General features: G+C 34.8%; 2 protein-coding genes across 2 annotated transcripts; both read left to right on the top strand.

Annotated features, from left to right (window-relative positions):
- Nucleotides 1-1,950: 1,950 nt before the first annotated feature.
- VN2R594 (vomeronasal 2 receptor 594) lies at nucleotides 1,951-26,913 on the top strand. Its single transcript, XM_056796937.1, has 5 exons — nucleotides 1,951-2,205; nucleotides 3,353-4,144; nucleotides 11,684-11,911; nucleotides 12,666-12,789; nucleotides 23,295-26,913. The coding sequence occupies exons 1-5, from the start codon at nucleotides 1,951-1,953 to the stop codon at nucleotides 24,236-24,238; spliced, it is 2,343 nt and encodes a 780-aa protein (XP_056652915.1). The 3' UTR covers nucleotides 24,239-26,913.
- Nucleotides 26,914-39,015: 12,102 nt separating this feature from the next.
- Nucleotides 39,016-55,886, top strand: VN2R593 (vomeronasal 2 receptor 593). The gene is given in 5 exon segments (NM_001099535.1): nucleotides 39,016-39,297; nucleotides 40,358-41,149; nucleotides 44,763-44,990; nucleotides 46,915-47,038; nucleotides 54,943-55,886. Coding segments are annotated over 5 exon segments (2,343 nt in total). The 5' UTR covers nucleotides 39,016-39,042.
- Nucleotides 55,887-62,184: the final 6,298 nt, after the last annotated feature.

Raw genomic sequence — 62,184 nt, 5'->3', positions numbered from 1 at the left:
CCTCAGTTATGAAATCAAAGCTCTCTTCCTTGCCCATCCACCCATTCCTAACAGCTGAGATTTTGGGACAAATTAAGTGCTTGTCAGAGACTCTGAATTTATATCATATATTTTCATTTCAAACCCATAGTGGCCCTGTGAGGAAGGAAATACAAATATGCTTTTCAGTATTTTAAAGATAAAAAATCAGGCATCCTGAAACATGAAATCAATTACCCATAGTCATTAAATCAGGAATATTAAGATACTCCATTTGACTCAAAGAAATTCTGACCATGATTTCATTAAATCATTAAATCACCTATTGTAGAGGCTTCATAGACCATAAGGTCTATAATATAAATATAAAGAAACACAGGCGTGTTTGTGTGTGCATGTGTGTATCAGCTCATAGGACTGTAGCACTGAGTTATGTAGAAATAGACGGTAGTCATGTTACCTTACTTTATATGTTTATGAATATGTAGCTATTAATGTATATAATAATGTAGGTCATAATGAAATGAAACTATTTACATGGATATGATGTTTCTTGGTAACTTAATAGGAAGGTATTCTCTTAAAGTGCTATTTAGTTTACTTTGAGCTTAAATGAATTACTAATGATTAAACCATTTGCATTTTTCAAAGGAACCTTTTAGCTCAGCTTTTCCTGATTCTCAGTGGAGCCTTCTATCTCTTTCTGTCTTTGTCTATGTTTATCTCTCTTTCATCTCTGTATTCTTTATATGGAGGAGCATATTTGATAAATATAACTTGTCATTATTTTACATTTTTAAGAATATCTGGAAGAATTCTCTCATAATCTAATAGGACCAGTTTTTCTAATTAATTCACATAACTTCCCCTTCAAAAGCTACTATCAACACTCTCATTACCCAGGTGAATTAACTGAGTCAGAAAGTAGTTTATTAACATGCCTAATTTCTCAAAGTTTGTTTCTGAGCCTTTATTCCAATCCTCTTGAGTAAAAGTTGAGTGCTTTAAGCTCTATGCCATTTAGCTTCTCTGAATACTCAGTTCCAATCATCCTTTTTATAATTCACTCCAATTTTGTTACAATTCTATTTTGTTCTTTTCTGGGTTTATTAGATCTATATCTCTCTTCTCTTTAATTCAGTTACATATAAATTTATCAGTGTGATTGGTGGCATTTTATAATTTTTTTTAAATATTAAGTGAGGATTTTGCCCATATTGGAATCATTAGTGAAATGTTATCTTCATAACATTAGCAGAAGATCCATCAATCCTTGGCATGATATCATGACATGAACTCACAGTGTATTTCTCAGGCATAGGAAGCAGCACTTCCTATCAGTCTTCAAAGACTAACCCAGTACCTCTACTTCAGCTTTTACTTTGTCATCCTCTACTTCAGTGGTATGGACTTAATTGTCAGAAGTGTTTCTTCTTCCTGGTGAGGAAAAAGCATTCTGAAATTCCCCTTTAAGAAATGTGACCCTGGGCAAGTCACTTGACCCCCATTGCCTAGCCCTTACCACTCTTCTGCCTTGGAGCCAATACACAGTATTGAGAGAGAGAGAGGGGGAGACAGACGTAGGGGGAGGGAGAGACAGACAGACAGACAGACAGACAGACAGACAGACAGACAGAGACACAGAGAGAGCCAGAGCCAGAAAGACATACAGAGAGACAGAAACAGAGACACAGAGACACAGAGACATACGGAGAGAGTCTGATAGAGACAGATGCTATGCATTACTAGAAGAGGGCGTAATGGTGTTTAAAGAAGGACTTGAGAGTTTGCTTGGAATTTCATGCTGAGAAAGCGATATGAACTATATAGTTCAAAATTAGTATATAACCCTTAGGAATCCTCTTTGTAAAAGAAGTAACAGTTTTGGGGCCAGGTGTATATCCTAATTACTGATGCTTTTGCTATCAATTGAGGTTGCAAGAAAAACACTTCAGCCAGGTCCTGGCCTTAATGTTTGCTATAGAGGAAATCAACAAGGACCCCAAGATGTTACCCAATGTTACCCTAGGATTCCACATCTATAACACCTACCCAAGTGATGTCAGCACCTTGGAGAGCTCCTTAATGTGGCTGTCAGGACAGGGACTGCCTGTTCCAAATTATCACTGTCAGAAGCAGGGCAAGTCTGTGGCTGTCATTGGAGGAGCCACTTCTGAATTGTCAGTCCAAATGGCTACCCTTCTTGAGCTCTACAAATATCCACAGGTAAGAGCCATGATTCAAACTATCCAAATTGTTAGGAGAATGGAAACAGATGAAGGGATAGCACCACAGATATCAAGCTAGGTATATGATACTGCAAACAATGGCGAATTCTGCCTCATGAATTTATTCTTAGAGCTCAAGATGAGTACAAGGAAGATATAGGGGTAAAAGTGAAATACATGATCAAAATTGCCCTTTCAACAAGAATTATTCCTGCCAGAATATTTTGATCTTTCTATCTATCTATTGATCAATCAATCTATCTATCTATCTACCTACCTACCTAATTATCAATTTGCAAATCACTACATTATATGTAATAATTACATTACCTGAAAATGATTTATATATACACTGGAGTGTATATTTGTATAGTTTTATCCATTATCGATCACTATGAATTCAGTATGAAAGTAATTACATAAAATCTTATTGATTTTTACTTAATTAGATCAAGCTATTGTTTTTACATTATGTTATATTATAATGCATTACATTTGTTTATATTTATATATTTATATAAATTATGTATGATAGAATTATTTATCAATAGAGATATAAACCTATATAATTCACTGTAATGTAACATAACTCTAATATACACACAAACACATGCACACACACACACCAATGCATTCTTCCAAAACCAACTGTAAAGTTCTTTTCACATTGAATATATTGTCATTTATAATAGAGCATGCACATGTGATGCTGGAGAAAACAAGTTAAAAAAAAACAATCTCCAATTCTAACTATCTTACATCATCTGAGAAACTTAAAAAAATTAGAGAATATTAGATGAAACTGAGGTAAATGTGAGATGTTAAAAAATGTTTTCTTGAAAAAGCTTATGGATTAAGGAAAGAAAACAATCCAGTGGTTGGGTGCATGAAGGTAGGTTTCCTGGAGAAAGTGGCACCTGGTTATAGATGTCAATTCCTTCCTTAGAGATAGACTAACCCTTTAAAAATGGAGAGGGAGACAATGACAGGAAAAAAAAGGGGAGAGTCAAATTCTAGGAATTCTGCTTGGCTTATGCAAAAAGAAAAAGTAAAAACATGTAAAAATGGAAAGACTTGTTCTGTCTTATGGCTTCCTCTGATCCAAACTTCCGTCTCAATAGGGATCATTTTTCTTTCCTTTTCAGATCAGCTATGGGCCATATGATCCCATACTGAGTGACAAGGCCCATTTTCCAGATATTTATCAACTGGCACCCAAGGAATCCACTCTTACCCTGGGAATGGTACAATTAATGGTACATTTCAACTGGACATGGGTGGGACTGGTTATCTCCGATGATACAAGGGGAGAAACATTCCTCTGGAATATAAGAGAAGAGATGACCAGGAAGGGTGTCTGTGTGACCTTTACAGAGAAGATTCCTACCTCTGAGAAATACACTATTAATTCCCATACTGATATCATGTTAAGAATTGACAGTTACTCTGCCAATGTTATTGTTATTTATGGAGATGCCAATTCACTAAGGACTCTGCAATATGCATCAGTGCCTTACTTCATATTATCAAAAGTGTGGATTACCACCTGCCACTGGGATTTTACCATAAGACCCCATGACAGTCCACCCAATAGTTTCAATAGAGTTCTGACATTTTCAGGTCAGACAAAAGAGATTCCAAATTTCAAAGCTTTTCAAAGAACAGTTAAACCTAGCAAATACCCAGAAAATATTTTTCTTCAAAGATTTTGGGACTCAGTTTTTAGATGTCCACATGAACACAACAAACCAAAGCAAGATTGTTCACAAAATGCTTCCTTAGAGATTCTGCCTTTACGATTTTTTGACATGTCGATGTCTAGTCAGAGTTACAACATCTACAATGCTGTGCATGCGGTGGCCTGGGCTCTACATCAATTACTCTTAACTAAGTCAGAACTTAGAGATGAAGACAGTCTTGTTATGTATCCCTGGAAGGTAAGTTTCCATTTATGAAGACAGAGTCCACATTGCCAAACTTATATCTGATTCATTAGCTATTAAAAAGAGTTGCTTTCTCTTGGAATCAGGGGGTTAATGAGTCACTCAAGTAAGAAACTTTTCAACTATTTTCCCCTAGAGATCATCTATATTCTTCAACTTTGATGATGTCACTTGTGACTCTCTCAGAAGATTTTTGCCATACAGAAACAGGAGTTTAAGGGGAACCTGACCATAATTCACATATTTAAAGGACTTTATTCTGTTCCTCCTCAGACTCAGCTGTTTACCCAAAATTTGATAATTTTCAATATGTGAAGACACAAGACATAGTAATTCCTCATCCACAATATGTACAATGAGAAGGGATTCATAGGTTTGACCCGACTTTCAAAGAGATTCTAGGCACAAAAAGATCCCTGACAAAGAATTTTCTAACACTACTTATACAACTTTTAGCTGATGGGATTAGGATATGTAACAGACCTGGGAAGATACAGGTTACAGAGAGGGTAGCATCCACCCAAGGGGCTAATCTTGTCCTCTATCTACTTCTGTGTTGTCAGTAGGCTAAGACTAATGTATTATGTTTGGTTTTGGGAACCATAAGGAAAGATAGATATATAGGTATCCAGAGTATAACCTGAGAAATGAATACTCTTGATTTCATGACTCATGAGGTTCAGATGAATGGACTGAGCAATTTTAGCTTGGAGTTGGGGGAAAAGTTACACAGGTAGATGCCTGGTGACTTTCTTCAAGTATTTGAACAATTATAACATTATGTAGGGTTTGAAATTGTTCTATTTGACCCAGGATGGAAATGTGAAGGTCCATGGTTTAAAGTTGAAAGGCTAAAATGAGTTTGATATTGAGCATCAAACAATAAATTAAAAAAGAATGAATGCATAACATTAGCAGGAAGAACTTTCAAAAAATTAGATATGGACAGAAATTTAGTGAGATTCCTCATAAGATGATGAGATTTCTTTCATCATAAGTCTTCAAGTAGAAATTGGGCAATTATTTATTTTAAAATTTTATAGTGAGGATTACTTTGATTTGTGGTTGTTCTTGATCTTCCATGAATCCCCTTCTTTCCCTCAAATTCTATAATTCTATTGGGAAAATTAGATTTGCTATTATTGAGATTAACCAGTTATTGTTATCATCAAAATCATCAACATTATTGTTATTTACTGGATAATTTTCTGCACCAGCTATCACAACTGCAAAACATGGAGAGCTCCTCTTTGTTACATACTTCACAAGGTGGGTATGAGGACAATTCACTAAGAAAGTTAAGCTGAAAAAGATCATGGATAGCTGAGCTGCTGTCTGTGAGATATGGAATATTAAAGAGAATAAAAGATGAATCAGCATGGGGGAAGGGCAAATACTATTCCTTTTTGACATAGAAGAACAGTTTTGAAAATTACAGACCATTCTCTTTGGGTTATTATCTAGGTGGAGATTTAAAGTGTATTTTTCAAGTGAATATTAAGGTCCATGTCTAAACTGAAAAGGGCTTCCATCTTAGGAGTAAGAAGCAAATCATACCACTCCCATAAATCTACTTCACCCACATTCTGAGGCTCAAATTAGAGTAAAGAAATGTCATAGTTATCATTTAGTCAAATCTGAACTTTTGTGAAACCGTTTGGAATTTTTATGATGAATATACTCTAGTTGATCGGCATTGCCTTCTGCAGCTCATTTGACAGTTGAAGAAACTGAGGAAAACAAATTTAAGTGACATTCCCAGGCTAACACAGCTAGGAAGTATGTAAATCCAGATTTGAACCCTGTTCTTCCTCACCTGGCACTTTATGCACTATGCCATGTAGTTGCCTCAAAGTAAGATCAAAGAAATCCAATTAAAATCGAAAGTGACTTCTACAATAGGACTATTGTTGAGCAATCAGACATAATTGTGTTTATAGAACACACAAATAAACATATGTATTTATATATGTATGTGTGTATTTGAATATATGTTTACCGATCCCCAGACATATATTACATATCAATAGACATATATATGTATATCTTGGACACCAAACTTAAATCAGAAATAGAAATTGCCCATATCTATCAGAGAAAAAGTATAAATAATGAACTCTAAAAATCACTTCCTAAAAAATGGCAGATATCAAGTGACTAACATGAAGTACCAAGGAACCATTCAGGATTAATCGATGTCTGAAAATTATTTTTTTCTTTTTTTTCTTTTATAATATTTTATTTGATCATTTCCAAACATTATTCATTAAAGACAATGATCATATTCTTTTCCTCCCCCCCCCCATAGCCGACGCGTGATTCCACTGGGTATCATCACATGTGTTCTTGATTCGAACCCATTGCCATGTTGTTAGTATTTGCATTAGAGTGTTCGTTTAGAGTCTCTCCTCTGTCATGTCCCCTCAACCGCTGTAGTCAGGCAGTTGCTTTTCATCAGTGTTTTTACTCCCACAGTTTGTCCTCTGCTTATGAATAGTGTTTTTTCTCCTAGATCCCTGCAAATTGTTCAGGGTCATTACACTGCCACTAATGGAGAAGTCCATTATGTTCGATTATACCACAGTGTATCTGTCTCTGTGTACAATGTTCTCCTGGTTCTGCTCCTCTCACTCTGCATCACTTCCTGGAGGTCGTTCCAGTTTCCATGGAATTCCTCCACTTTATTATTCCTTTTAGCACAATAGTATTCCATCACCAACATATACCACAATTTGTTCAGCCATTCCCCAATTGAAGGGCATCCCCTCGTTTTCCAATTTTTGGCTACCACAAAGAGCACAGCTATGAATATTCTTGTACAAGTTTTTCTCCATTATCTCTTTGGGGTACAGACCCAGCAGTGCTATGGCTGGGTCAAAGGGTAGATATTCTTTTATCGCCCTTTGGGCATAGTTCCAAATTGCCCTCCAGAATGGTTGGATCAGTTCACAACTCCACCAGCAATGAATTCATGTCCCTACTTTGCCACATCCCCTCCAGCATTCATTACTTTCCTTTGCTGTTATGTTAGCCAATCTGCTAGGTGTGAGGTGATACCTCAGAGTTGTTTTTATTTGCATCTCTCTGATTATAAGAGATTTAGAACACTTCTTCATGTGCTTATTAATAGTTTTGATTTCTTTATCTGAAAACTGCCTATCCATGTCCCTTGCCCATTTATCAATTGGAGAATGTCTTGGTTTTTTGTACAATTGATTTAGCTATTTATAAATTTGAGTAATTAAACCTTTGTCAGAGGTTTCTATGAAGGTTTTTTCCCAATTTGTTGTTTCCCTTCTGATTTTTGTTACATTGGTTTTGTTTGTACAAAAGCTTTTTAATTTGATGTAGTCAAAATTATTTATTTTACATTTTGTGATTCTTTCTATGTCTTGCTTGGTTTTAAGGTCTTTCCCCTCCCAAAGGTCTGACATGTATACTATTCTGTGTTTACCCAATTTACTTATGGTTTTCTTCTTTATGTTTAAGTCATTCACCCATTTTGAATTTATCTTGGTGTAGGGTGTGAGGTGTTGATCAATTCCTAATCTCTCCCACACTGTCTTCCAATTTTCCCAACAGTTTTTATCGAATAGTGGATTTTTGTCCCAAAAGCTGGGATCTTTGGGTTTATCGTATACTGTCTTGCTGAGGTCACTTTCCCCCAGTCTATTCCACTGATCTTCCTTTCTGTTTCTTAGCTAGTACCAAATTGTTTTGATGACTGCTGCTTTGTAATATAGTTTAATGTCTGGGACTGCAAGGCCCCCATTATTTGTGTTTTTTTCCCATTATTTCCCTGGATATCCTTGATCTTTTGTTCTTCCAAATGAACTTTGTTATGTTTTTTTCTAAATCAGTAAAGAAATTTTTTTGGGAGTTCAATGGGTATGGCACTAAATAGATAAATAAGTTTGGGTAGGATGGTCATTTTTATTATATTGGCTCGTCCTATCCATGAGCAGTTAATGTTTTTCCAATTGCTCAAGTCTAGTTTTAGTTGTGTGGAGAGTGTTTTGTAGTTGTGTTCATATAGTTCCTGTTTTGATGTCTGAAAATTATTATGGTAATAAGGAGGCAATCTAAGAATGATTAAAATATTCCAAGAATAAATTTATCCAGAAAATTGAAAATAATACAGACACACATATCCATTTTTCAAATATATGTGACTATGGGTATTTTTATTATCAAAACAGACAAAATCACAAACACACAGAGGTGAAGGCAAAAAGTGAAGGAAAATTAAGAAAGTATGGGAAAGGGAGAGAGGGTCTAAGGCATGGGTTCCCAAACTATGACCCACTGGTCACATGTGGCCCCCTGAGGCCATTTTTCCAGCCCCCACTACACTTCCAGAAGGGGCATCTCTTTCCCTGGTGGTCCATGAGAGACACACTGTATGTGGCACCACTTCAAAGTGCTGTGTCGCTCACATACAGTACTACTTCCAGTGACATAATCCTTTGAATGGCACCTTGTTCTGAGCTGTGCAAAGAATTATGTGTTTGCACAATGGAAGATGTCAGCATGGTATAAAATATAGACTCGAACTCTGGACTTCAATCCCCAGAAGTTCTTGCTCCACTTCCCCAGGATGCTTTGAATTCTCACATGGGCCCAGATCGAGAAGGTATTTAACCTGATTGCAAAGGTTTTTGAGCTCTTTTGGACTTCCGTTTTGGGGCAGACGTGGCTCTTTCCATAATGTAAGTGAGGTCTTGTCTAGGCCTCTCTGGCCTAGGCACGTTTTCCTTATCATGTATTTTCTTTAATCCTTAATCTTCAGTAAACCTCTAAAAATATAATACTCCTTGCAGAGAGAAACTAATTTCTACCTGCCTCAGTCTCCTCAGCCTCCCCTAAATTTTAATCTTTACAATGGTGAGCAGCTATCTGGGGAAGGGAATTCTGCACTGTGTATAGTGCTGCCTGGTATAGTGGTGGCAGTGATGATCCTGTGAAAAGTGTGACAGGCCCATCCCAGCCAGTGCTGCAGCCTGTGCTATCTAAGACTGCAGTATACAGATGTGTTCATAGTTTTCTTATTTTTCATAGTCTGGCCCTCCAATGGTCTGAGGGACAGTGAACTGGCCCCCTGTGTAAAAAGTTTGGGGACTCTGAGAAGGTCACATTTCTAATAAATAAATGATATAGGATGTTCAAGGCAGTCAGGGATTCCTGATTTCCTGACACACAAGTCATGGACAAATCATTTGATGTCTCATCCTCAGTTTCCACATCTGTGAAATAAAATCATAGTACCTCCCTTATTAGGCACAAAGAAAACAGATAACAAAAATACAATGCTTTAAATTGTTCATCCTCAGTTTCCACATCTGTGAAATAAAATCATAGTACCTCCCTTATTAGGCACAAAGAAAACAGATAACAAAAATACAATGCTTTAAATTTTTTAGAGAACTATATAAATTCTAGCTGATATGTGCTTGAGAAATGTAAAGTACTACAAAGAAAAACAAAGCAGTAAAACACACAGAATTTGGGACAGAGTTCACTAGCAGCTCAGAGTATTCAGAAAAAAAGACTTTGTGGAGAAATAGAGTTGAAGTTATATCTTGAAATAGGAGAGGGATTTTTTGGCTCAGAGGAGAGAAGAGACATACATTCATGGTGTTATGGACTGGCCAGGGCAAAGACAAAGAGGTGAGTGGTAGAATATATTAGGGAAGGAAGAGAAAGAAAAGTTAGTTAGAATTGCAAAAAGTGAGAGTAGGAGTAAAGCACAATGAGATGGGAAATTTGAGGCTGGTTTATGAAATGTAAACATAATAGATGCTACTTAACCTAGAGGCAATAGGGATCAGCTGGAGTTCTTTTCTGAAAAGTCTGATAAAGTCAAATGTGTGTTTCAGGAAAATAAATTTGGTAGGAATGTGTAAGAAAGGCTGGAGGTATAAGAAATTGAAAGAGGGAAATCAAAAAAGAGTCTGGATAGATACTTACTTGTGTCATCATCACACAAATGATAATGATGCTCTGAGACTTATTCAAATTACCAAGAGGCAGAATATACAGAGAAAACAAGACATCTTAGATCTGAGCCATATAGTAAGCCCATGATTAGTGAATGTCATACAGTTAAAGAATCACCTAAGGAAATGGAGCAGTCAGAAGAATCCTAGTACAAAGAGAGGTTAAAGTCCCAAACATCTATTGGGGAAATAATATCCAATTGGAGACAGATGGTGACAGTTTGAAATATATCAGAGAGATAAGAAGGATGAATACTAAGATTATTTAGCACATATGATCATTATAAGAACACTGACACTGCTAACTGCAGAGACAGCATTTACTGTGTTGCGATGATATTTCAATTCACTTAAAAAGTGTTCAATTGTAGGAGCAGAATTTGTGGTGATGAGTGGAGACACTTTAATTCTGTTTGCTAATGGTATTATTCCATAGAAATTTGAATGATAAAGGAAAGAAGGACATAGTACAATAGCTTGAGATGGAGTACTGGTAGTGTTTAGCATGAGACATTGAAATGACTGGAGTGGATGAGGTGTTTTTGAAGGAAATAGGAAAAGAACAATACGAAAATGAAAAGTAGTTTATTCAATTTTCTGTCATGTGGAACTATTGTGACTCCAAAGGGCATAGAATTCCAGAGCCTTCCATATTCTATTGTATCACAAAGTTTGTCCATGCATGTTGGTTCCTTCCATGATATTGTCTATTCATCTTGTCCTTTGCAATATCCTTTTTGCCTTCAATCTTTCCAAACCTACTGGTCTTTTACAATGAGTCTAGACATCTAATTTTGTTGTCAAAATACTTAAGCTTCACCTTCAGTATTGGTTCTTTCAATGAAGAGTGAATTAATTTCTTCATGTATTGACTGAGTTGATCAATTTGCTATCCCAGGGATTCTCAGAATTCTTGTTTAGCACCACAATATTAAGGCAAATTTATTACAGATCAATTACTGGATTTCATTACTGCTTTGATTATCCAGATTCAGTTTGTCAATATATATTTATAAACTATTGGTATAACAGTTTGTGGGACTTCCTCTAGCTGTCCCCAGAAGAAGGTGAGTTGGACTAAAGGAGATTAATTGGGTGAATATGGTAGTGCTGAGGTTGGGTAATAAATTAGTGTCCATCAGCCAAGTGGCCAAATGAATTTAGAGCATAGAATGCTAAAGAGCTGAAAACATCAATACGAGAGGAAAAATTGGGAATGGAATAAAGTCAAATAACCAAAACTTTTCTACTACCCTAAAAAGATGATGACGAATAAAGTAATTAGAAGCCTTACAAGAGGGGATGATTAGTGATACTGGGTGAGGCATCATTCAAAATGGACCAATAGAATGTATTGATAGAATAAATGAATTCAACTGATTTGTGGTAGTCTATTAAGAGAATCATAATTTCTATATGGTTGGTAAGATTGAGATTCATATTATGATCATCACATATAGCAGAATGGGAGGAAAAGATAGTCTTAACAGTTCAAAGTAATTTGAGTGGGTCACTTACAAGTTCTCTTCCCCTTTAGCTGAATTCTCTCCTTAGAGACGTCCATTTTAACAACAGTGCTGGTGAACAGATATTCATGAATGGCAAAAAGTTGTCTGAGGCAAACTATGATATTAAGTATTTTGTGAACTTCCTTAATGGTACAGAACACATGATGAAAGTGGGAGAGTTTATTCCTCAAGCTCCTCATGGTGAAGATTTTTCCATCAATGAAAATGTCATAATGTGGAATGAATATTACAAAAAGGTTAGTAGTAATTCACATTCATAATGGATAGGCAGAAAAAGTCTATTAATGGGAGTTTGATTTCCTTCTAGGGGCTTATTAAAGAGCACTAAATTTTTTACCACCAAATATTATCTTTCCACAAGAAATGTGAGGTAACACAAGGGGAAAAATCAATAAATTGTTTGTGTGGAGGCAAGAGATATCTAGCATCATAGTAATACCCACACTTATATGCTACTATGGAAATAGATACTTAGAGATTCATTATTTCTTCTTGGCATAGAGAATGCTTGCCATGTACATTTTATTTGAATGATTGTATAACCCACAATAGGTACTTTCAAAAAATCCCTAGTTCTGATGTACCTAGCCGGAACCATTCCAAGATAAGTTTTTAGCCAGAAAAAAATATTGGATTTCCATACTTAGATTACATGTATATGTATATGTACATACATATGTGTGTATACATGTATGGAATTTAAATGTAAAATCATTGCTTTTCTATTGACTTTTTGAGTATTTTTTAAAGATAGAATACCATTTCATTCATCTGTTTTCCAAAACTTAAGGAAGGTTTTATTACACATTCAGTAATTAATAAATGATTATTGATTGTCCAATTGAATCCATAGAAACCTGGAATATGGTTTACTGCTCTTGAAATTCTTCAAAATTCAAAAGCTTTAGAACATCTCCATTTCCCAAACTGCTTGTCACCTCATAGACTATTTGAATTTCAAGTCCCCTAACAGAATTTCCTTCTTTTCAGATTCCCCTTTCAGTGTGCAGTGAGAGTTGTGGCCCTAGTTATCAGAAATCTGCCCGTGAGGGAGAACCCATCTGCTGCTTTGACTGTATCCTCTGTCCAGAGGGGCAGATTTCCAATCAAACTGGTAAGTATGTACAGAGAGACAAACTCCCTTTCCCTGTCTTAAATAAAGAAACTTGGAGAGTAGGAGGGAACACAAATGGGGTAGATTTTTAAGGACATATTCATTGTTTAGTGGGATAATACTAGAGATGAGAAAAATGGGCTGGGAGGACCATATACCCAGTGTCAACTACCTGATGGGACCTGAGAGTTGGAAAAAGATGGATGCCTCATTCTCAGAGAGCCATACCATAAAACAAGATCAAATTTTAAAGAAATTAAATGAGAAAATAAAGAAAAGAGGGAAAAATCTTCAAAATCTATCAATATATCAAAAAATGCTGAAAATGTATAATGTATTACAGTAATGTAAATCTTTGGTCCTTCCACATCTGTCAAAAATTAGGTGGTGGATGGCTTTTCATATTTTATATTTTCAGTTAGCTATGGCCCTAATACATGGTCACTCTACTTTTGAAGTTCCATGTGTTTCTGGAAAATGTGCATATTTTTGTCTAAAGGTTTTATAAAGATCTTATCCATTTCTTCAAGTTTTTGCAATGAGTTTTTTCAATCCATTATTTATTTTGTTCTTTTTCTGTGAGATTCATTCCAAAATTGAAAGAATATTGAAGTTTCCATCTATAATTATGTTATCATTTATTTCTTATTTAAATGCAGTATCTCTTCTTTAATGAATTTAGAATTAAAAGCATTTTGTCCTTAGACAATTACTCATATTGTTATCTTAACCATGGTTTTTTAAGGATAATGTAGCTTCTTTGCTCAACGTCTTTTATGATGATATTTTCCTATCATCTGATAGCAACTGCTTTTAAAATTTGCCTGATGCATAGTGATTTCATCCAGGTCTTCATTTTTAATATGTGTATGCAATTGCATTTTAGATGTGCTTATTGTAAGAAACAGTTTGAAAGTTTGTTCTTTCCCCACTCCAAACATGCCACTTTTTCTTTAAAATAAAAGATCAAAATAATAGAGATGACTTAATGATTACTTAGTGTAATAAGATATAATATCTGCCCTTTGGTGTGATATAATATGTTATAATGTGAAATGATATGAAAGTGCAATTGTATAAAATATATCAGGTGACTTTATATGATATGATCATATGTAATATATTAAAATATGATATAATATATGATAAAATTGATATAGTATAATGCAACATAATATAAATAAATTATATTCTTTAATATATCTTATTTTAAATATGTAATAATTATTTTTAATTCATTTTTATTTGTCATCTTAAAAGTTTGAGTTATCTCCCTTACTCTTCTTCATCCAATACCAAAGTCATCATTTGTCAAAAAGATGTATGTATTATAAATCTATGGCTCATTTATTTATATTTACATATTTTTTTTCTGCATGCATATAAAAATCACTTTTCAGACAAAAATTCAATTGCTATATATAATTTTTCCTTGGTTTTGCTTCTTTCATTCATCTTAATTTCATGTAGGTCTTTCTGGAATTTTCAACAATTAAGCTATTTGTAATTCTTTACAAATTCCCCAATAGATGAGTGTCCCTTCCATTTCCAGTTCTTTTCCACCACAAAGAGAGGTGCTGTAAATATTTTAGGACACTTGGTGTCTTTTCCACCTATTTCCCTGATCACCTTAGGAAGTAAAGCTAATAGTAGGACTGTTGAGTCAAAAGGTATGCACAGATTTTTAACTCAGCATAATTCCAGATGGCTCTCCAAAATGGTTGCATAAATTCACAGTTCTACCAATAACACATTAGGGTTCTCATTTTTACATCCTGTACAATACTTGTAATTTTGCCCTTTTATCATTTTAGCTAATAGTTTTGAGATGTTGTTTTAATTTACATTCATCTAATTAATAATGAGGTGAGCACTTTGGGTATACTTACAAAAAACTTGTTTTTTTTTCATCTAAAAAGAATTTCCCATTTGTTAATTGGGAAAAGACATATTCTTATACATTTGACAAAGTTCTCCATATATTTTAGAAATGAGACTTATTTTCAAGAAACTGTCTATATGTTTGTCAAATTTATTGCTTTCTTTTTATTCAATTTCATTTATTTTATTAATACAAAAAACCTTTTAAATTTTAATTTATTTAAATTTATCTGTTTACATCTCAAAATGCTTTCTCTCCTTTGCTTATTCTTGAATTTCTTCTCATGCATAAATCTTATAGGTTATATATTTCTTGTTCTTCTAATTTACTACTAATATCTCCCTTTATGCTACTTCACACATCCATTTGATTTCATCTTGTCACATGGTTTAATATATTGACACGTACCTTGTTTTAGTCAAAATGTTTTCTAGTTTCCTCAACCATTTTTTACTAAATAATGAATCTTTATATCAAAGTTTGGATCTTGATTTTAATCAAAGGATTATTTTAATCATTTAAAACTGTTTGTTCAGTGTCTCTTCTTTTTCACTGATCTCATTTTAAATTTCTAAGCCTGTACCAGATAGTTTTGATAATTACTGTTTCATAATAAAGTTCAAAATCTGATATTGCTTGATAAACTTCCTTTGTTTTTCATTATTCCTGTAATATTATTGACTTTTAACAAATAATTTTGATACATTTTCTACTTCAATATAATAATTTTTTATTTAATTAATTGGGATAGAATTGAATAAGTTTATGTAGGATTGCTATTTTTATTATATTGGTTCTGCAAACCCATGAGCATTTAATATTTCTCAAATAATTTTTATCTGACTTTACTTGTATAAAAACATAATTTTTAATTATATTCATAGTGTTTTGATTTCCTGAGTATTTTATTCAGTGGTTATTTAAAATAAGTTATTTTCTATTATGTCTTCTTGTAGGACATTGTTGGTCATATATAAAAATGATATACATAAAATTCATATTCATGTTTGGATCCTTTTTTTCTAGTATATTTTCTAGTTTAAATCTATCGCTCTATAGTATTTTGAAATTTAATTTATTTTCACTTAAATGAAGTAAGGAAACCTCATTCTCATTCCTGCTCAAGAATCCTCAAATATTTTCTCAACATTTCCACTATTTTTTATTTTCACATTTATCCAGATGTTTAAATATTTCCCTTTTATAGTTCTCATTCAATTTTTTATTTAAGTAAATTTCCCTTATTTTTTCCCCTTCAAACATATTATTTTTTATATTTTCTGTTCTTTTCCCCCAATGAATCATTTCTTTCCTTTACTTCTACCATGAATTCAGTTCTCTTTCTATCTAAATTTTAATTTACCAATTCATGGAATTTTTCTTTATTCTTTTTTCATCTTTGTTTTTTTAAGGAATTAAATTCACTAATGCCCCTATTGTTAGTTTCTTCTTTAAAAACATTGCTATGTTATTCCCTTGCAGATCTTGTCTCCCTACTCTTTTGTTCTTTTGTGAATCAATTAAACACAAGACATCTTTCAGAAGATATATGAATAGAAGAATTATTATCTATAAGAAATCTTCCTGAATCATTTATCATAGGTTGTGTCTCAACTACCTGGTATTATCATGATCATTTTCTTTCCTATTAGCTATTTTTATTTTAAATTTCAACAACTATTTCTCTTCAAGTTCTTAGTTTATGATGTGTTTTTGTTTGGTGTAATTTTCCTTCAATGTGATCTGTGGATTATGTTGATTTTAAAATTTAATTTCTGTGTTCTGATATAGGGAATCGTATTTTGAACTATTAATTCACGTTTTCATTTCTTATGCTATTCTATAAGTTATAATAAGTACAATTTTGTTGTATAGAGGGCTTGTTTACTGATAAAATTATTGTTTTTGTTTCATAAAACTCCTTACTTTTCTGAATTGATATATCTGATCAGTTTTTCCATATATATTTGTGGTAAAATTAGTCATTTTTAATTCATATATTTATGCAATTATTTCTGTTATGAATATAAATTCTGATTTCATGTTTCTTTTTTTCACTCTTGAATTAGAAACTTCTTTTCTATTGGTACTCATATGATCTCTTAGGAATTTTTAGTGTCTTATCTCTTGTGAGACATCAATTAAATTCACTTTTCTAACATGTTTTTGGAAAAGTGGGATTCATTTAAATATTATTGAGGTGATCTTCCTTCTTGTTTTCCTGTTTGACTGCTTATGCTCTAGTAGTTGGCATAAGGTTTTTATTCCTGATGTCTTTGCTTGGTTTAAGTTTTTCTCCTTATCTTCCCCAATCACTCACTTTCTGATTCCTTCCAATTTCTTTGTGTACACCTTAAGGACTGGAGATCAAACATGACTCTGTCTTCTCTCATATTTTGGGAACTTATTTCTCAACAGCCTTAATGTCTACCTTAATTGACTTTATGGGGAATTGTGAGAGAACAGCAGAGGACCAAACTATAATTTTTTTTTCCTTTTCCTTCCAACCTATGAATCTAGTCACCATCTGTCCAACCTCCACATATGCTAACAAACATGTAGATTTCCTATCAAAAGTTCCTTTCTCTTATTTGTTTTGATGAACATTGCTACACCAAAGTTAGGATGCTGCCACCCGAAGTAGAGAAAATTTTGTTTCCATATAGTTCAACATCTTCTGCAAGGGATTCCTGTGGGAGTGATGATGGGAATTAGGAAACAGAGTTCAGTTCCATGGCCTGTCAACTCAAAAATAATAGAGTGATGAATTTAAGGGATAAGCCAAGATGGGGGATTAGAAGCAGCAACCCTCTAGAAATGTCTCAGCATTTTCCTCCAGACAAATTTAAAATAATATATGAATGTAGTTTTGGAGAAGATCAAAGGAAAGGTCCAGGAGAGATATTTTCACACCTAAGAAGTTTTTAAGAAGTTGGCAGTATAATTCAATGATGTGAGTTGGAATCCCTCATGACATGAATTTAGGCAGAGAGAGCAGTAGCAATAGTAGCAGATTCAGAAGCTCAACTCAGAGATGATAAAATAATCAGACAACTTGTCAGAGAGAAATTATAGGGGAAACTTTTCTGTTGTTGGGCACAACTAATACAACCTGCAATCTCTATTACTAACATGTAGCTCTTGGTCCCAGTTCCAGAGTAAAGAAGAACACTTTGTTATGATAGGATTTTGGTGAGGAATAAACAAGAGGGAAACAAATAAGAACTCAGATTTATTGGTTACAAAGTGAGAAAGGGATAGGGGTTAGGAGAATTATTACAAATTATCTTACACTCCAATTTTTATAAATCTATCTAAATCTATCTTATTCTAAGGTAAACAATAAGTTTCCCCAATAACCAAATCTCACAAGTGGAGTCCAATCAAATGGGTCAGGATCTACAGGTGATAACAGCCCAAATATGTCCAGCAGAGAAGTGTGTCCTCAATCTTCTGTTCAAGCTACCAGCAGCCAGTTTAAAAGATTCCTCTCTTCAGTTGGTATCAGGAAAAGCCAGAAATCTGTTTTTCAACATCCAACCAAGGACCTTCAGGAGAGAAGTGCCCAAACAGTTGGGACTTTAGAACCTTTTCCCAGATCTCCAGCCTTAGGCTCCCATGTGACTTTCAGTTGCATGCTCCTGTCAATCACTCTGACATATACAATACACAGTTTCTTGCAAAACATCCTTTACCTATCACAAAATGAATAAAGAACAGAGTCCCTAGGCACAGTTCAAAGGTAGAAATATGCACTATCTGCTTCAGCAGAGTGGTAGACATGGTCAGTCTTCCATGGTGCAGAGGAGTGCTTATGGCTGCTAGGGACCAAGGGTTATTTCTTATTAAAATCCTGAGCAGAGAACACACCTTTTCCTGGATCACACCAACATAGAAGCACCACAAACTTACAAATCCATAGCTCTTAAAACAGTGGCAAAAATGTCTAAAATTGGGACAGTGCCTACTTAAAACAAGATGGGCAGAACCCAACTTAAACATATATTCAAAGGCAAGAAATAGGCTTTGAAGTCACGAACAACATGAACAAAGAACTTGATCATAAACATCAACTATGATGGCAGTGAAGAACAGAACACAATGTATGAAGAAGAAAATAAGATAACTGCTACATGCAATGACTCAAAGAAAGATGCTAATTGGAACAAGACCAAGAATTGCTATAAGAGTTAAAGAGATAAGAATGGTAAAGGAAAATTTAGGGAAAAGGAATGAAAGTGATGCAAGAAACTAATGAATAGAGATTTAACAGGAGGCTTTAAAATCATAAAAAAAATAATAAAGTGAAGATTACCTTTAAAAACAAAATTGGTTTAGTGGTAATCAAAGCTCAAATAGTCTCTGATTGAAAAGAATTCTTTAAAAAGTAAAAATGAAAATGTGATGCAAATGGTCATGGAAGAATATAATTTCCTAAAAATTAAATTTGGACAAGTGGAAGCTCTCACTTGGGGACTTATAAAAATAACAAAATACAGTCAAAAGAAGTAATATTTTGAAATAATATGAAAAAAATCTCATCAGGGAAATAACTGGCCTAAGAAATAGATTGAGGAGAAATAATTTGTGAATTATCACTCACCTGATATCCTTAATTTTAAAAAGAAATAACCAAATATCATATTTCAAAAAAAATTATTGGAGGTTGCTGGGTGGCTCATTGGATTGAGATCCACACCTAGAGGTGGGAGATTCTAGGTTCAAATATGGCCTCAGACACTTCCTAGCTGTGTGACCCTGGGAAAGACTCTCAACCACCCTTGCCTACTCTTTCCCACTCTTCTGTCTTAGAACCATTACACAGTAGTGATTCTAAGAAGGAAGGTTCGGGTTTAAAAATTATCCTAAAAACTTTCCCTCCACTTGAGATCCTGAAGTCAAAAGAGAATTTGAATGAATTCTTGAAAGAACTCTTGAATACAATGCCAAAATGAGAATTCCCAAGTAATATTATACTAAATTTTTTGAGCTCCCATATCAAGAAGAAAATGCTGCATGAGTTCAAAAGGGCAAATCAGGTGCAGAAAGATAGCTCTGTGGATAGAGAGAGATGCCTAGTGATGGGAAATCCTGGTTTCAATTCTGGCCCAAGCCACTGCCTTGCTGTATGACCATGGGAAAGTTTTTTAACCCCAATTAACAAGATCTTTCAGACTTCTGACTAGGAACTGATAGGTAGTGCCAATTCTAAGTCAGAAAGTAAGGGTTTCAAAATAAAAAAGAAACAATTCAAATTTTTATGGAGCTACATTCAGGATCACACAAGACATAACAGCTTCCAATTTAAAGGAGTGGAGATCTCAGAAGGAGATTTTTAAAGAAAGTAAAGAAGCTAAGATTACAACCACAAAAACAACACTGAGTAATTCTCAATATAACCCTTGAAAAGAAAAATGGATGTATTAGAAAATAGTGGACTCTAAGTGTTCTTAAGAAAAGACTAAACCTTAATAGAAAATTTAACATTCAAACTCAATATTCAAGAGATGAAAAGAAAGGGAAACATGAAAGGTTAATTATAAGGACATAAGGTTCAAAAGTCTATATTCCTAAATGTGAAGATATTCCAGATTATCTCCTAAGATCTTGATCATAATTAGGAAGTTAAGAGGAGTCTACATAGAAAGATGGCATGGGTGTGAATGGATTATGTTGGAAGGATTTTATAAAAAATAAAGAGATGAGAAATAGAGTTGTGGTGAAAGAATGGGAAAGAGAGAGTGAGAATAGGCAAATGTATCGAGCATGAAAGAGTCTTATGAGGAAGGTTCACAAAGTTGTGGAAAATGTGGTTAAAGTCAGGGAAACTGGGCAATAATTGAATATAATTTTCATTAGAATTGGTTCAAGGAGAGAAGTTATTTATATAAGTTGTCTTCCCTAAAGGAGGAGAAGGCGATGAGGTAAAGAAGGGAAAATGGCAAAAGGGAGGGAGGGTTTAGCAAGGCAGTGGTCAAAAGCAAAATCAACTTTTGTGAAAAGAGAGGATCAAAAGAGAGATAGAAGAATAGAAGAAAGTGGGATGAAAGGAAAGAGTAATCATATTGCTGAATTTGATTGGGATGAGCCCACCAATAAAACAGAAGTGATTAGCATAATAAATTAGAAACCAGAATCCAACTATATGGTGTTTACAAAAGACATACTTTAAACAGAAAGACAAAGATACATATAAAACAAAGTCCTTGAGTAGAAGAGAACAGAATAGAAGAGAATATATTCAGTTGAATTTTAAGAGTTAGGAGCAACAATCATGAATTCAGATGAAGTGAAAGAAAAAATAGACCTTTAAATGAGAAATAAGCAAGGAAATTAGTCTGTGCTAAAAAATATCATTGACACTAAAGTAATTTAAAAAACAGTATCTCTGATAAAAGCATCAAAACCATTTTTATCATATGAAAAATGCTCTAAATTATCATTGATTAGAGAAATTCAAATTCTGAAATAATACTTAAATTAGATCTTTCAGAAATAAAATTTCCAGAGACAGCAATGGAAAATATGTACACTAATAAATTTTGTGGCAATAGTTAATGGATTCAACGATTCAAAAGGACAATTTTGAAGTATACCTAAGTTTTTATATAAAATGTGGCATTCCCTTTGGTCCAGCAATACAACTAGTAGATCTGTATTCCAAAGGGATAAAAGAAAAAGAACAGGATGTCTATGTACAAAAAGCTCATTTGTGGCCTCAAGGTATTAGAAATTGAGGTGATCCCCATGAATGACTGAACAAGATGTGACATATGACTGTGATGGCATAGTAACATATTCTAAGAAATGATCAGGAGGGTGGTTTTAGAAAAAATCAAACACTACCAGACCTATATGAACTGAGAAGAAATGAAGTGAGAATGATGGGGATTTTATTGTGATGCACAGAACAGCAATTCTGTAATGATGAGTTGGTGTTGAAATGTGACTACTCTGATCAATGCCACACACTATAAGAATATTGAGAAGAACTTGGGATCAAAAATGCTCTACACCTCCAGAGAACTAATGAACTCTGAGTACAATGTGAGGTATAATTTTCTCACTTTAATTTCCACCTTTCTTGCATTGTGGGTCATATTTTGTGTGATTTCATATACACACATATATATATATGTAAATATATATATATATATATATTTCTTATTTATACTATTGCTTTCCTCCTCAGTGGATGAGAGGGAGGGTGGGAGGGAAAGAGAATTTGGAACTCAAAATTTAAACATAAAATAATGTTGTCCTCATTCTTAAGGTCATTTTGTTGACTTCAGTTGAGGCATGAGACCCAATTGGAGGAAGCAGCAAATGTGTTGACTGACATGCAAGGGGAGAAAGTTGAGGCAGAGATCCAAGTAAGCAGACTGTGCTCACCACAGAGACCACATAAGCAGAGATGGAATGACCCTGGGTGACATTTTCAGGAAATCAGAAACCTTCCAGGAGAGACTTGCCTAGGAAGGATTCTGCTGGTACCCACTGATAAAGGACTCACCACTCTTTCATATTTCTGGAAAAATGAAAATGCAACCTAGTACAATTTCCATATTGCTGCCTCTTGATTATGTCTCATGGGGCTCTTGTTATTCTGGACTGGTTGTTCAAATGTAGCACCTATAAAATAAATCCTCACTACTTTTATGGTTGCAAAAAAGAAATTAATCTCATTTTTTTTAACGATGGAGTGAGCTTAGTGAAAGGAGTATCAGAGACTGAAAGCATCCATGGATATGGTGAGGGGTACCAAAGCATGACTCTATAATTCTGTTTTGCATCTCTGCCAGTTTGGGAGGACTAGCTAGAGAAGGAATGCTATGAAACCATTTAGGGAAAAGGAATTCGCCTTCTTTATTCTTCAGTCATCAGACAGTGATGTTGTTTAAGATTGTCATTTTGTAGACAAGTGATACTAAAATGAAACCGAAAAAGGTTCTTTTAGCATGCATATTAAATGAGAAAATTATAAATTCATGGTGTCTCTGTCTGATGCATAGTATTTTAATTTATTCTGAAAGTGTTACCAATTATATTTGAATGTGGTTCAAACTGCAAGTGGAGCTTTTGCAGGCTTTCCCGGCTATCTGTCTAAAATGATTAAGAGAGCAGTATTGACTATACCTCTTCTACGCCCTTATCACATCTCACCACCAAGGAGGATACCTTCTTCTCTTTATTTCTCTACTACTCCAACCTCTACCTTTCAGCTCCTTTTCATCTCTTCTCTTTCATTTGAATAAAATATTTTGAAGGGAAAAGTTATAATTAATATATGTATATACATACATATATCCCCATTTTATCTCTAAGTTGTACAAACGTGCATGTGCTCATTTTCAAGAACATTATTGTGTTGTCAGTCATGAAAGCATTTATCTGGGAGTTGACTTAAAAATTCAGATCTCTGAGACTTGGAAGAACATAAGTGTCTGAAATCACTGTGATAATGTAGTGGAGGTACTGGAGATACTTCTCTGAATTGGAGAAGACCACTGAAGGCCCTTTGTAGCAAAGAAGTCCTGCTTAAACAATGCTATTTCCTATGGCCAGGGATTAGGAAGCTTTCCTGAACTTGCATAATACTGAGAATTTTTTTTCTTCCCCTTAGATATGGATCAGTGTATCATGTGTGCTGAAGATGAATATCCAAATGGGGAGAAAAATCACTGCCTCCCCAAGATGGTGACCTTTTTGGCCTATGAGGACCCCATGGGCATGACTCTGGCCTGCACAGCTCTGGTCTTCTGTCTCCTGACACTTCTGATCCTTGGCCTCTTTGTGAAGCATCAAGACACCCCCATAGTGAAAGCCAATAACAGAAATCTCAGCTACGTCTTGCTCTTCTCCCTAAGTCAATGTTTCCTGTCTTCTTTACTCTTCATGGGTAAACCAACCTCAGTCACATGTCTCCTTCAACAGACAATATTTGGAATCTCATTCACAATGGCTGTGTCCTCCATTTTGGCCAAAACAGTCACAGTAGTTCTAGCCTTCAAAGCCACAAGACCAGGGAGTAGGAGTAGAAAGTGGGTGGGCTCCAGAGCCCCCATTTCTCTTATTCTTGTCTGCTCCCTGATTCAAGGCATTCTCTGTGGTATCTGGCTCTTGGTTTCTCCCCCATTCCCAGATATAGACCCACACTCAGAACCTGGACACATGATCCTCAAGTGCAATGAGGGCTCTCTCATTGCCTTCTACCTTGTCCTGGGCTACATGGCATTCTTGGCCCTGGCAAGCTTCATTGTGGCTTTTTTGGCCAGAAATCTCCCTGACACCTTCAATGAAACCAAGTTCATCACCTTCAGCATGCTTGTGTTCTGCAGTGTCTGGGCCTCCTTCCTTCCCACATACCAGAGCACCAAGGGGAAGATGATGGTGGCTGTGGAGGTCTTCTCCATCCTGAGCTCTAGTGCTAGTTTGCTGTGCTGTATCTTCATTCCCAAGTGCTATGTGATTCTTCTCAGGCCACAGTGGAACACTCAGAACTGGATAAATCATAAATCCTATGCCAGGGGGAGGAATGACTCTAAGGCATTTTCTCATGCCTCCTAGCAATGTAGTGAGCTGTCTGAAAAATAACCTAAATCATATTTGATGTTAGATATCAGTTCACACATGTGTCTCCATTATCTCCTTATCTGACAAAGCTGTTTCTTATTATCCCCTTTCACTCATAGATACCTTTACCCTTTAGCCAACTTCTGCATGATTTCCAAATTATTATTTTTGATAGCCACTTTTTACACTCTTTTTATCCTGTGAAAATTGAACACCAGTTCATAATCCTTTTCTTGTCACCCTAAGATTAATCTTGGAGGGGTTTTCTAGTGAATTTGATTTCTATTTAGTCCCCAGATTTTGATTGGGTAAAGAACAAGCCCCAAGGCTTATCTGTTTGAAGAAAATGGCATCCAGAAATCAGAAAGGTGAGGTGCCATTTCCATTCTGCATCATTGAGTTCTGGTACTTCTTTGTTTTTTGAAAGCATAAAAGCTGTAATCTGTGGAAGTAAGTCATAGAAATGTCTCAAAACTCTCCATTGACTCAGCCAGTGGACTTCTGTGTGGTAGAGAACATCTTCACAGGCAACATTTAGCTCAGACAGAAATTCCTGAAATTGTCTGTGGTTTAATGCATTAACTCTTATGAAGTTAACACAAGATATCACAATTTTCATAACAGAGTCCCATGTCAGTGATTTTACATAGCAGTGCTTGTTGGTGGATAAGGCAGTGTGTGACTATTGGAAGAGAATTGGTTACATTTATCCATCTCTTGGTTAATGTGAGCAATTACTCCTTTCTTAGACCCCACCATGCTAGGAGCACCATCAGTTGTTACATTGGCTGGTTTAGACTAGTTCAGCTCCAAATCCTTCACAGTTTGGGGAACCTTTTCATAGATATCCTCTCCTTTAGGTGTTCCTTTCATGCTTTGCAGTGCGGCAAGCTCTTCTGTGACTTCAAAATTGTCATCCATCACACAAATAAAAATTAGAAGTTGTGCAGAAACATGAACATCACTACTCTCGTTGAGTGTCAAGGAAAAATAGGAAAGATTTCTTGCAGAGTTTTGCAAATGCTAATGCAAATTCTCTCCCATTTCTTCAGTCCTTCATATAATTGTAGATCCTGTAATATTAACTATACTAAACAAGTCTGCCTTTTCTGGACACATCTCTTGGTCAACAGAAAGAAAGCACTCTTTAACATTCTTCCTTCACAAATGGTCTGCCAGTGCACTCTATTAGCTAGGCAACTTGAAAACTTGCTCACAGTGGTGAAATATTTAACTGCTTCTGCTTCACAAAAGTATTTTGGTGAGTAGTCAATGTATTCTTTAGTTTTAATATTTTTTTTCTCATGTCTCTGACCAAACAATCATATTTATCTTTATGTTGAGTTTGATAGTGTCAATGCAAATTGTGGGTCATTGTACTACCATGTTTTCCCGAAAATAATACATTGTCTTATACTAATTTGACCCCAAAAACAGGGGGTGTCTTATAAAACATGCAGTGGCAGTGGTGGGCTTCTCAAAGTAGAAGCCCACTGCTGATATCACAGACCAGATCACTACTATCCAATGCCTGTATATAGTACTGTACGCAGTGCTAGGCCTGCAACACTGTATACTGCTGTCTGGGACAGAGGAGGCTGCAGTGCTGACTGTGATGGGCCTGTCACCCCTTGCCCAGACCACCTCTCACTGACCACTAATGAAAGAGGTGCCCCTTCTGGCAGTGCATTGGAGGCTGGATAAATGGCCTCAGGCCATTTTGTGGCCTGCAATATGTGGTCTGCGAGCCATAGTTTGGGTTTCCCTGCAATTGACACTAGCCTCCATTCTGTTCTATATGCACAATACTCCATCTCCCTACACAGAATATTTTCCTTGGAATTTTCCCATGTCTAAAGTCCTCTCATAGAAAGAAAAAAATTCAGCTTGAGATTGAGATTCCCATAGTCATGATGAAACTTGAAGTAGCTGATGTGGAGACTGAAAATCTTAACAACTTTTTAGTAACAGCTTCTCAACCAATAATAATCCTTTTACATATTTGTATTGCTTACATCAAAACAAAGGAGGATAATTCATTTTTGACAATCCCTCCTGTGATTCTACTGGGGAAGGAACATGTTGAAATCCCCCAGATTTACATGCCTAGTCTCTCCAATGAATCATTTCACATAACCAATTTATACCTCTAAAGATCTTCTGGCCAGAGGTGAATACCAGATTGCACTTTCTAAGGGGAACTTACAATTTGGGGATAACAGGTAAATAAAAGAGAAATAAATCAAAAGCAATGATTGATAGACAAATGGACAAAAAGCCAATTAGGAGGCATTCCCCTATGGCGTTAGAGTTTATATTCAGAATAAATGTATTCAACACCCTTCAGTTCAGTTCATTATATTCCAAAGTTAATTTTGGATCTTTTGATGCAGTGTATGGTTTCTATAGGCTTCTTTATGGCACCTTCTCCAAAATAATTCTTTCTTGATTCACCGTGTTGGCAAGTTTCTTTTCCTGAAATTTCTCCAAGAAAAATTCAAACCTTGGATTTTAGGATAATTATACAATCCCCCCTGAGGAAGATGTTGACCAACACCAGGATCGCTCCAGGATACATGACTGAGTAATGGGGTATATGAATTAATTTAAAAAAACACAAAAGAATCCAAATAGAAGAGAAAAAAATCAATTTTGAAAAGAAGAAAAAATATCTATATCTATATCTATATAATTATAAGTGAACAAGAATAAACCCATAACAGGTTCTTGAATCACTAGGAATGCTCAATTGAAGTGATTTATGTCCTACAAGTCTGCACGACAATTGCAGTAAGATTGCACTTATCCAATTGGCAGCCAGGACTACAGCAAACTGTTATACCATAAAGAGAGAAGGGACTAGACTTTGAAGAGAAAGGGTAATATGTTATTCCCTGGTCTGATTTTGCCTTCAGTCTCAGAGGTAGGGGAGCCAAAAAGGAAGTCAAAATAAGGGGCTTGTCAGAATGTGGCACAGGAGAGTCCAGCATCTGATGATGTAAAACATCATCAAGCTTCCTCAAACCTCATACAAGTCCTCTGTCTTGCTGCAGATTCTCATCAAACCAACAGGAATTTTTGGTCTACTTGACCTTGTGCTTCTTGGCATTGTACTGTAGCTCTTTTGTGATCCCTTCTTCAGGAATCAGACAGAATTATGAATAAAAGTCCATTAATATTTAACAATCAATGGCAGGTTTCCAGAGTCTAAAGCTTTTGGGTAGGCATTGATATTAGGGCTAATATATTTTGTAAACTAATCTTTCAAGGAAAAAATATTAATACTGATTCCATGTACTTCAAGTACAAAAAATAATAAAAAGAAAAATTCAAATATCCTATTGCAACTAAAAAGAAAAACAATAATAAAAAATTTAAGAATTCAATGTATCAGTCAGAAGAGTGTCCAACTGGTCTATGGAATTTTACAATGGTATTATCTCCAGTCCAGTCATAGGAGGAGGGTACTGTAATAATAGACTCGAACTCTGGACTTCAATCCCCAGAAGCCCTTGCTCCACTTCCCCAGAATGCTTTGTATTCTCATGTGGGCCGAGATCGAGAAGGGATTTAAGCTGATTGCAAAGGCTTTTGTGTCTCTTTTGGACTTCCATTTTGGAGCAGACGTGGCTCTTTCCATAATGTAGGTGCGGTCTTGTCTAGGCCTCTCTGGCCTAGGCAAGTGTTTCTTATTCTGTATTTTCTTTAATCCTTAATCTTCAATAAACCTCTAAAAATATAATACTCATTGCAGAGAGAAACTAATTTCTACCTGCCTCAGTCTCCCCTAAATTTTAATCTTTACAGTTGGCGTAACCACTTCGGGAAAATGAAATATCTCAATCTTCTGATTCTTTTCTGATCTTTAGTTAATCTTTAATAGCTAGTGCCTAGAAAAAAAAATTTTTTGAGCCACATTTCTCTGGCTGGGTTTTTTTTACCCTCACAAAGCTGCTGCTCATTCCAGGCATTACACAGCTCTCCCAACTGGCTCAGCTGGCTGGCCACTTCTCCGTTCCTGCCTGCAGCCCCGATCCAGACCTGTTTGCTGTTTGCCTCTCACCTGGTTCCCAGCTGCTTTGTTCTGCCTGTCTGTTTTTTCCTGCTGTGGATCCTGACCTCTCGCCATCCTCACCTGGTCCCGGGCCTGCCCACCCCAGTGGTTTCTCGCCCATCTGGCTCAGTATATCCCAGTCCAGCAAAAACTGGCCCCTGACCCAGCCAGCTCACAGGACTCATTTCTACCAGCCGGTAACAGGACTATTGGCCATGTGGACAGATGGTAGCAGGGGAGAGAGAGAAATGGAGAGGAAAAGAAACAGACTTTTTAGCAATGGGCTATTTAAAAGGATACCTTTTGGCTGTTCTGGTAATTTCACTGATTTCACCTGTGTGCCAGAAGAAAGATTCAGCCCAAATATTCAACTTTGAAGGGGCAAATGGGTGGCTCAACGAACTGAGAGTCAGGCTTAAAGACATGTGGTCCTGGGTTAAAATCTGGCCTCAGATACTTCCCAGCTTTTGGGCCCTGAGCACATCTCTTAACCCTCTTTGCTTAGCCCTTATTACTCTGCCTTTGGACAATAGACATTTAAATGGATAATTGATAAAAAAAAAACACCTAGGGAACTTTAAAGACTGGCAGTTATAAATTTTAAGGCATTTCAGACTCCTATGGTTTATACAAATCTCTGTATTTCTATTGCATTTTGATATTTGCTTGGTTTAAGGTTTAACTTTGTGATTTTAAATTCATATATTACTGGATTCAATATTACTCTGTTATACTGTTCATTTAATGTACTGAGTTTTAAAAAATTTTGTTGTTTTCCCCCTATAACTGTGCTGAACAAATATTATTGCAATTAAGCCCATATTAAAAAAAACAGCTCTTTTCTATTTTGCTTTTGTAAATTGTCACATAGAGGATAGATGGACTTCTTCAGAACTGGTTATAATTGTATAACAACCTTTGGAAAATTTAATATGCTAAATATCTCAAATGATTTTAAGGGTTTTTTAAATATGGTTTTTGTAATTTTTTTAAACAATCTCTGGTCATTTTTGCCTGCCCCTACCGTGAGGTAAGGCCCATAGCTGAAGTGAAATATATTTTATAAACCCCAACCTTCCCACATGTGAATGGAAGTTGGGAAGTTAATCTCAGGGTATTTGTACCCCTAAAAAGCCTCCAAAAAGGAGCATCCCTTTATTTATACTCTTCAGCTCACTATTTTACTTCCACCAGAATTATATATAGAGATTTCATGATGATTTTCTAAACCCAAAATAAGTTTTACTTTGTTTAAAAATATGTTTATTACCAAGGTTGAAAGATTGCTATGTTTGTAAAAACTTGTGACAAATATCCATCAATTCATGGGCTTAAAAAAATGCCATACAGCAACTTATGTGAAGAAGAGACAACCTCAGAATTATTGGTCTGCTCAAAAAACCAGAGATAAACAAAAACCTTAATGCTATTCTACAGGAGATTATGGAAGAAAATTGCCCGCATGTTCTGGAGCAAGGGGGCAAAATAGAAATAGAAAGAGTTCATAGAACACCCTCTATACTAAATTCCCAAAAGACAACCCCCAGGAATGTAATCACCAAATTCAAGAGCTTCCAAGAAAAGGAGAAAATCCTACAAAAAGACAAGAAGAGGAGCTTCAGATATAGGGGGACTCCCATAAGGATCACACAGGACTTAGCGGCTAACACACTAAGAGACCACAAAGCATGGAATAGGATATTTAGAAAGGCAAGCGAGCTGGGTCTCCAACCAAGAATCAACTACCCAGCAAAACTGACTATATACTTCCAGGAGAAAGTATGGGCATTCAACAAAATAGATTTCCAAGCATTTGCTAAGAAAAGACCAGAACTTAGTGGAAAATTTGATATCCAATCACAGAAAGCAAGTGAAATATGAAAAGGTAAATTTGAAAGAAAGGGAAAAGGAGATAAATCTTATCTTTTTCTTTAAGTCAAACTCTCTTCTACAATGACTACATTTATATCAAATTATGTATATTAATATGTGGGGAAAATGTATTGTTTAACTCTCAAAAATTGTATGCATCATAAGAGTAGTTAGAAGAAACATGCATAGGGAAAGATTGGGGAATCATGAAGATTTGGTGAAAGGGGGGGCAAAGAAAGAAAAAGGGAGGGGGGAATCATTGAAAATACTAACATTTTCTTCAAGAAATAAATAGAATAAATGGGGGGGGGAAATAAATAGAATAATCTTTCCCATACAAAGATACACATGAGAAAGGGAGGGGAAGAACTCTCATATGAGGAGAGGAAAGAACGTGAAGTGGAATTACTTAAACCTTACTCTCAGTGGAATCAAATCTGAGAGGGAAGAACATCTAGATTCAGTGGGATCCTGAATTCTATCTTATCCAACAGGGTAAGAAAGAAAGGAAAACCAAGGAGGGGAGGGTGGAGGAAGTATAAAAAGGGAGGGAAGAATAGCAGGGAGGGGAAGGCAGCATAAAAAAGGGAGGGGCTAGAAAGGGAAGTATCTCAAAGAAGGGGTCTAGGGGACTGACCTAAAGTAAAATATTGGTTAAAAAGGAGATAGCTAAAGAAGAAAGGTCAGAACTAGGGGAAGTTATCAAAATGCCAGCGAATCCAGAAATGACAATCATAACTTTGAACGCGAATAGGATGAACTCACCCATAAAACGTAGACAAATAGCAGATTGGATTAGAACCCAAAACCCTACAATTTGGTGTCCTCAAAAAACACATATGAGGCGGGTTGATACTCACAAGGTTAGAATTAAAGGATGGAATAAGACCTTGTGGGCCTCAACTGATAGAAAGAAGGCAGGAGTTGCAATCATGATATCTGACAAAGCCAAAGCAAAAATAGACTTGATCAAAAGGGATAGGGAAGGTAAATACATTCTGTTAAAAGGGACTATCGACTATGAGGAAATATCACTAATCAACATGTATGCACCAAATGGTATAGCATCCAAATTCTTAATGGAGAAACTTGGAGAATTGAAGGAGGAAATAGACAGTAAAACCATATTAGTGGGAGACTTGAACCAACCACTATCAAATTTAGATAAATCAAACCAAAAAATAAACAAGAAAGAGGTAAAAGAGGTGAAAGAAATACTAGAAAAATTAGAGTTAATAGACATATGGAGAAAAATAAATAGGGACAAAAAGGAATACACCTTCTTCTCAGCACCACATGGCACATTCACAAAAATAGATCATACACTAGGTCACAGAAACATGGCACTCAAATGCAGAAAAGTAGAAAAAATAAATGCAACCTTTTCAGATCATAAATCAATAAAAATATTGATTGGAAAGGGTAGATGGAGAGCCAAATCAAAAATTAATTGGAAATTAAATAATATGATACTCCAAAATCAGTTAGTTAGAGAAGAAATCATAGAAACAATTATTTCATTGAGGAAAATGACAACGGCTAGACATCCTTTCAAACCTTATGGGGTGCAGCCAAAGCAGTAATCAGAGGTAAATTCATATCCATGAGTGCATATATTAACAAATTAGGGAGGGCAGAGATCAATGAGTTGGAAATGCAAATCAAAAAACTTGAGAACCAACAAATTAAAAACCCCCAGAAGAAAACCAAACTAGAGATCCTAAAAATTAAGGGAGAAACTAATAAAATCGAAAGTGATAGAACTATTGAGGTAATAAACAAGACTAGAAGCTGGTACTTTGAAAAAACAGACAAAATAGACAAAGTATTGGTCAATCTAATTAAAAAAAGGAAAGAAGAAAGGCAAATTAACAGCATCAAGGATGAAAAGGGGGACATCACCTCCAACGAAGAGGAAATTAAGGCAATCATTAAAAACTACTTTGCCCAACTATATGGCAATAAATATACCAATCTAGGTGATATGGATGAATATTTACAAAAATATAAATTGCCTAGACTAACAGAAGAAGAAATAGATTTCTTAAATAATCCCATATCAGAAAAAGAAATCCAACAGGCCATCAAAGAACTTCCTAAGAAAAAATCCCCAAGGCCTGAAGGATTCACCAGTGAATTCTATCAAACATTCAAAGAACAGCTAACCCCAAATACTATACAAACTATTTGACATAATAAGCAAAGAGGGAGTTCTACCAAATTCCTTTTATGACACAAACATGGTACTAATTCCAAAACCAAGCAGGCCAAAAACAGAGAAAGAAAATTATAGACCAATCTCCCTAATGAATATAGATGCAAAAATCTTAACTAGGATACTAGCAAAAAGACTCCAGCAAGTGATCAGAAGAGTCATTCACCATGATCAAGTAGGATTTATACCAGGGATGCAGGGCTGGTTCAATATTAGGAAAACCATCCACATAATTGACCACATCAACAAGCAAACCAACAAAAATCACATGATTATTTCAATAGACGCAGAAAAAGCCTTTTAAAAAATACAACACCCATTCCTATTAAAAACACTAGAAAGCATAGGAATAGAAGGGTCGTTCCTAAAAATAATAAACAGTATATATCTAAAACCATCAACTAATATCATCTGCAATGGGGATAAACTAGATGCATTCCCATTAAGATCAGGAGTGAAACAACATGTCCATTATCACCTCTATTATTTGACATTGTACTAGAAACACTAGCAGTAGCAATTAGATAAGAAAAAGAAATTGAAGGCATTAAAATTGGCAATGAGGAGACCACGTTATCACTCTTTGCAGATGACATGATGGTCTTTTTAAAGAATCCTAGAGATTCAACCAAAAAGCTAATTGAAATAATCAACAACTTTAGCAAAGTAGCAGGATACAAAATAAACCCACATAAATCATCAGCTTTTCTATATATCTCCAACACAGCTCAGCAGCAAGAACTAGAAAGAGAAATCCCATTCAAAATTACCTTAGACAAAATAAAATACTTAGGAATCTATCTCCCAAAACAAACACAGGAACTATATGAACACAACTACAAAACACTTTCCACACAACTAAAACTAGACTTGAACAATTGGAAGAACATTAACTGCTCATGGGTAGGACGAGCCAATATAATAAAAATGACCATCCTACCCAAACTCATCTATCTATTTAGTGCCATACCCATGGAACTTCCAAAAAATTTTTTACTGTTCAAAAAAAAAAAACATAACAAAGTTCATTTGGAAGAACAAAAGATCAAGGATATCCAGGGAACTAATGAAAAAAAAAATACAAAGGAAGGGGGCCTTGCAGTCCCAGATCTCAGACTATATTATAAAGCAGCGGTCATCAAAATAATCTGGTACTGCCTAAGAGACAGAAAGGAGGATCAGTGGAATAGACTGGGGGCAAGCGACCTAAGCAAGACAGTATATGACAAACCCAAAGATCCCAGCTTTTGGGACAAAAATCCACTATTTCATAAAAACTGCTGGGAAAATTGGAGGACAGTGTGGGAAAGATTAGGTTTAGATCAACACCTCACACCCTACACCAAGATAAATTCAAAATGGGTGAATGACTTGAACATAAAGAAGGAAACTATAAAAAAATTAGGCAAACACAGAATAGTATACATGTCAAACCTTTGGGAAGGCAGAGGCTTTAAAACCAAGCAAGACTTAGACAGAGTCACAAAATGTAAAATAAATAATTTTTACTACATCAAATTAAAAAGGTTCTGTACAAACAAAACCAATGTAACTAAAATCAGAATGGAAGCAAGAAACTGGGAAACAATCTTCATAAAAACCTCTGACAAAGGTTTAATTACTCAAATTTACAAAGAGCTACATCAGTTGTACAAAAAATCAAGCCATTCTCCAATTGATAAATGGGCAAGGGACATGAACAGGCAGTTCTCAGCCAAAGAAATCAAAAATATTAATAAGCACATGAAAAAGTGTTCTACATCTCTTATAATCAGAGAGATGCAAGTCAAAACAACCCTGAGGTATCACCTCACATCTAGCAGATTGGCTAACATGACAGCTATGGAAAGTAATGAATGCTGGAGGGGATGTGGCAAAGTAGGGACATTAATTCATTACTGGTGGAGTTGTGAATTGATCCAACCATTCTGGAGAGCAATTTGGAACTATGCCCAAAGGGTGATAAAAGACTGTCTGCCCTTTGATTGTGCCATAGCACTGCTGGGTTTGTATCCCAAAGAGACAATAAGTAAAAAGACTTGTTCAAGATTATTCATAGTTGAGCTCTTTGTGGTGGCCAAAAATTGGAAAACGAGGGGATGCCCTTCACTTAGGCAATGGCTGAACAAATTGTGGTATATGTTGGTGATGGAATACTATTGTGCTAAAAGGAATAATAAAGTAGAGGAATTCCATGGAGACTGGAATGACCTCCAAGAAGTGATGCAGAGTGAAAGGAGCAGAACCAGGAAAACATTATACACAGAGACTGATACACTTTGGTACAATCGAAGGTAATGGACTTCTCCATTGGTGTCAATGCAATGTCCCTGAACAATCTGCAGGGATCTAAAAAACACTATCCACAAGCAGAGGATAAACTATGGGAGTAAAAACACCGAGGAAAAGCAACTGCTTGACTATAGGGGGGAAGGGGATACGACTGAGGAAAGACTCTAAATGAACACTCTAATTCAAATACCAACAACATGGAAATGGGTTCGAACCAAGAACACATGTGATACCCAGTGGAATCGTGCGTTGGCTATGGGAGAGGGGGTGGGAAAGGGGTGGGCAGGGAGGAAAAGAAAATGATCTTTGTTTCCAATGAATAATGTTTGGAAATGACCAAATAAAATAATATTTAAAGTGAAAAAAATTGAAGAACTCCCTCTCACAGGAAGTGAAAGCCCCTTTTAAAGACATTTTCTCTTGCCTCACTTCCTGTGCCTTCCCCTAATTCCATATCTACCAATCATAGTTCATGCTCTTTTCTAGGATTGCCCAGAAGGCATTTAGTTGATTCTGATTCGTTACCCACTATTTCACACCTGGGTCACGAACCTCCCAACAAATGATTAAGTGGGATGTTTACACCTTTTGTGATTAGATCTAACATGGGAAGTTCTTCCCACTCAACTTTAAGTATGGTGTTTGCACTTTTTGTGATTGAATCTGAATATAGGCAGGTCTCCATATTTAATTTTTAAGTAGGATGTTTACACTTACGGGAATAAAATATAAAAATAGACATGTTTTTCAATTTAAGTCTTTTCAATCAGGGAAGAGCTAAGTACCTTCATTGTTACAACCAGGGGAGAGCCAAGTACAATCTTCACAAAAAGAATTGTAAAAGTATTAATTTCCTTAGAATGTTTTCTTTTATTATAAACTTAAACTATAAACATTTGAGATATTACTGAGCTCCTAGATGGCAATGAATATTTTTCTATCTTTTTTTCTATCCTCAGCACTTAGGTCAGTACAGGAACATAGTAAGTGCTTGATAAAAACTTGAGTGATTTCCTCCTCTCATTCTGAGTCTAATTACATACACTTCTGGTAGAAAGGCAACAATAGCCTACTTTCAAGTTGTTCTGAAGTATCATTTTTCAGATCTTTAATCACTATTTATGTTTTGTAATCTGACATCTGTATTCCTAGCTTTTGTTTTAAAAAGTGAACATGTAGGTGTTAAATGTAAAGTGAGATACACCTGAGAATTTATTAATACACTGTTAAAAGTTATTGTATCCAAAAGCAATGACTGAAAGGTTATCCTTTCTCAAGCAAAAACTTGGGAGCATACTATATAAAATCTACAAATATAATGAGGTCTCCTTTCCAAGATGATTCTATGTACACTTATTCTTTCCTTCAATCAAATTACTCAAAGGGTTATGTCCTGATATTCTTGATCCCTAAATGTCAGAATGATTTTAATTGTTCAATTGTTCAGAAGCTATAGTTCATCAAACACTATTTAGTAAGATAACCGAATGAAATCATACGATCATTGGGGCAAGGTTGGGACACTGGGCAGGAAGTTTATTAATTAGGTTAATTAGAGGAGATGAAGCTCAATAAATTCATTGTAAGATGAACTTCTGAGAGATTGGCTCTGATCACTAAGGTAATATAAGAAGTTCTCATTAAGAGAGTCTGGCAATTTACTTTTTTTCTCTGGAAAAGGGATGTTTGGAAGACCCTGTGTATGATACGGTTAACTGGGGGAAGAAACTATGTATAATACCCAAGTTAGGGGATAAAATTTGATAAACAAACACTCAGAACTGGGACTCCAAGCCTCCTGTAGAAGAAATGTAGAAAGGAGGAACTGAACAGATGCTCCACTCCATTCCAGTCTTTGACACTATGAATTTTTCATCTCACACAGACTTCTGCATGATATAATTTCCATGTATTCCAGAATCATTGTAAGAATCTTGATTGTTGACCTAATGTGGTCAGTCTGGTATATATCTAATACTTAAGTTCATGGGATACATTTTTCTCAGTGTAGTTTACTGAGAATACCTGGACAGGGAAAGAGAAAGGGTAAAAATATGTTTGTTACTGAAAGTTAGGAACCCAGGTGTAGAGCTCCAAAGAGGGATGATCCCAGAGCACCCACTGATTTGGCTCTCTAATTGCATATGAGGATGAACAGGTAAAAATTATAATGATCCTTGTCCTCTCTAATAACAAATATGGCTATAGTAATAATTAACAGTATAAAAGCATGATGAATGTCCCCTGGTTAATCTCTTGTTACCCTCATTTTGGACTAGGTTCTAAATAATTTTCCATTTATCTTTATAGATGTTGGGAGGTAATGGAGACCTTAGAATTAAAAGAGGAAAAAATGTTGTTGGTTTTTTTTACAGAATTATTTCATTTTTAGAAAGTTCTTCATAATCCTAGTTCTATTCTAACCAGGTCAGACCCACAACACAGCCTCTAATCATTATGTGGCCATTATTTATAAGTTGGAAAGAGGTATTCCTAATACTCTCAGTTCTTTTCCTTTTTCTGGTACCAGAGCATCCTTGTTCACTTGGTCATATCGAAAATCCTCTTTGCTTTCTGAAAATGGATTCAGGTCCCACACACTACAGGGATGGGGACTTTGTTTTGGGGGGATTCTTCCCTTTATTTGTCCATGAAATACCCATACCATTTGACTGGGAATATTTTCATATTGATCCTCATGGCCTCCTGAGTAATCAAGAGTAAGTTTTGCTTTTATTTTCATTTAATGTATAAATATTTTTTGGATGACAAAAATATCACTTTTAAAATATTTGCCTGGACAGAGTATCAATTGCATTTCCTATCTTCTGCCTTCTATGTTTTTAATGTCTTACTCAATTTCCCTTTAGAGCTCTATAATAGAAACAACTCTTCTCTAAACACCTGAATGAACACATTCTGACCTATGGTTTGATCTAACCAGGATAATCCCAATTTTTGCTCAGGTTCTATAGGGGTTCTGAGAAAAAGAAGATTTGGCCTCTCTTCATTATGAAATCATAGTTCTTTCATCCTTCCCTGAAAATGTGTTCCAAACAATTTATATTTGGGGAGAAATTAAGATGTGTGATAGAGACTCTGAATATATCATTTATTTTCATGTTAAACCCATAGTGACCCTGTGAAGAAGAAATTACACCAGTGTTTTAAAGAGAGAAAAGCTGGTATCCAGAGACATGAAAATGTATATTACATAATTATGTAGTAATAGATGATGTTCAGGTGTTACTTTATAAGTAACTAAATATGAACATATATCTATTAATGTATATAATAATGTATGTTATAATTATGTGAAACTAATTACTTACATGGATATGATATTACCTGATAAATTCATAGTAAGTTATTCTCTTAAAGTGCTGTCTAGTGTACTGAGAGTTTAAGTGAATTATTGATGATTAAACAGGTCGCATTTTTCAAGAGTCTTTTATTTCAGCTTTTCCTGCTTCTCAGTCTAGCTTTCTATCTCTTTCTCTGGTTTCCTCTATCGCTCTTTCCTATTTTAATTATTTATGTTCAGGAGTATTTTTGTTTCATAAAGCAATTTGGTAGATATAATATTATTTTTTTTATGTTAAGAAAAATGTGACAGAATTCTCACATAATCTTCCAGGACTAGTTTTTCTAAGTATTTTAGGGTTTTTTCCCAGTTAATCCTCATAACTTACCATAGGGTAGCTACTAGTATTACTCTCATTACACAGATGAGTTGACTGAGCCAGAAAGTAATTAAATATGTCAAATTTCTTAAAATTAACTTCTGAGTCTTAAGTCTAATTCCAATCCTCCTGAAAAAAGTTGAGTGTCTCAACCTTTACACCATTTAGCTGCTCTGACTGTTCTCTTCTAATTATTTATTTTAAATTAATTCCAAATTTGTTACAATGATTTCTTATCCTTTTTATGGTTTGGTAGATTTATTTCTGTCTTCCCTTTAACTAGATTAAAATTTAACAATATGAGAATAGTAATCTATACTTTTGTTAACATTAGGTATGGTTTTTGACAACATCACAATAATTAGTGAATTATTATCTTCATAAATTACAATAGCATTATCAGAATATCCAGGAATCCTGAGCATGATATCATGATATGAATTCACAGTACTATAGATAACTAGAAGAGAGCAAAATGATGTTTAAAGAAGGACTTGAGAGTTGGCTAGAAAATGCATGCTAACAAAGATATATGAACTAGTCTCCAAAATTAATACGACTATTAGGCATCCTCTATGTGAAAGAAGTAACTTCTTTGGGGACAGAAGTATACCATAATTACTAACACTTTTGGTCTCAATTGAGGTTTCAAGAAAAACACTTCAGTCATGTCCTGGCCTTAATGTTTGCTATAGAAGAAATCAACAAGGACCCCGATTTGTTACCCAATGTTACCCTAGGATTCCACATCTATAACACCTACCCAAGTGATGTCAGCACCTTGGAGAGCTCCTTAATGTGGCTGTCAGGACAGGGACTGCCTGTTCCAAATTATCACTGTCAGAAGCAGGGCAAGTCTGTGGCTATCATTGGAGGAGCCACTTCTGAATTGTCAGTCCAAATGGCTACCCTTCTTGAGTTGTTCAAATACCCACAGGTAAGAACCATGATCAACACTGTCCAAATGTTAGGAATATGCAAAAGAATTGAAGGGATAGCCTTCATCAAACTGGATATGTGACACTGCAAACATTAGGGAATTCAGCCTTCTGCTTTAATTCTACAAGCTTGTGTAGAGAACAAGGAAGACATAGAGGTGAAATTGAAATACATGATCACAATTGCTCTTTTGCTCTATCCGTCTCTCTTACTATCTACCTATCTAAATATGAATTGGCCTATCACTACATTACATGTAATAATTACATTTAATTACTTTGCATGACAATGAATTACATTGAAGTATACATTTACATATTTTTATCCATTATTGAGTACAATGTATTCAATGTGAAAGCAGTTATATAAATGTTCATTGATTTTTACTTAATTTGATTAAGGTATATTTTATATATTACAATTATGTTCTATTACAATTTATTAAATTTGTGTGTATGTGTATATAGCTATATGAATTATATAAATATAAATTTATTCATCAATATAAACATAACAATATAATTCAGTGTAATTTAACAGAACTTTAGCAAACACCAATGTAAAATTCTACCAAAATCAATTATAAAATTATTTTCACAAGGAATATATAGTACTTCATAATGGAGTAGGCATATGGGGGGGGTGGAGACATTATGTTAAAAAAACATCTTAAATTCCAAAAAAATTACATCATCTAAGATACAAAAGAATTAGAGAATGTTAGGTGAAACTGAAGCAAATGTGAGATCTTTAAAAAAGTTGTCTCAAAAAAGCCTATGGATTAAGGAAAGAAAACACTCCAGTGGTTGGGCACATGAGGGTAGGTTTTCTTGTAGAAAGTGGCACCTGGTCACAGATGTCAATTCCTTCCTCAGAGATAAGCTAAGCCTTTAAAAGTGAAGAGGGAGATAATGACAGGAAGAAAAGAGGGAGAGTTGAAATTCTAGGAATGCTGCTTGGATTATGTAAACTGAAAAAAATGTAAAGATGTTCTATTTTATGATTTCCTCTGATCCAAACTTCAGTCTCAATAGGAATCCTTTTTCTTTCCTCTTCAGATCAGCTATGGACCATATGATCCCATCTTGAGTGACAAGGCCCAATTTCCAAGTATTTATCAACTGGCACCCAAGGAGTCCAATCTTACCTTGGGAATGGTACGATTAATGGTGCATTTCAACTGGACATGGGTGGGACTGGTTATCTCAGACAATACGAGGGGAGAAACATTCCTCTGGAATATAAGAGAAGAGATGGCCAGGAAAGGTGTCTGTGTAACCTTTACAGAGAAGATTCCTAGTACTGAGAAATTCCCTTTTTCTTCCTATTATAAAATCATGCCAAGAATTGATAAATCTTCTGCCAATGTTATTGTTATTTATGGCAATACTAATTCACTAAGGACTCTGCAATATGCACAAATGACTTACCTAATACTTAAAAAACTGTGGATTACCACCTCTCATTGGGACATAACCATAAGACCTCATTATAATAAATTCAGTAGTTTCAATAGAGTTCTGATATTTTCAGGTCAGACAAAAGAGATTCCAAATTTCAAAACTTTTCTAAGAACAGTTAAACCAGCCAAATACCCAGAAAATATTTTCCTTAAAAAATTTTGGAAGTCAGCTTTTAATTGTCCAAGTGAATTTAAGGAGCCAAAGCGAGATTGTGCACCAAATGCTTCACTAGACATGCTGCCTTTGTGGTATTTTGACATGTCGATGTCTAGTCAGAGTTACAACATCTACAATGCTGTTCATGCGGTGGCCTGGGCTCTACATCAATTACTCTTAACTAAATCAGAACTTAGAGATGAAGACAGTCTTGTTATGTATCCCTGGAAGGTAAGTTTCCATTTATCAATGCAGAAAATCCTCATCTTCAAATCTATACATGATTCATGAATTACAAAAAAAGTTTCTTATTCTTGGAATCAGAGAGTTAGTGACTCACTCAACTGAGAGTCTTTTCAACTATTTCCCCCTAGAGATCAGGCCTATGTTCTTCTACTGTATTGATATCAGCTGAGGTTCTTACAGAGGACTTTTGCCCTAAAGAAACAGGAGTTTAAGGAAAATTCAACTATAATTTCCATGCCTAGATAGATCAAAGGGACTGCCAAGAAAGCTGAGTGTTTAAAGAGGAGTACTCTCCTGTGTTCCAACCCAGGCTCATCTGCTTTATCCAAAATTGGTAGTCATCAACATGAGAAGACTCAAAACAAATCCTTCATCCATAATATGTACCACAACCACACTGAGAAGGGACCCACAGGTTTCACCAGACTATCAAAGAGATCCTTGGCACAAAAAGATCCTGAACACTAGAATTTTCTGACACTATTGATACATTTAGCTGATGGGATTAAGATAATTAACAGACTTTGATAAGATATAGGGTAAGTAGAGATTAACATGCACCCAAGGGCCCAATCTGGTCTTCTATCTATTTCTGTACAGTCAGTAGACTAAGAGTAGTGTATATTATGTTTGGTTCTGGGAAGCATAATGAAAGAGATAAATAGGTATCCAAAGGAGTGTAACCACAGTAATGAATGCTGTTGATTTCATGACTTATGAGGGTCATATTAATGGACTGGACTTTTACTTTGGAGAGGAGAATAAAAGGACACAGGGGTAGGTGCCTGGTAGCTTTTCAATTATTTGAACAATTATAATGTTAAGGAAGAATTAGAATTGTTCTAATTGAACCTAGATGGAAATACTATGGGCCATGTTGGAAGTTGAAAGGACAAATTAAGCTTGATATGAAGAGTATAAAATAATAAATAGATGAAAGAATGAAAAATAATAGTAGCAGGAAGAACTTTTAAAAATTAGATATGGACAGAAATAAAATGGGCTTCCTCTAAAGATGATGGATTTCTTTCCTTAGAGGTCTTCAAGTAGAAACTGAGCAATTATTTTTTAAATATTTTATAGTGAGCATTATTTTCATTTGTGGTTGTTCTTGATACCCTTTGTGGTCCCTACTAACTCTCAAGTTTTATAAATCTCTGGGGAAAATTGCTCAAATTTTTGAAATTTACTGTTTTGTTGTTTTTGGCCTTATCATCATTTTCATCATTAGTGTTATTTACTCAGAAATTTCTATCACCAATTATCTTACCTGAAAAACATGGATAGGAATTCCTATGTTACATACTTTAAAATCTGGTTATGAAGACAATGTATTCAGAAAGTTAAGCTGAAAAAGATAATGTATAGCTGTGCTGCTTTCTGAAGAGAATAAGAGAGATGAATCAGTATGAGAAGGGCAAATACTATTCTTCTTTGTCATAAAATTTTAAAAAATAGATATTTAAAATATAGACCATTCTATTTGAGATTATTATCTAGGTAGTGATTTTAAAGTTTATTGTTAAAGTGAATCATAAGTCCCATGTCTAAACTGAAAAGGTCTTCCATCTTAGGAACAAGAAGCAAATCATACCACTCCCATAAATCTACTTCACCCACATTCTGAGGCTCAAATCAGAGTGAGGAAATGTCATTGTTATTGTTTAGTCAAGTCTGGCTTTGTGAAATCATCTGGAATTTTCATGACTAAGATAATGTAGTTCTTTGCCATTTCCTTCATTATACAGATGAAGAAACATTGGAAAATGGGGTTAAGTGACATTACCTGGGTTACACAACTATTAAATGTGTAAAGCCACATTTGAACCCAGGTCTCTCTCACCTGGAACTCTATTCAGTGTTCCACCTAGTTGCCCCAAAGAAAGGCTAAGAAATCCAATTTGAAACTAAAGTGACTTCTATTCTAGGAACATTTGCAAACATACCTGTGTTCATATAACACACAAATACATATATGTAGTTATATGTATTTGTATATATTAATAAATCTGTGTACATATCTCGAATGTTTGTACTTATGTTTAAATATAAATAAAACATAATGGACACCATGCTTCAATAAGAAACAGAAATTGCCTATGTCTTTTAGGTAAAAAGTGTAGAAATTAAAAGTCCAAAAATCACTTCCTTAAAAAATTGTGAAGTATCTAATATGAAGTACCAAGGAACGAGTCAGGATTACCCATCGTCTGAAAAATTTCATGATAATAAGGAGGAAGTATAAAAATTATTCCAAATTGGAAGAATACCTTTATCCTGACGTATTGAGCATAATACAAACACACATATACGTTTTTTAAATATATGTGAGTACAAGTATTTTTATTAATAAAACATACAAAATCATACACACACAGAGTTAAAGGCAAAAATGGCAAATTAAGAAAGTCGGAGAGGTAGAAAGAGGGTGGGGGGAGAGTCACATAGCTAATAAAAGCCTGACATAGGATATGCAATGCACTCAGGGATTCCTGACTTCATGGCACTAGTGCTATGGGCAAATCATCTGATGTCTTTCATCCTCAGTTTCCTCATTTGTAAAATAAATAAAATCATAGCACCTAACTTACAAGGCAAAAACAAACCAGATAACACATGCACACACACATACAGATATTGCTTTTAAAACACTAAAGCACTGATATATGTATATACTTGAGAAATATAAAGAAGTACAAAGAAACACAAAGCAGTAAAAATCACAGAACTTAGGAATGATTTCACTAACAGTTCAGAGTATTAAGAAAAATATTTCATGTAAACATGGAGTTGGAATTATATCTTGAAATAGAAGAGGGAGTTTTGGGTGCAAAGGAGAGAAGAAACATACATTCATGGTGTTATGGGATGGTCAAGGCAAAGACAAATAGGTTAGAAGCAGAGTATCTTATGGAAAGAACAGAAAGGGAAGTTTGTCAGAATTGCAAAAAGTGAGAGTAGGAGTAATGCACAATGAGATGTAAAATTTGAGACTGGTTTGTGAAAGGTAAACAATCATTGCTATTTTACTTAGAGGTAATGGAGAACTGCTGGAGATGTTTTTTAAAAGGTTTGATATGGTCAAATGTGTGTTTCAGGAAAATTGATTTTGTAGGAGACACTAGAGATAGAAGAAATTGAAACAGGGAAATCAACAAAAATGTTGGACGTAAGCACACATGTGTCATGTTCATACTAATGATGATGATGCTCTGAGACATGTTGAGATTACCAAGAGGGAGAATAGAGAGAGAGGAAACAAGATATCTTAGATCAAATCAATATGGAATGCCCATGGTTAGTGAGTGTCACACAGTTAATGAATCATATAAGGAGAGCAATCAGAAGAGTACAAGAAGTAGAAAGAAAGGTTAATGTCCTAAATATCAAGAAGGGAGAGAGTATCCCAGGGGACACAGATACTGTCTATTTGAAATATATCAGAGAGAAAATCATATCATTAGAGGGCTGATAAGACCGAGGTGCCAATTATTATTATCCAATATGTAGCTGAATCGGAGGAAAAGATAGTCTTAGTTCAAAATACTTTGAGTGTACCTTCATTGAAGTGTCACTTATATGTTCTCTTTCCATTTAGTTGAATTCTCTTCTTAGGGACATCCAGTTCAACAACAGTGCTGGTGAACAAATATTCATAAATGACAAAAAGCTCTCTGAGGCAAAGTATGATATTAACAATTTTGTGGACTTCCTTAATGGTACACAACACATGGTGAAGGTGGGAGAGTTTATTCCTCAAGCTCCTCTTGGTGAAGATTTTTCTATCCATGAGAATGTCATAATGTGGAATGAATATTATAAAAAGGTTAGTAGTAATTCACATGGTGGTTATTCATGGGTCATAGGCATGAAGAGTCTATTTATAGGAGTTTTATTTCCTCCTAGGAATATTTTAATGAGTATTCCAATTCTTACCAAAAGTATTCTCTTTTCTCAAGAAATGTGAGCTTACAAAGGGGAAAAATCCATAAATTAAGTTTCTGTGGAGGGAAGTGATATTTAGTATCCTAAATTCATTTACATACTATCAGAGAAACAGATCCTTGGAGGTTGCTTATTTGTTTATTGAATAGTAATTGCTTGCCATGTACTTTTTTATTTGAAGTATTATGTACCCCACAACAGATTTGCTTTAAGTAGGATTATGTTTCGTTATTTTATTTTTTTTTGTGAGAAATGAATCAAAATGCAATCTTTGTCTTAAAACCCATTGGTAGGAACTTACCAGGGGAGATGAGTGTTTTTCTTAACTTTCACCCCTTCATCCCTGTCCCCTCCCTGAGATATATGATATTGATTTTTGCATGTGTAATAAAGTAAAACTTTTTTCTATATTGGTCATTTTCTGGAAGAGATGTCAAACTAAAGAAAAGAAAATGAAGTGAAATCTAATATGCTGAAGTCTGCCTTTCTACTCCATTGGTTCTTTCTCTGGAGGCAGATGGCATGTCTTATCATTTGTCTCTAAGACTATATAGGATCATTGTATTGCTGAGAATAACTAGATCACTCACAGTTATTCACAATATAATATTGTTATTACTGTGTAAAATGTTCTTCTGGTTCTGCTCACTTCACTTTGGATCAGTTCAAGTCAGTCTTTCCAACATTTTCTGAAATAATTGTGCTCATCCTTTCTTATTGCACAATAGTATTCCATTGTAATAATATTGCACAACTTGTTTGACCATTGCCCAATTGCTGGATATCCATTCAATTTCTGATTCTTTAGCACCCAAAAAGAGTTTCTATTGGGGTCAGCTAGGTGGCTCATTGAATAGATAGCAAGGTTTGAGAATGGGAACTCCAGGGTTCAAATTTGGAATCAGACAACTTACTTACCATTATCTAGCAACTTACATGCCAATGTCTAGCTTTTACTGCTCTTCTGCCTTGGGACTAATAAATGTATTGATTCTAAGATGGAAGGCGAGGGTTTTAATTAAGTTACTATGAATATTTTTGTAGAAATAATGCTTCAGATATTTAACAGTTGTGTGATTTCTGGATGAGTCTCTTGAACTTTGTTGCCTCTTATACTTTGTCAGTTCCATAATCTATGAAATGAGAAGAATTACTACCTCTCATGTTGGTTGGGAAGGTCAAATAAACAAATATTTCAAAAAAAACATTCTGCAAACTTTAAAATGCTACACAGAAGAAAGCTAAAATGTGCCTTGTTTAAGGGAACATTTGTGGAATTAGCCAATTTAATACTTGACTAAAGATGCCACTCTAGTTAGTAGTTAACATATGATTCTTTTCACAGGAGTCACTTTCAGTAAATCCTCTGTTTTGATGTACCTGGCAGGAACTATGCTATGATAAGTCTTTAACAAGAAAAAAAGCATGGCCTTTACATACTTAGATTACACAGATGTGTATACAAATATACATATTGTATGCATGTGTGCATACATGTATGGAATCTTAATTTAAAATTATTTCAAAATTATTGTTTTCAATTGATTTGTTGGGTATTTTTCAAGGTAGAATAGCATTTCATTCACTCACTGTTTTCCAAAACTTAAGACATTTTCTGTTACTCATTAAGTAATTATGAAATGTTTAGAGATTCATTCATTGAATCCTTTGAAATTTGGTCCATGAATTACTCCTCTTGAAATTTGACAAAATGTATAGGTTTAGAATATCTCCATTTCCCAAACTACTTGTCACCTTCTAGACAATTTGAATTATAAGCCACTGAAAAGAATTTCCTTCTTCAGACTCCCCAATCAGTGTGCAGTGAGAGTTGTGGCCCTGGATATCAGAAATCTGCCCGTGAAGGAGAGCCCATCTGCTGCTTTGACTGTATCCTCTGCCCAGAGGGACAGATTTCCAATCAGATTGGTAAGTACTTGCAGAGAGACTCACTTCTTTCCACCATTTTATGAAAAGAATAATGTAGAGAGGGAAGAAACAGAATTGGAAAAGATTCCTAAGGTCGTATAGATTCTGTGGAAGCAACTCAACTTGAACATAGGTGGCAAATACCAGTGGCAAAATGCTAGAGATTGGAAAAACAAGCCAAGAATATAGCATGTCCAGTGTCAACAACACAATGGGACCTGAGAGTTAGAAAAAGGTGGATCTGTAACTCCCAGAGAATCATACCATAAAATAAGAACAAATTTTTAAAGGAATAAAATGAGAAAACAAGGAATAGAGAAAAAATAATCAAAATCAATCAATATATAAAAAATATTTAAAATTAGTAATGTTATATTGAAATTTTATATCTTTGGTATTTCTACCTCTGCCATAAAGAAGGATGTGGATGTCTTTTAATATTTGATATTTACAGTTACTCAAAAAAATTTTGGCCCTAAAACATGGTCACTTTTCTTTTTAAGTTCCAGGTGATTTTGGAAAATGGGCATGTTTTGACTGAATGATATGGAAAAGATTTGTCTTTTTCTTCAAGGTTTTTGAATAATTTGTTCAATCCATTATTTATTTTGCTCTTTATTCTTTTAGATTAGTGTCAAACCTGAAAGAAGACTAATGAAGTTCCCATCTATAATTATATCACCTTTTGTTTCTTCTTTGAATTCAGTATCTTTTCATTCATTAATTTAGAAGCAAAAAATTTGATACAGACAGAATACTCATATTGTTGTGATAACCATGGTTCTTTTGGGGTTAATGTAACTTCTTTGCTCATCACCTTTGATATAGATTTTTCCTATTATTTTAAAAAAATTATAGCAACTATAATTTAACTTGTCTGATGCATAATGACTTCCTTTAGATATTCATTTTTAATGTGTATATTAGTTTGTTTATTAGATGTTTTTCTTGTAGGAAACAGTTTGAGAGGTTGTTTTCTCCCACCAAAAATGCCATTTCTTCTTTTAAAAATCCAAATAATAGCGTTGATTTAATAATATTTTTTCATAAAATAGAATATATGTTATATGATGTGAAATAATATAGAATGTAAATGATGAGATATAATGCAATAGGATCAATTATATATTATTTGATATGATATGATTATATATTATATTTTATAAGATAATATGATAAATATAATATATAAAATTTCTCTCACTTAAATATGTAATAATACTTAAAATATATTTATTAATTTGTCACATTAAAATACTGAATTAACTCCCTCCCTCACTTCTCCCCATCCATTAGAGAAGGCATTATTTGACAAAAAAAAGATATGTGTATATATAAATCTGTCTTATTTATTAATATATTTTAGATATGAGACTTCTTTTTTAAAAACTATCTATACATATTTCCAACTTGTTTTCTGTCTACTCTTCTACTTCTACTCTTTCATTACCTTTATTTATACAATTTTTAAACATTTAATATATTTAAAATAATCAATTTTACATTTCAAAATACTTTCTCTCTCTTGTTTTCCACAATTTTTCTCTTATCCATAATTCTCTTTGGTCATATGTTTCATATTCTATGCCTATGTCATATATCCATTTGATTTTATATTGCTGGATGATTTAATATAGTCTCAACTGGAATGTTTTCTAGTATTCTTAACAATTTTTACCAAATAGCGCATTTTTATTCCAAAAACTTGGATCTTGTTTTTTGTCAAACACAGGGTTATTCTAATCATTTACAACTTTTTCTTCTATATCTGTTCAGTTCCACTTATCCATTTTTCAATTTCCTAGCCAGCAACAGATAGTTTTGATAATTACTACTTTTATACTATTGTTCAACATCCAATATTGCTAGATCTTCTTCCTTTACATTTTCATTAATTACTTTGATATTCTTTACCATTTGTTTGGTTATTATTTTCTACTTCAAAATTATTATTTATTTTTATTTAATTAGGATGGAATTGAATAAGTAGGTTGTCATTTTAATTATATTGGCTCTGCCCACCCACGAACAATTAATATTCCTCTAATTATTTTAATCTGACTTTATTTGTGTGGAAAAGTGTTTAATAATTATCTTCATGTAATTTCTGGAATTCTTTCCCCATATATTTCATCTTGATCAGTGGTTATTTTAAATAAGTTATTTTCTAATATGTCATCTTACAGGTCATACATAGAAATTATAATATAGATAGACTTCATATTCAAGTTTTGATCCATTTGTTTTTAGTACTATTTTTAAAATCTATCTATTGATATTACTTTGATCTTTTATTTATTTTTGCTTAAATGAGTTAAGTAAAACTAATTCACATTCATTGGCTTCCCTTCCTTCACTTTCAAGATTCCCCAACTATTTTGTCACTCTTCCCATAATTTTTTTGTTTCATTTGCTAATTCATTTTTGGTTTTAACATTTATCTAGATGATTGCATATTTCCATCTTTATTGTTCTTATTCAGTGAAATATTTAAGTAAAATTCTCCTTACTTTTTTACCCTTCAAACATATTATTTTTTTAACTTTTGTCAATTTAGTCTCTTTTCCATTATGAATAATTTCTTTACTCATTTCTTGAATTCAGTTTTCTTTCTATTCTAAATTTTAATTTACTAATTCATCAAATTTTTCTTTATTCCTTTTTTTGGTCTTTATGCTTTTTAGGAAATTAAAATCATGAATGTCTCTCTCCTTAGTTTCTTCTTTTAAAACATTGCTGAGTTATTTCCTTGCAGTTCTTGTCTCCCTGCTCTTTTTTTGTGAATCACTTATTCAGAAGATATATGTATAGAAGAATTATTTTCTGAAAACCATTTTCCTGAATCTCTTCTTATAGGCTTTATCTTTTACTACCTGACATTATAATGATTATTCTCTTCCATATTTGCTATTTGTCATAAGAATTTTAACAACTATTTCTCTTCAAGTTTACAAGATACAATGTATTTTTGGTTTAGTTTGGTTTTTCTTTAATGTGATCAGTGGATTATATGGATTTTCAAATTTATTTTCTGAGTTCTGACATGCTGAATAATATTGATGAATGATCATTTGTATTATTTAATTTGCTTTTTCATTTGTTATATTATTCTGGGAGACCAAAAGTTGTAGGTTTAAAACCAATATGATTTCTTTGTATACAGAATTTGCTTCTTGTGAAAATTATTATTATTTCTTCAAAATATTCTTACTTTTCTGAATTTATATGTCTGATCAGTTTTTCTCATAATTTTCTCTGGCAAAATAAGTCATTGTGAAATCATTTTTAATGCAGCCAATAAGTTATGTTATTAAGAACATAAATTCTGCTTTCATGTTTCTTGTTTCTCTTTTGTTTTAGAAACATCTTTCTTTTGGCTATTCACATGACCTCTTAGGAATTCTGGGTGTCTTATCTCTTTTGAAACATCAAATAAATTAATTAAAAAAAACATATATTCATCAATGTGGAACTCATTTAACTCTTCTTAAGGTCATTTCCTCTTCTGGTTTCCTGTTGAAGTTTTTGCTTATGCTCAGGTAGTTTGACTTAAGTTTTCTTACTCCTGACATCTTTAATTCATTCAAGTTCTTCTCCTTATTTTCTAGTATCACTTACTTTCTGATATTTTCCCATTACTTTAGGAAAACTCTAAGGATTAGACCTCAAACCAGATTTGGCCTCCTCTCATATTTTGCAAACTTATTTCTCACCAGCCTTAATTTATCTTTAAATCATTTTTATGTGGGATATGGGGAGAACAGAACAGGACCAAACTGTATGCCTTTTCCTTTTCCTTCAGACCTATGAGTGCAGCCACCAGGTCTCCAACCTCTACATGTACTCACAGTCATGTTGATTTCCTACCAGAGTTTCCTCTCTTTTATTTCTTTTAATAACCATTACTATACCAAAGTAAGGATGTTGCCACCCCAAGTAAAGAAACTTTTAGTTTCCTATACCTCAACATCTCTTGCTAGGGGTTGATGTGGGAGTGATGATGGGGAATTGGAAAGCAAAATTCATTTATATGGTCTGTCAACTCAAAAATATAGTGTGATGAATTTAGGAACTGAGATAAAATTGAGGATTAGAAGCAACAACCCATCTTTTTTAGTTATTTTTATCTCTTCCAGAGATAAATTTTTGTTTGTTTGTTTTTTGTTTGATTTGCTTTTCTATTCCTCCTTGAATTGCTTTGTTTCTTATTAATGTAGAAAGATATTCACAGAGAAATTGATTTTTTATTTTTGCTGTTTCTAAGCCTCCACCTTGACCTGTCTAACTTTTTAAAAGAGCCTGGACATGAGATTTGAAAAAAATACCAGGAAAACTATCCCTGTATTTGTGATTCAGAGGTCAAAAGAGAATTTGAATGAATCCTTGAAACAACTCCTGAACAAAATTGCAAAATAAAAACTCCCAGCAATGTTGTACTCAAATTCCCCAGTTCTCAGGACACATTTTCAGGAAGAAATAATTCAAGGACAACAAAGTAGTTCAGTGGATAGAAAGTCAGACCCAGAGATGGAAAAGCTGCATTTTTTTTAAACCCTTACCTTCCATCTTGGAGTCAATACTGTGTATTGGCTCCAAGGCAGAAGAGTGGTAAGGGCTAGGCAATGGGGGTCAAGTGACTTGCCCAGGGTCACACAGCTGGGAAGTGTCTGAAGCCAGATTTGAACCTAGGACCTCCCGTCTCTAGGGCTAGCTCTCAATCCACTGAGCTACCCAGCTGCCCCCAAAAGCTGCATTTTTTATGGGGCCTCAATCAGCTGTATGGCTCTGGGCAAATTATTTAACCCATTTTCTGAAGCCCTTACTTTCTGCTGACTTGGAACTCATACTTAGTGTCATTTCTAATACAGAAAGTCATGATTTTAAAAGAAACAATTCAAATATCAGATAGTTACAGTCAGGATCACACAAGATTTAAAAGCTTCCAAATTAAAGGAGTGGAGGGTAAAGAATAAGATATTCCAGAAATCAATTAGCTAGGATTACAGCCAATAAGACAAAACTCAGCAATACTCAATATAATTCTACAAAGGAAAAATGGATATTTCATGAAATAATGGACTTCAAGGATTTCTGAAGAAAAGACTAGACCCAAATAGGAAATTCAACATTCAAACTCAAGACTCAAGAGATGCATAAAAAGGTGAACACGAAGGAGCAATTATAAGGGACTAATGAAAGTTCAAATATTTACATTGTTAAATGTGAGGATGCTATATACTTTTTACTAAGAACTTTATCATCTTTAGGAAGTTAACAGATGTCTACTTAAAGAGATGGCATGACTGTGAGTAGATTATGTTGGAATGATTTTGTAATGAAGGGATGAGAAAGAAAGATGTACTGAAAGAAGGGAAAAGCGATTGAATTGGGAAACATCTTGCCTAAAAGGGATTTATGAGGAAGGGCTTTACAAAGTTGTGGAAAATAGGACTGGAATCAGTGAAAGTGTCCCGTGATTGAATATCATTTTTATTAGAATCTGTTCAAGGAGGAGAGTTGTTTATATAATTTGTCTTCCCTAAAGGAAGGGAAGGAAATGAGGCAAAGAAGGGGAAATGGCAAAATAGAGGACAGATGTAGAGGCCGTGGTTGACAGCAAAATACATTTGAAAGGGCAAAGGATAAAGAGAGAGAGAGAGATAGAAGAAAATGGGATAAAAATGAAAGAGTAATCATGAGTATGAGTGTTATTGGGATGAACTCACACATAAAACAGAAGTGGTAGCCTAATAAATTAGAAACCAGAATCCAGCTATATGTTGTTTATAAGAGACATACTTCAAACAGAAAGACATAGATATAGTTAAAATAAAGTCTTTGGGGAGAAGAAGAAGAGAAGAGAATATATTCCCTTGAATTTTAAGAGACAGGAACAGTAATCATAATTTCAGATAAAGAGAAAGCAAAAAATAGGCCTTTTAATTAGGAATAATCAGGGAAGCTCCTCTGTGCTAAGATGCATCATTGACAATGGAGTAATATAAAAAATATTAGGAATTTCTGAAAAATTCATCATTTCTCAAATAGATAGAAATTGAGTTAATTTTCCCAAACAAGCAAATATTTACTAGTTTATGTATATGCAGTTGTCAGAATATCAAAAACATTCATTTTTGTCATATAAAATATCATGATATGAATGAAATTGAATATGTAAATTATTATTGATTAGAGAAATTCAAATTGAAAGAATTCTGAAGCACTAACTTGGTTAAACCTTCAGAAATAACAAACTTTGGGAAGAATTATGGAAAATAGGTAAACTAATAAATTTTGAGGCAATACCGAATGGGCTCATTCAAGAGGATAATATGGAAGTATGCATAACTGAACATAAAATGGGATATTCCCTTTGGCCCAACACCACCACTACTAAATCTATATTCCAAAGGAATAAGAGGAAAAGAAAAGGACTTCTTTGTACAAAAATATGTATACCACCTCTTTTTGTGACCACAAAGATTTGGAAATTGAGGGGATCCTGAATAAGTGAGGAATAATTGAACAAGATGTGACATATGACAGTGATGAAGTAATATTGTATTATAAGAAATGGGAGGAGTTTGGTTTTAGGAAAAAACACAACAAAATTTATATGAACTGATAAAAATTAAAGTGAAAATAATGGAGAGTTGGTTGTGAAGCATAGTAACAGCAACGCTGTAATGATAACTAAGTGTTGAAACTTGACTACTCTGATCAATGCAATACAATAAAAGAACATTTGGAAGGACTAAGGATTGTGCTGATACCATCTGATAAAGCATTCAGTACCATTTGACACCTCCTTGACAAAGATGGGTAACCTTGTAATATAATTTCCACTTAATTGAACTTTGGGTGTCATTCACTTTCATTCTGGACTTGTTTTGGGATTAAATGTAGCACCTATGAAATAAATCATCACTACTTTCTGGGGCTGCAAAAGAGGAAACAACATTAAATAAATACTTTAAAAGATGGAGTGAACTCAGTGAAAGGAGTGGGATTCGCTTTCAGAGACGTAAAGCACCTATCAATATGGTGAGAAGTACCAAAGTATGAGTCTATGAATTCTGTTTTACATCTCTGAGTGTGAGGTCTAGGTAGGGAAGAAGTGCTAAGAAAGCACTTAGGAATAAGGAATTAGCCTTCTTTACTCTTCATTCATCAGATAGTACTGCTGTTTAAGTTTGCTATATTTTAGATCAGTGAAATCAAAATGAAACAGAAAAAGATGCTTTGGGTTGCATATTAATTTAGAAAATTATAAATTCATGTTATCTATGTTGCATTGTGCTTTTATTTATTTTTAAGTAGTTCCCAACTATATTTTATTGTGGGTTAAACTGCATTAGGAGTTTTTTCAGGGTTTCCAAGGCAGCTGTCTAAAACCATTGAGAGTAGAAATGACTTTATCTATTGTATCCACTCATGACACCTAACCACCAAGGAGGATATCTTCTGCCTTTTATTTTTCTGCTACATCAAACTCTGCCTTTCAGATCATTTTTATTTGTTATCTTTCATTTGACTGTAATATCTTGAAGGGAAAGGTTGTTATTCATAAATGTCTATGCATATATAATCTTATTTTTATATAATGTACACATATATGTATGTTCTTATTTTAAAGAGCATCATTGTGTTCACAGACATGAACTATTTATGTGTGTGAAGACTTTTAAAAACTCAGATCTATGAGACTTGGAAGAACCTAAGTGTTTGAAATCATTGTGCAAATGTATTAGAGGTACAGGTGACACTTTTCTGAATTGGAGAAGACTACTAAAGTCCCTTTATAGCAAAGAAATCCTGCTTAAACAATTCTATTTCCCTGTGCAGTGATTATAAATTTGTAATTTGTAATTTGTAATACTGAGAACTCTTTTTGTTCCCCTTAGATATGGATCAGTGCATCATGTGTCCTGAAGATGAATATCCAAACAAGGAGAGAAATTGCTGCCTCCCCAAGGTGGTGACCTTTTTGGCCTATGAGAACCCCATGGGCATGACTCTGGCCTGCACAGCTCTGATCTTCTGTATTCTGACATTTCTTATCCTTGGCCTCTTTGTGAAGCATCAAGACACCCCCATAGTGAAAGCCAATAATAGAAATCTCAGCTACGTCTTGCTCTTCTCCCTAAGTCAGTGTTTCATGTCTTCTTTACTCTTCATGGGTAAGCCTACCTCAGCCACATGTCTCCTTCAACAGACAATATTTGGAATCACATTCACAATGGCTGTGTCCTCCATTTTGGCCAAAACAGTCACAGTAGTTCTAGCCTTCAAAGCCACAAGACCAGGGAGTAGGAGTAGAAAGTGGGTGGGCTCCAGAGCCCCCATTTCTATTATTCTTGTCTGCTCCCTGATTCAAGGCATTCTCTGTGGTATCTGGCTCTTGGTTTCTCCCCCATTCCCAGATATAGACCTACACTCAGAACCTGGACACATGATCCTCAAGTGCAATGAGGGCTCTCTCATTGCCTTCTACCTTGTCCTGGGCTACATGGGATTCTTGGCCCTGGCAAGCTTCATTGTGGCTTTTTTGGCCAGAAATCTCCCTGATACCTTCAATGAAACCAAGTTCATCACCTTCAGCATGCTTGTGTTCTGCAGTGTCTGGGTCTCTTTTCTACCCACGTACCAGAGCACCAAAGGGAAATCTATGGTGGCTGTGGAAGTCTTCTCCATCCTGAGCTCTAGTGCTGGTTTACTGGGCTGTATCTTCATTCCCAAGTGCTATGTGATTCTTCTCAGGCCACAATGGAACACTCAGGAAGTGGTAAATCTTAAATCCTATTCCAGGAGAAGGAATCACTCTAAGACATTTTCTCCTGCCTCCTAGCAATGTAATGAACTGCCTGAAAAATGACTAAAATCACATTTGATGTAGGATATTTGTTTACACATGGAACTCCTTGTCCCCTCATCTGAAGCAAGCTCTTTATTATTACACCCTTTCCTCCATCGTTACCTATACCTTTTACCCAGTTACTGCTGATTTCCAAACTATTATTTTTGATAGCCACTTTTACATTTTCCATCCTTTGAGAATTAAACACCAATTTGCACCCCTTTTTGCTAAACTAATATCAGTTTTGGGGAACACTCAGGAAATGGTAAATCTTAAATCTAATCCTAGGGGAAGGAATCAGTTCTAAGGCATTTTTTCATGTCTCCTAACAATATAATTAATTCTCTAAAAAATAAACTAGAGAGGCAGAATCAAGATGGTGGCTGAGAAGCAGCAAAAGTTGATTCCTTTGTGAAAACCTTCCCAGACCAATCAAAAGCAAAGCACTTTAAGGGGGACAAAAAAACAAATCCAACAGTAAGACAGAGTTGGGGGACCCTCTTCCTCAATTCAACTTAGAATTGTTGAATTCCCATGTTTAAGGAAAAGACAGAAAGTCTGAGGTCCCTTCCCTCACCTACTATGCTGACATTTAGATAGTTGATTGGATGTCAGAGCTTGGGCTCCAACCAGGATGGAGTGCCTTGCTATACCCCCAACTACACAAAGCTCAGGGCTCTTACCACAACTGACAATGAGGCAGCTGGAGGATAAAAGCAGAGAAAATAGCAGGCTGGTTGAAAACTTCAGTCACCACACTTCCATCTTAGGCCTCTGCCTCTGGAAGTTTTGGCCTCAGGGCAATTCTGCTCTGCAATTCAACTGAACTGGCTTAATCCAGCTCATCAATAGTCCAAAGAAAAAGCCTCCAGGGTCAGAGGAGCTCAGTCCCTTGGCACTAGCAGAAAACCAGTGGAACAAGGGTGCAGAGTGGACAGAGAACCAGGCTTGCTTGATTCAACATGAAAGGTACACAGATAAATTTTAATTCTCTGGTATAAGGGAAAGATCCAATACCCCTCTTCCACTTACTGAACTGAGACCCACTATAGGAATCTGGCTGACTGGGATCCAAGGGCAAAGGCTACAAACACAACAGAGTGCCTTGGTAACACCACAGGAGGTTCAGGGCTCTGATCAGGAAGGGGGCAGTGATGCAACAGGCAGAAAGGAGTAGAGACTAGGACAAGGTAACTACCTTCAGACTCCACACATTCACTTTCAGCTTCAGCCTCTTCTGGCAGCTAAGGAAAATATGGCCTCAGGGAATATTAATACAACTTTCAGCTCCATTAGCCTAATACACTTAATCAGCACAGCAGAGAAGAAGCCTCTTCAAGGTAAAAAAGTTCAAATTCAAAGATCCAGCAAGTAAACAAAGGACCAAGAATTCAGCCAATAAGAAAGAGGGGAGAGAGAAAAACTATGAGTAAACAGAAAAAGAAAAAAAAGAAATTACAATCAATAGCTTCTCTTCAGGTAATGAACAAAGAAGAAATGGAAGAGAGGAAACCCAAGGAACATCAAGCAAATACTCAGGAACTCCAGCAAATTAGATTCAGGTTCTGGAAGAACTCAAAACACAATTCAAAAAACAATTAAGAGAGGTTGAAGAAAATTGGGGAAAGAACTTAAAAGGCAAAATAGGTTACCTGGAAACAGAAGCACATGAACTAAAACAAGAAAACAGTGTTCTAAACTCAGAATTGACCAGCTTGAAAATGAGGTAAAGAAATCAAAATTAAGGAAAATGACCTACAAAGAGAAATATATCAAAAGGAAAAGGAGGTTTGAAAAGTCAGAGATGATATTCAGTCTTTAAAAATTAGAATCAAACAATTGGAATCAAATTACTTCACAAGGCAATAAGAATCTATATAAAAAATAGAAAGAATGACAAAATTGAGGAAAATATGAAACACCTCATTGATAAAACAACAAACCTGGAAAATAGATCCAGGAGAAACAATTTAAGAATTACTGGACTACCTAAAAATCATGACAAAAGAAAACATCATTCTAGAAGAAATTACCTAAGAATATTTCTGTAATATTCTTGAACAGGATGGTAAAGTAGAAGTTGAAAGAATCCACAGATCATCTCCTGCTTTACATCCCCAATTGACAACTCCCAGGAACATTATAGCCAAGTTCAAGAACTTCCAAACAAAGGAAAAGATATTGCAAGTTGCTAAAAAGAAACAATTTAGATATCATGGAGCCAAACCTGGTTGGTTTTACACCAAATTACACCAAACCTGGTTGCATACATACTGAAAGACTGGAAGGCACAGAATATAATATTCCAGATAAAACAAAGGAACTGGTTCTACAACCAAGAATCAACTACCCAGAAAAATTTACTATATTCTTGCAGGAAAAAGTATGGCCATTTAATAAAATAGAAGATTTCCAAGTATTATCCAATAGGGCAAGAAAGAAAGGAAAATTAAGGAGGGGGAGGGTGGAGGGAGTATAAAAAGAGAGGGAAGAATAGCGGGGAGGTGAAGGCAGCATAAAAAGGGAGGGGCTAGAAAGGGAAGCATATCAAGGAAGGGGACTAGGGAGACTGACCTAAAGTAAATAACTGGTTCAAAAGGAGATAGCTAAAGAAGGTCAGAACTAGGGGAAGATATCAAAATGCCAGCGAATCCAGAAATGACAATCATAACTTTGAACGTGAATGGGATGAACTCACCCATAAAACTTAGACAAATAGCAGATTGGATTAGAACCCCAAACCCTACAATTTGGTGTCTTCAAGAAACATATATGAGGCAGATTGACACTCACAAGGTTAGACTTAAAGGTTGGAGTAAAACCTTTTGGGCCTCAACTGATAGAAAGAAGGCAGGAGTTGCAATCATAATATCTGACAAAGCCAAAGCAAAAATAGACTTGATCAAAAGGGATAGGGAAGGTAAATACATTCTGTTAAAAGGGACTATCGACTATGAGGAAATATCACTAATCAGCATGTATGCACCAAATGGTATAGCATCCAAATTTTTAATAGAGAAACTAGGAAAATTGAAGGAGGAAATAGACAGTAAAACCATATTAGTGGGAGACTTGAACCAACCACAATCAAACTTAGATAAATCAAACCAAAAAATAAACAAGAAAGAGGTAAAAGAGGTGAATGAAATCTTAGAAAAATTAGAGTTAATAGACATATGGAGAAAAATAAATAGGGACAAAAAGGAATACACATTCTTCTCAGCAGCACATGGCACATTCACAAAAATAGATCATATACTAGGTCACAGAAACATGGCACTCAAATGCAGAAAAGCAGAAATAATAAATGCAACCTTTTCAGATCATAAAGCAATAAAAATATTGATTGGAAAGGGTACATGGAGAGCCAAATCAATAATTAATTGGAAATTAAATAATATGATACTCCAAAATCGGTTAGTTAGAGAAGAAATCATAGAAACAATTAATTATTTCATTGAGGAAAATGACAATGGCGAGACATCCTTTCAAACCTTACGGGGTGCAGCCAAAGCAGTAATCAGAGGTAAATTCATATCCCTGAGTGCATATATTAACAAATTAGGGAGGACAGAGATCAATGAGTTGGAAATGCAAATCAAAAAACTTGAGAACCAACAAATTAAAAACCCCCAGAAGAAAACCAAACTAGAGATCCTAGAAATTAAGGTAGAAATTAATAAAATCGAAAGTGACAGAACTATTGAGCTAATAAACAAGACTAGAAGCTGGTACTTTGAAAAAACAGACAAAATAGACAAAGTACTAGTCAATCTAATTTAAAAAAGGAAAGAAGAAAGGCAAATTAACAGCATCAAGGATGAAAAGGGGGATCTCACCTCCAATGAAGAGGAAATTAAGGCAATCATTAAAAACTACTTTGCCCAACTATATGGCAATAAATATACCAACCTAGGTGATATGGATGAATGTTTACAAAAATATAAATTGCCTAGCCTAACAGAAAAAGAAATAGATTTCTTAAATAATCCCATATCAGAAAAAGAAATCCAACAGGCCATCAAAGAACTTCCTAAGAAAAAATCCCCAGGGCCTGAAGGATTCACCAGTGAATTCTATCAAACATTCAAAGAACAGCTAACTCCAATACTATACAAACTATTTGACATAATAAGCAAAGAGGGAGTTGTGCCAAAGTCCTTTTATGACACAAACATGGTACTAATTTCAAAGCCAGGCAGTGTTAGATTTAAAATAGCTTTGAGTGTTAAATAGTTGTAGATAAGATAGTGGGAACCATAAACTGTGATAATTAAAATGTTTGTGAGCAAGGGAATATATCAATTATGACCACAGAAATATGTTTTCTACTGTGTCTTGGGTTTATATAAATATAAGATGGTCGCCAGGGAATATATTCCCAATTTATGAATATGCCCAAGCCAACTGGGTTTTATAGAGAAATTTAATTTATAATACACTGATTAATCAATAGAAAAAGAGAGAAAGGAAGAAAGGATTAAGAATGAATAAATCAGTCAGTTGGTTTTATCACTCACCCAAGATCTCTCTAGGTAAGGCTTCTCATGCCAACCTCAGGCTCCACCTTCAAGAGAGCCTCCTTTCAAGAAATGTTCCAGAGAATTCTCCTCCTTCAGAGCCAGCCTTCCCTCCTGGTTCTCCCACAGAGCAACCTCCTCAGTCTTCCTTCAGAGCCACCTCGCTCAGAGCAAAACACCCTGTCCTCAGACCCTGCTATCTTTAAGGAAACCATCTAAGTCCCCTCCCCTCAGTTCTCACATGTACCAATCACTGTCGATGTCTCCCCTGTGCCAATGGTGGCTCTAGCTTAACCCAGGACCGCCCAGAGGCCTGCCCCCCTTTGCACATGTCTGTTGAAGTTCATATTCTCAAATAATTAAATTTTGATCTATGCTGCAGCCCTTCCTAAATCCTGTTAGGCTGAGTAGGGTGGAGATTGTAAGTTCCAAGACCTGGTTCTGTCATTCCAAGTATCTCTATTGTATCAATTCTAAAATCAATCATGACTCATGACTCAAAGAACTTCCTGTTCTATGCTTAAGCATAGCTCAAAGCCCTTTCCATTGTTCAGCAAAAGATTTCTGTCCTAAAGCAGTCCCAAGTAGAGAGGAGAAGGATCCTCCCATGCCAAGGAGGTTCACATTCCAATAGAGTTCTTACTATCAGTAGGAAATTTTTTCCAAGTATGAAACTTTCCAATGGTGAACTTTCCAACATTCACAAGTCTAAGAAATTTCAAGGTTACAGCAGGCTAAAACCAGAGAAAGAAAATTATAGACCAATCTCCCTAATGAATATAGATGCAAAAATCTTAAATAGGATACTAGCAAAAAAGACTCCAGTAAGTGATCAGAAGGGTCATCCACCATGATCAAGTAGGATTTATACCAGGGATGCAGGGCTGGTTCAATATTAGGGAAAATATCCACATAATTGACCACATCAACAAGCAAACCAACAAGAACCACATGATTATCTCAATAGATGCAGAGAAAGCCTTTGATAAAATACAGCACCCATTCCTACTAAAAACACTAAAAAGCATAGGAATAGAAGGGTCTTTCCTAAAAGTATTAAACAGTATATATCTAAAACCATCAGCTAATATCATCTGCAATGGGGATAAACTAGATGTATTCCCAATAAGATCAGGAGTGAAACAACATGCCCATTATCACCTCTATTATTTGACATTGTACTAGAAACACTAGAAGTAGCAATTAGAGAAGAAAAAGAAATTGAAGGCATCAAAATAGGCAAGGAGGAGACCAAATTATCACTCTTTGTAGATGACATGATGGTCTACTTAAAGAATCCTAGAAATTCAACCAAAAAGCTAATCGAAATAATCAACAACTTTAGCAAAGTTACAGGATACAAAATAAACCCACATAAGTCATCAGCATTTCTATATAATTCCAACACAGCTCAGCAGCAAGAACTAGAAAGAGAAATCCTATTCAAAATTACCTTAGACAAAATAAAATACTTAGGAATCTATCTCCCAAAACAAACACAGGAACTATATGAACACAACTACAAAACACTTTCCACACAACTAAAACTAGACTTGAACAATTGGAAGAACATTAACTGCTCATGGGTAGGACAAGCCAATATAATAAAAATGACCATCCTACCCAAACTCATCTATCTATTTAGTGCCATACCCATGGAACTTCCAAAACTTTGTTTACTGATTTAGAAAAAACCATAACAAAGTTCATTTGGAAGAACAAAAGATCAAGGATATCCAGGGACCTAATGAAAAAAAAATACAAAGGAA

This window comes from Monodelphis domestica, chromosome 4 (assembly GCF_027887165.1).
Source record: "Monodelphis domestica isolate mMonDom1 chromosome 4, mMonDom1.pri, whole genome shotgun sequence".
Classification (NCBI taxonomy): Eukaryota; Metazoa; Chordata; class Mammalia; order Didelphimorphia; family Didelphidae; genus Monodelphis; species Monodelphis domestica.
The sequence above is the reverse complement of the archived record's forward strand: the minus strand, read 5'-3'. Positions and strand labels throughout refer to the sequence as shown.

Excerpts from the sequence above, each read along its gene's own strand:
- VN2R594 (XM_056796937.1), top strand. The coding sequence starts at position 1,951 with ATGTTTGCTATAGAGGAAATCAACAAGGACCCCAAGATGTTACCCAAT. Across the intron at positions 4,145-11,683 it reads TTGTTATGTATCCCTGGAAG|CTGAATTCTCTCCTTAGAGA; the intron begins GTAAGTTTCCAT and ends CTTCCCCTTTAG. Across the intron at positions 11,912-12,665 it reads GGAATGAATATTACAAAAAG|ATTCCCCTTTCAGTGTGCAG; the intron begins GTTAGTAGTAAT and ends CCTTCTTTTCAG.